General features: G+C 34.4%; 2 protein-coding genes across 2 annotated transcripts; both read right to left on the reverse strand.

Annotated features, from left to right (window-relative positions):
• Nucleotides 1-27,768: 27,768 nt before the first annotated feature.
• On the reverse strand, nucleotides 27,769-31,806 carry LOC139846896 (V-type proton ATPase subunit c1-like). The gene is made up of 3 exons (XM_071836443.1): nucleotides 31,641-31,806; nucleotides 31,141-31,426; nucleotides 27,769-28,152 (listed from the first exon to the last, which is right to left on the reverse strand). Exons 1-3 carry the CDS (start codon nucleotides 31,720-31,722, stop codon nucleotides 28,020-28,022), a joined length of 501 nt encoding a protein of 166 aa, XP_071692544.1. The 5' UTR covers nucleotides 31,723-31,806; the 3' UTR covers nucleotides 27,769-28,019.
• A 1,536-nt stretch (nucleotides 31,807-33,342) lies between these two features.
• LOC139846827 (polyprenal reductase 2) lies at nucleotides 33,343-37,600 on the reverse strand. The gene is made up of 7 exons (XM_071836361.1): nucleotides 37,306-37,600; nucleotides 36,790-36,952; nucleotides 35,996-36,342; nucleotides 35,629-35,863; nucleotides 34,672-34,770; nucleotides 34,353-34,424; nucleotides 33,343-34,269 (listed from the first exon to the last, which is right to left on the reverse strand). The coding sequence occupies exons 2-7, from the start codon at nucleotides 36,949-36,951 to the stop codon at nucleotides 34,165-34,167; spliced, it is 1,020 nt and encodes a 339-aa protein (XP_071692462.1). The 5' UTR covers nucleotide 36,952; nucleotides 37,306-37,600; the 3' UTR covers nucleotides 33,343-34,164.
• Between the last annotated feature and the right edge of the window lie 34,489 nt (nucleotides 37,601-72,089).

A 72,089-nucleotide genomic window follows, 5' to 3' on the forward strand; every position in this document is an offset into this window, starting at 1 on the left:
GAGTTCAATATGAAACCATAGCAATTTGATTCACTCAAAACGGATTTAAAATGAAGAAGTTATGGGTAAAACAAGATTGGATAATTTTTCTCATTTTAGCTACGTGAAAATTGGTAACAAATCTATTCCAACCATAACTTAATCAACTTGTATTGTATATTATGTAATCTTGAGATACCATAGACACGTATACAATGTTTCGACCTATCATGTCGACACATCTATATATATTTTGGAACAACCATAGACACTCTATATGTGAATGTTGGAGTTAGCTATACAGGGTTGAGGTTGATTCCAAAATATATATAGTTTGAGTTGTGATCAATACTGAGATACGTATACACTGGGTCGTGGATTGATTCAAGATAATATTTATCGATTTATTTCTGTACATCTAACTGTGAACAACTAGTTATAGGTTACTAACGAGGACAGCTGACTTAATAAACTTAAAACATCAAAATATATTAAAAGTGTTGTAAATATATTTTGAACATACTTTAATATATATGTATATATTGTTATAGGTTCGTGAATCAACAGTGGCCAAGTCTTACTTCCCGACGAAGTAAAAATCTGTGAAAGTGAGTTATAGTCCCACTTTTAAAATCTAATATTTTTGGGATGAGAATACATGCAGGTTTTATAAATGATTTACAAAATAGACACAAGTACGTGAAACTACATTCTATGGTTGAATTATCGAAATCGAATATGCCCCTTTTTATTAAGTCTGGTAATCTAAGAATTAGGGAACAGACACCCTAATTGACGCGAATCCTAAAGATAGATCTATTGGGCCTAACAAACCCCATCCAAAGTACCGGATGCTTTAGTACTTCGAAATTTATATCATATCCGAAGGGTGTCCCGGAATGATGGGGATATTCTTATATATGCATCTTGTCATTGTCGGTTACCAGGTGTTCACCATATGAATGATTTTTATCTCTATGTATGGGATGTGTATTGAAATATGAAATCTTGTGGTCTATTATTATGATTTGATATATATAGGTTAAACCTATAACTCACCAACATTTTTGTTGACGTTTTAAGCATGTTTATTCTCAGGTGATTATTAAGAGCTTCCGCTATCGCATACTTAAATAAGGACGAGATTTGGAGTCCATGCTTGTATGATATTGTGTAAAAACTGCATTCAAGAAACTTATTTTGTTGTAACATATTTGTATTGTAAACCATTATGTAATGGTCGTGTGTAAACAGGATATTTTAGATTATCATTATTTGATAATCTACGTAAAGCTTTTTAAACCTTTATTGATGAAATAAAGGTTATGGTTTGTTTTAAAATGAATGCAGTCTTTGAAAAACGTCTCATATAGAGGTCAAAACCTCGCAACGAAATCAATTAATATGGAACGTTTTTAATCAATAAGAACGGGACATTTCAGTTGGTATCCGAGCGTTGGTCTTAGAGAACCAGAAAATTTGCATTAGTGTGTCTTATCGAGTTTGTTAGGATGCATTAGTGAGTCTGGACTTCGACCGTGTTTTCTTTAAAAATGATTGCTTAACATTTTTGTTGGAAACTATATATTTTTAACATATGAATATTATGTGATATATTAATCTCTTAACGTGTTTGATATTATGTGATAGATGTCTACCTCTAGAACAAGTCCCATTAACTCACTTAATAATAATGAAGAGTCAAATGTAAATTGGAATGATTTGTGGACTGATTCACAAGTTCCCGAAGAGGAACCGGAAGAAGAGTCGGAATAAGATAGTTGTATTCGTGTGGTGTAATATATGTAATATAGTGTTCTTATGCTTTATGATATATGTAAAAATTGCTTGTATTAATAAGTATTTTTTTTATGAATCTAACTCTTGTCTATTTTACAGTTTAAAAACACAAAATGGATAGACAACCCAATATTTTAAGAGACCTACCCGGAGACATGATTGATGAAATCTTGTCTAGAGTCGGCCAGAATTCTTCGGCACAACTATTTAAGGCGAGATCAGTTTGTAAGACATTCGAAGAACGTTCCAAGAATGTCTTGGTTTATAAGAGACTTTCATTTGAAAGATGGGGGATATCACATTGGGAAACCCATAAGTTACGATGTGTTTACTTTGACGCATATATTGCGGGGAACCCAAATGCTATTTTACGCAACGGGTTAAGAAATTATTTTGACTCAATATATCCGAATATTGGACTTCGTGATTTAGAAAAAGTGGCTAACATGCAACATAAAGAAGCATGTTATGCTTACGGATTAGTAATGTTCGCTTCTCACCAAAGTGAGAACAAGAACATCGGGCTACAACTATTAAACAAAACGTTCCCACAAGTGACAGAGTCGGTAATTGGGGTAAGAAATGAGGTTTTTAGATTGTTACGGGACTGTTGGACATTACGTAACCCTCGTCCCTTTAACGACGTTACAACACGCTGTCTTATCAACGGCCATAACGGTTATGTTCCACAAGACCAAGGATGGGAAGTAGTCCTAGTAAAACCAGAATGCATGACTTGTTTCTGGACGTATGAATTACGTGTCTTTATTGCCTTTGCTGAACGACTTGTGTACTAGCTAGAATTATCTTCACAATCATCTTGTATCAAATTTATTGTGTGCTATATTTCATGCTATATGTAAAATAAGCGGTATTGTAAGTTTGTAAAATGTTGTGTAAAAGTTTGAACGCGAAATATTATTATAATCAGTTTTTCATATAGAATTGTAGTAGTTGAATTGTATATTAGCTACTAAGTATGAACTTAACGGGTAGGTACTACCCGAATTTAAACTTATAAAACGCTAATATGAAGAAAAAGCTTTTATAAATGAGTTCATATTATGCTACGAAATACTATTAACTACTCTTAATATTCTGTATGATTAACTTGTTCCATTTAACTATTTTGAAGGAAATGGCACCGACTACTCGACACACCGTGAATATGAATGAAGAGGAATTCCGTACTTTTCTAGCTTCAAACATAGCCGCAGTACAGGCTGCGCTACATACCAACAATAACCTTGGATCTAGCAGTACAGGAAATCGTGTAGGATGCACCTACAAAGAATTCACTGCCTGCAAACCTTTGGAATTTGATGGAACCGAAGGACCGATCGGATTGAAACGGTGGACCGAGAAGGTTGAATCGGTGTTTGCCATAAGTAAGTGTACTGAAGAGGACAAAGTGAAGTACGCTACGCATACCTTCACAGGTTCTGCGTTAACATGGTGGAATACCTATCTAGAGCAAGTGGGACAAGATGATGCGTACGCACTACCGTGGTCAGCATTCAAGCACTTGATGAACGAGAAGTACCGTCCCAGAACCGAGGTCAATAAGCTCAAGACAGAACTTAGAGGGTTACGAACCCAAGGATTTGATATTACCACGTACGAAAGACGATTCACAGAATTGTGCCTATTGTGTCCGGGAGCATTCGAAGATGAGGAAGAGAAGATCGACGCGTTTGTGAAAGGATTACCGGAAAGAATCTAAGAAGATATAAGTTCACACGAGCCCGCCTCCATACAACAGGCATGTAGAATGGCTCACAAACTAGTGAACCAGATTGAAGAAAGAATTAAAGAACAGACTGCTGAAGAGGCCAATGTGAAGCAAGTCAAAAGAAAGTGGGAGGAAAACGGTGATAAGAATCACCAATACAACAACAACAGCAATTACAACAATTATCCCAACAATCGCAACATCAATCGCAACTACAACAAACGGCCCAACAACAACAACAACAACAACAACAGCAACTACAACAATCATCCCAACAACAATAATAACCGCAACAACAACAACAATCAGAAGCAGCTATGCCAAAGGTGTGAAAAGAATCACTCGGGGTTCTGCACCAAATTTTGCAACAAGTGTAAAAGAAATGGTCATAGCGCGGCGAAGTGTGAGGTCTACGGACCAGGGGTTAATAGAACGAAAGGAACAAATGGTGTCGGAACGAGTAATGGCGGAGCAAGTAGTGTCGGAGCAAGTTATGCCAATGTAGTTTGTTATAAATGTGGAAAACCAGGCCACATTATTAGAAATTGCCCGAACCAGGAGAACACGAATGGACAAGGCCGTTGAAGAGTTTTCAATATTAATGCGGTAGAGGCACAGGAAGACCCGGAGCTTGTTACGGGTACGTTTCTTATTGACAATAAATCTGCTTACGTTTTATTTGATTCGGGTGCGGATAGAAGCTATATGAGTAGAGATTTTTGTGCTAAATTAAGTTGTCCATTGACGCCTTTGGATAGTAAATTTTTACTCGAATTAGCAAATGGTAAATTAATTTCAGCAGATAATATATGTCGGAATCGAGAAATTAAACTGGTTAGCGAAACATTTAAGATTGATTTGATACCAGTAGAGTTAGGGAGTTTTGATGTGATAATCGGTATGGACTGGTTGAAAGAAGTGAAAGCGGAGATCGTTTGTTACAAAAATGCAATTCGCATTATACGAGAAAAAGGAAAACCCTTAATGGTGTACGGAGAAAAGGGCAACACGAAGCTACATCTTATTAGTAATTTGAAGGCACAAAAACTAATAAGAAAAGGTTGCTATGCTGTTCTAGCACACGTCGAGAAAGTACAAACTGAAGAAAAGAGCATCAATGATGTTCCCATTGCAAAAGAATTTCCCGATGTATTTCTGAAAGAATTACCGGGACTACCTCCACATCGATCTGTTGAATTTCAAATAGATCTTGTACCAGGAGTTGCACCAATAGCTCGTGCTCCTTACAGACTCGCACCCAGCGAGATGAAAGAACTACAAAGCCAACTGCAAGAACTATTAGAACGTGGTTTCATTCGACCAAGCACATCACCATGGGGAGCTCCTGTTTTGTTTGTCAAGAAGAAAGATGGTACATTTAGGTTATGTATTGACTACAGAGAGTTGAACAAACTTACCATCAAAAACCGTTATCCACTGCCGAGAATTGACGACTTATTTGATCAACTACAAGGCTCGTCGGTTTATTCGAAGATCGATTTATGTTCTGGATATCATCAAATGCGAGTAAAGGAGGATGATATTCCAAAGACTGCTTTTAGGACGCGTTATGGTCATTACGAGTTTATGGTTATGCCGTTTGGATTGACTAACGCACCAGCTGTGTTCATGGACCTTATGAACCGAGTGTGTGGGCCATATCTTGACAAGTTTGTCATTGTTTTCATCGATGACATACTTATTTACTCATAGAATGATCAAGAGCACGAAGAACATTTGAGAAAAGTGCTAGAAGTATTGAGGAAAGAAAAACTGTACGCTAAGTTTTCAAAGTGTGCATTTTGGTTGGAAGAAGTTCAATTCCTCGGTCACATAGTGAACAAAGAAGGTATCCAGGTGGACCCGGCAAAGATCGAAACCGTTGAAAAGTGGGAAACCCCAAAAACTCCGAAGCATATACGTCAATTTTTAGGATTGGCTGGTTACTACAGAAGATTCATCCAAGATTTCTCCAAAATAGCAAAACCCTTGACTGCATTAACGCATAAAGGGAAGAAATTTGAATGGAAGGATGAACAAGAGAAGGCGTTTCAGTTATTGAAGAAAAAGCTAACTACGACACCTATATTGTCATTGCCTGAAGGGAATGATGATTTTGTGATATATTGTGACGCCTCAAAGCAAGGTCTCGGTTGTGTATTAATGCAACGAACGAAGGTAATTGCTTATGCGTCTAGACAATTGAAGATTCATGAGCAAAATTATACGACGCATGATTTGGAATTAGGCGCGGTTGTTTTTGCATTAAAGACTTGGAGGCACTACTTATATGGGGTCAAAAGTATTATATATACCGACCACAAAAGTCTTCAACACATATATAATCAGAAACAACTGAATATGAGGCAGCGTAGGTCGATTGAATTGTTGAATGATTATGACTTTGAGAATCGTTACCACCCAGGGAAGGCAAATGTGGTAGCCGACGCCTTGAGCAGAAAGGACAGAGAACCCATTCGAGTAAAATCTATGAATATAATGATTCACAATAACCTTACTACTCAAATAAAGGAGGCGCAACAAGGAGTTTTAAAAGAGGGAAATTTAAAGAATGAAATACCCAAAGGATCGGAGAAGCATCTTAATATTCGGGAAGATGGAACCCGGTATAGGGCTGAAAGGATTTGGGTAACAAAATTTGGAGATATGAGAGAAATCGTACTTAGAGAAGCTCATAAAACCAGATACTCAATACATCCTGGAACGGGGAAGATGTACAAGGATCTCAAGAAACATTTTTGGTGGCCAGGTATGAAAGCCGATGTTGCTAAATACGTAGGGGAATGTTTGACGTGTTCTAAGGTCAAAGCGGAGCATCAGAAACCATCAGGTCTACTTCAACAACCCGAAATCCCGGAATGGAAATGGGAAAACATTACCATGGATTTCATCACTAAATTGCCAAGGACTGCAAGTGGTTTTGATACTATTTGGGTAATAGTTGATCGTCTCACCAAATCAGCACACTTCCTACCAATAAGAGAAGATGACAAGATGGAGAAGTTAGCACGACTGTATTTGAAGGAAGTCGTCTCCAGACATGGAATACCAATCTCTATTATCTCTGATAGGGATGGCAGATTTATTTCAAGATTCTGGCAGACATTACAGCAAGCATTAGGAACTCGTCTAGACATGAGTACTGCCTATCATCCACAAACTGATGGGCAGAGCGAAAGGACGATACAAACGCTTGAAGACATGCTACGAGCATGTGTTATTGATTTCGGAAACAGTTGGGATCGACATCTACCGTTAGCAGAATTTTCCTCCAACAACAGCTACCATTCAAGCATTGAGATGGCGCCGTTTGAAGCACTTTATGGTAGAAAGTGCAGGTCTCCGATTTGTTGGAGTGAAGTGGGGGATAGACAGATTACGGGTCCGGAGATTATACAAGAAACTACCGAGAAGATCATCCAAATTCAACAACGGTTGAAAACCGCCCAAAGTCGACAAAAGAGCTACGCTGACATTAAAAGAAAAGATATAGAATTTGAAATTGGAGAGATGGTCATGCTTAAAGTTGCACCTTGGAAAGGCGTTGTTCGATTTGGTAAACGAGGGAAATTAAATCCAAGGTATATTGGACCATTCAAGATTATTGATCGTGTCGGACCAGTAGCTTACCGACTAGAGTTACCTCAACAACTCGCGGCTGTACATAACACTTTCCACGTCTCGAATTTAAAGAAATGTTTTGCTAAAGAAGATCTCACTATTCCGTTAGATGAAATCCAAATCAACGAAAAACTTCAATTCATCGAAGAACCCGTCGAAATAATGGATCGTGAGGTTAAAAGACTTAAGCAAAACAAGATACCAATTGTTAAGGTTCGATGGAATGCTCGTAGAGGACCCGAGTTCACCTGGGAGCGTGAAGATCAGATGAAGAAGAAATACTCGCATCTATTTCCAGAAGATTCGTCAACACCTTCAACAGCTTAATATTTCGGGACGAAATTTATTTAACGAGTAGGTACTGTAGTGACCCGAACTTTCCATGTTTATACATATTAAATGAAATTGATATTTACATGATTAAATGTTTCCAACATGTTAAGCAATCAAACTTGTTAAGACTTGATTAATTAAAATAGGTTTCATATAGACAATTGACCACCCAAGTTGACCGGTGATTCACGAACGTTAAAACTTGTAAAAACTATACGATGACATATATATGGTTATATATATAGTTAACATGATTTTATTATAAGTATGTATCTCAATAGGTATTTTAACAATGAGTTATATACATAAAAATGAGACTATTAAATTAAGAAACTCGAAAACGATATATATAACGATTATCGTTATAACGTCTTACTAGGTACATATGAATTATATTAAGATATTGATACACTTGGTTAATTATGTTAAATAATAAGTAAATATATCATTAAGTGTATTAACAATGAACTACATATGTAAAAATAAGATTACTAACTTAATGATTTTGAAACGAGACATATATGTAACGATTATCTTTGTAACGACATTTAATGTATATAGATCATATTAAGAGATATTCGTACATCATAATATCATGATAATATAATAATTTAAAATCTCATTTGATATTATAAACATTGGGTTAACAACATTTAACAAGATCGTTAACCTAAAGGTTTCAAAACAACATTTACATGTAACGACTAACGATGACTTAACGACTCAGTTAAAATGTATATACATGTAGTGTTTTAATATGTATTCATACACTTTTGAAAGACTTCAAGACACTTATCAAAATACTTCTACTTAACAAAAATGCTTACAATTACATCCTCGTTCAGTTTCATCAACAAATCTACTCGTATGCACCCGTATTCGTACTCGTACAATACACAGCTTTTAGATGTATGTACTATTGGGGTATACACTCCAATGATCAGCTCTTAGCAACCCATGTGAGTCACCTAATACATGTGGGAACCATCATTTAGCAACTAGCATGAAATATCTCATAAAATTACAAAAATATGAGTAATCATTCATGACTTATTTACATGAAAACAAAATTACATATCCTTTATATCTAATCCATATACCAACGACCAAAAACACCTACAAACACTTTCATTCTTCAATTTTCTTCATCTAATTGATCTCTCTCAAATTCTATCTTCAAGTTCTAAGTGTTCTTCATAAATTCCAAAAGTTCTAGTTTCATAAAATCAAGAATACTTCCAAGATTGCAAGTTTACTTTCAAGTTTTCTAAATCCATTCCAAGTAATCATCCAAGATCAAGAAACCTTTGTTACTTACAGTAGGTTATCTTTCTAATACAATTTAATAATCATATTCAAACTTTAATTCAATTTCTATAACTATAACAATCTTATTTCGAGTGGAAATCTTACTTGAAATTGTTTTCGTGTCATGATTCTGCTTCAAGAACTTTCAAGCCATCCAAGGATCCTTTGAAGCTAGATCTAATTTTCTCATTTCCAGTAGGTTTATCCAAGTAACTTGAGGTAGTAATGATGTTCATAACATCATTCGATTCATACATAAAAAGCTGTCTTATTCAACGTTATAAACTTGTAATCACTAGAACATAGTTTAGTTAATTCTAAACTTGTTCGCAAATAAAGTTAATCCTTCTAACTAGACTTTTAAAATCAACTAAACACATGTTCTATATCTATATGATATGCTAACTTAATGATTTAAAACCCGAAAACACGATAAACACCATAAAACTGGATATACGCCGTCGTAGTAAAACCGGGGACTATTTTGGTTGGGATAATTAAAAGCTACGAAGAACTTTGATTTAAAAGATATACTTCTGGAAAAATGATTTTTCTTATGAACATGAAACTATATCCAAAAATCATGGTTAAACTCAAAGTGAAAGTATGTTTTTCAAAATGGTCATCAAGATGTCGTTCTTTCGACGAAAATGACTACCTCTTTCAAAAATGACTTGTAACTTGTATTTCTGACTATAAACTTATACTTTTTCTATTTAGATTCATAAAGTTAAGTTCAATACGAAACTGTGGCCACTGGAATCACTCAAAATGGATTAGAAACGAAGAAATGGCGAGTAAAACAAGATTGATAAAAACTACTCATTTTACCTACGTGAAAGTTAGTAATAAATCTATTTCAACCATAACCTAATCAACTTATATTGTATATTATGTAATCTTGAGATACCATAGACACGTATACAATGTTTCGACCTATCATTTCGACCCATCTATATATATATATATTGCGGAACAACCATAGACACTCTATATGTGAATGTTGGAGTTAGCTATACAGGGTTGAGGTTGATTCCAAAATATATATATAGTTTGAGTTGTGATCAATACTGAGATACGTATACACTTGGTCGTGGATTGATTCAAGATAATATTTATCGATTTATTTCTGTACATCTAACTGTGGACAACTAGTTGTAGGTTACTAACGAGGACAGCTGACTTAATAAACTTAAAACATCAAAATGTATTAAAAGTATTGTAAATATATTTTGAACATACTTTGATATATATGTATATATTGTTATAGGTTCATGAATCAACCAGTGGCCAAGTCTTACTTCCCGACGAAGTAAAAATCTGTGAAAGTGAGTTATAGTTCCACTTTTAAAATCTAATATTTTTGGGATGAGAATACATGCAGGTTTTATAAATGATTTACAAAATAGACACAAGTACATGAAACTACATTCTATGGTTGAATTATCGAAATCGAATATGCCTCTTTTTATTAAGTCTGGTAATCTAAGAATTAGGGAACAGACACCCTAATTGACGTGAATCCTAAAGATAGATCTATTGGGCCTAACAAACCTCATCCAAAGTACCGGATGCTTTAGTACTTCGAAATTTATATCATATCCGAAGGGTGTCCCGGAATGATGGGGATATTCTTATATATGCATCTTGTTAATGTCGGTTACCAGGTGTTCACCATATGAATGATTTTTATCTCTATGTATGGGATGTGTATTGAAATATGAAATCTTGTGGTCTATTGTTATGATTTGATATATATATATAGGTTAAACCTATAACTCACCAACATTTTTGTTGACGTTTAAAGCATGTTTATTCTCAGATGAATACTAAGAGCTTCCGCTGTTGCATACTAAAATAAGGATAAGATTTGGAGTCCATGTTTGTATGATATTGTGTAAAAACTGCATTCAAGAAACTGATTTCGATGTAACATATTTGTATTGTAAACCATTATGTAATGGTCGTGTGTAAACAGGATATTTTAGATTATCATTATTTGATAATCTACGTAAAGCTTTTTAAACCTTTATTTATGAAATAAAGGTTATGGTTTGTTTTAAAAATGAATGCAGTCTTTGAAAAAAACGTCTCATATAGAGGTCAAAACCTCGCAACTAAATCAATTATTATGGAACGTTTTTAATCAATAAGAACGGGACATTTCATAGTGTTGGGAACTGAAGCATGAGTTAGTATAATATAATGACACTTGATCAACGTGATTATATTACAGTAAGTCATGCTGAGTTTCTAATGGAACATAATGATTCACAGATTATAACATTATCATGTGCCATGTTACACGACTCTTACATTCTATCTAATACATCAACATATCAAGAACATAATTTCCTGATAGTTCTATCTTTTCTCCTGAATTCTGGTAATTTAACCAATCAAGATCATGCTATTACAATCTCTCTCTTAGAATATTAGTCATGTTCATTCGAAACTTCATATCTACGAATTCTGGACCATTATTCGCTTGACTTAAAATCGGGAAGAGGAAAACAAAAGGATGGAACTCCAAAATATAAAGGAAACGAAGGGAATGGATTTATAGTGAAATATCAGACAAAGCAATCAAGACAGATCATCGCATTTAATCAAAAAGGATCCTAATTTCCTTAATTACTGAAGAATCAAATCTTATCACGAAGATTTTCTCAAAATCCCTTGAACTCCGGAAATCAACCATATCTACGTCAAAGGATATGACGAAACATTATTTTCTCATTTCACTCTTTTGTGATAGCTTCACTTATACTCTTCGCGTAATCGAATTGTTTTATCCATATTACTCAATGATGATAAAACTCTAATTTCTAGCTCGTATGCGTCATGAAAACATACTTATTGTCAACCATGACCATCCCAATCAAATTTCGGGACGAAATTTCTTTAACGGGTAGGTACTGTGACGACCCGGAAATTTTCGACCAAATTTAAATTTGATCTTTATATGTTTCCGAGACGATAAGCAAAGTCTATAATGTTGAGTCTCGAAAATTTTGGAACTATGTTCATGTATTCAATTACCTTCGACCAGTTTCAAAGATTCACGAACAATTAATTATAAATACATATGTGGGTATATATATATATATATATATATATATATATATATATATATATAACTGGTAATTGAAAATATAATTTGAAATATTACATGTAAAATAAATAAAAATAAGATATTATAATAATTATTATTTAAAATATATCTTTATATATAAATAAAGTATATTAAAAAAAATATTAAAGGATTGTAATACTCATTTGATGTCTCGATTGATATTAAGTAAGTTAAATTCAAACTTATATGATTTTAAAATAAATGGTGATTCGAAAATGAGTTCTATAAATTTTAGACTTACTAAAAATGTATTTAGGATCTAGTTATTAAATTTTAACACTTTTTATATTTTCCCCAGAATTAAGAGGGACAGTTGATGTAATTTTTATTAATAAATTAATGATTAAATTTTATACCATAATGACTGAATTAAATAAAGGAAGTTAATTTAAAAATATGGGATTTTTCTGAACACTTTTATTCGCCACTGAGTTACACAACGAAGTACGATATACCAGTCCGTCAAAACTGTCAGCACAATTAAACAAAATCATACGGCTGCTTTACTATTCTATTTTCAATTCACACGTTTAAGAATGATTATTATTATCCTTTTATATTATAATCATTATTATACTATTATTATTAATTATTAGATTAGATAGATATATTTATATATATATATATGATGTACTTACAGCATCCATCACCAACCTCATATCATCTCCCCCTTCATCTATTTGAAAACCCATTTCCTTGTTTCATTTCTTCTCTACATCAACCAAATCATCATCTATACATATATTATGCATATACAAATGCATATAGAGACACTAACACAAACCCATTTCATATTTCTTTCTCTACTCATTTTCCACAATCACCTAAACAACTATCATCACTCTCATCATCAACTAACCATCATAACTTACTCAATATACAAGCTACTACTCGATCAAACTATCGTTTTCATCAAACCGATCACACCACCATAACCATCCTTCTTGTTCAAAGAACCGAGAACCGACACCAAACTACCATTAAAACACCACTTTAAATCCTATACCGACAAACTCCCTGTTTCTTAAGCATGTGTGTTCCTTATCAATTTATCTTTGAAACAAGTGGCCAGGCCGACAACGGAGAGTCAGGATACTTTTGGTTCCAACATAATTGGAAACTGTTCAGAAAATCCAACAACTAAGTCTGTGTATAATTGTCTTTCTTAGACACCTCTCAAGAATCTCGAATATCTTGACAAAATCAACGGTTACCTTAACAGACAGAAACTTTGAGTCCCCGGCAGCGGCGCCAAAAACTTACTTCTACTTATGATATGGCCAAAACGGATGGTTTTATTTGTGCGGTGTCGTTAGGTTGCAACACGTCAGAATTAGCTACCAAAAGAGAGTAATGGTTATTTATATTTAGCTGGGGTTTCCTAGCTACAACTCACCTACTTGTCTTCCTTTTAACGAGTAAGTGGTAAATATAACTCAGGTTCGTATTTTTGTATGTTTGCTCAGTAACGTGGGACAAAAGTGCCTATATAGTTAACCCTAATTGACAAGTGGTGATGGATTAAGATTAACTACTAATACTATGATATAACTATAAATATAAAGATAGATAAGTATGAAGAATAGAATTCTGATGGGGAACTATCACAAGAGTTTAACTTCCTAGAATAAACACTAAGCCTCAATCAACTGGACTATGAACCTAACTGATTTGTCACTAAGAGTTTAGGCATTGAAGATTCTGGCTAAGACGGATATCCCTACTCCCAACGTTAACCTTAGAGGGTTTAAACTGTGACGACCCGGAAATTTTCGACCAAATTTAAACTTGATCTTTATATGTTTCCGACACGATAAGCAAAGTCTATAATGTTGAGTCTCGAAAATTTTGGAACTATGTTCATGTATTCAATTACCTTCGACCAGTTTCGAAGATTCACGAACAATTAATTGTAAATAGATATGTGTGTATATATATATAAATGGTAATTGAAAATATAATTTAAAATATTATATGTTATTGCTATTAAAATTTAATTATGTAAAATAAATAAAAATAAGATATTATATTAATTATTATTTAAAATATATCTATATATATAAATAAAGTATATTAAAAATAAATATTAAAGGATTGTAATACTCATTTGATGTCTCGATTGATATTAAGTAAGTTAAATTCAAACTTATATGATTTTAAAATAAACGGTGATTCAAAAATGAGTTCTATAAATTTTAGGCTTACTAAAAATGTATTTAGGATCTAGTTATAAAATTTTAACACTTTTTATATTTTATCCAGAATTGAGAGGGAAAGTTGATGTAATTTTTATTTAATAAATTAATGATCAAATTTTATACCATAATGACTGAATTAAATAAAGGAAGTTAATTTAAAAATATGGGATTTTTCTGAACACTTTTATTCGCCACTGAGTTACACAACGGAGTACGATATACCAGTCCGTCAAAACTGTCTGCACAATTAAACAAAATCATACGGCTGCTTTACTATTCTATTTTCAATTCACACGTTTAAGGATGATTATTATTATCCTTTTATATTATAATCATTATTATACTATTATTATTAATTATTAGATTAGATAGATATATTTATATATATATGATGTACTTACAGCATCCATCACCAACCTCATATCATCTCCCCCTTCATCTATTTGAAAACTCATTTCCTTGTTTCATTTTTTCTCTACATCAACCAAATCATCATCTATACATATATTATGCATATACAAATGCATATAGAGACACTAACACAAACCCATTTCATATTTCTTTCTCTACTCATTTTCTACAATCACCTAAACAACTATCATCACTCTCATCATCAACTAACCATCATAACTTACTCGATATACAAGCTACTACTCGATCAAACTATCATTTTCATCAAACCGATCACACCACCATAACCATCCGTCTTGTTCAAAGAACCGAGAACCAACACCAAACTACCATTAAAACACCATTTCTTCATTATCACCACCTCCAACGGTTACCACCCTCCTCCATAAACAACCACCATGTGAGATCACCTATGGCCACCTCACCATATCGACAACTACCACCATAACCCATCACTCCATCACTACCGAAGTACCATTACCTCCCTCATCACTTCCTGTTTTCATTTTTGGTTCATACCACACAAACACTAATCGACCATCATTAAAACCGCGATCACCATCATCATTAAATACTGTTATTGCAGCCTTGTTATTCGATCACAGCCTTCACCAAAAAACCACGAACCATCTCCTACACCTGCTACAGCTCCTTCTTTGTTATCACCACCATCAAGACCCATTTGGAATGCTACGGTTTCCTGTTTTTGCTCGGTAAACACCAAACCAAAGACCACCTGCTCGATTTATTTTTATTTTTTATGTTTCTGTCACAGACCACGAGACACAATCATCAACTTAATTTTTTTATTTTTTTTATTTGCTGTTAATAATCGAACCAAATATAGATGAAGATGTTTATGATATACGCGGTAGAAGAATGGATGATTTTATGACCATGATGGTAACATAGATATTATTGACATATTACTCGATTACATAAATAATGAGTGATGTTAGGTGTTGTTAATATAGACGATGGAATTGTTAATGGTTAAAGATGAAGATCCGTGAATTATGATAACGATGATGGTGGCTTGATGAATAGAGATGATACATGATATTATAAGATGATGATGTTGTGAATAATAATGGTGATGATGAATAGTCCTGGGTTTTGAATTTAGGAAGAAGAAGAAGTTAGAAATAATACGGATTAAATTATATAAGTTGTGTTATAAATCATAAAAGCAAGGATGGATGATTGGTTGAGAGTGTTGTTGGGTTTCGAGAGGTCTTGGGTTCGAACCCATACTACTGCAGTTTATTTTTTCTTCCAACAAATAGCTGCATAAGTTGAAGTTGGGCTTATCTTAAATGTTGGGTCGTGACCCTGCTGGGCTATCTATTGGGCTGTGACAATTGTTTAGTATTTGGGCTGGCATGTATCTGTTGGGCCGATAGATTAAGTGAAATATAATTGGGTTACTTATTATATTAGAAAGACAAAAATGGATTAGTGGTTTGGGGTGATAGTAGGTGAACGAGAGGTTGCGGGTTCGAGCCCGGGCTCGGGCATTTTTTTTAAAAAAAAGGAAGAAGAAGGATATAGAAGTAAAGATTAAAAACAATTTAAATTGGGTGTTATTTCAAAATTGAAACACATAGCGTAATGGTTAAGGATGTTATCGAGTTAGCGGGATGTCCCGGGTTCAAACCCGGACTTGGGCATTTTTTTAAGGGCTACTTCTTTGAGGTAGTTTACTTATTACTTAATATTATTATTATTATTATTATTATTATTATTATTATTATTATTATTATTATTATTATTATTATTGTTATTAGTAATTATTATTATTATGTTATTACAAATATTAAAAATATAAATATTAGTATCATTATTATTATTAGTAAAATCTTTATTTTTATAGTTATTATTATTATTATTCATTATTATTAAAATTAACATTTTTATTAAATGTATCATTTTTATTTAAGTTATCATTTTTTTATCATTAATATTACAAGTGTCATTTCTAACTCTATTATCATTATTATTATTTTTACCATTACTACTAATATTTTAATATTATAATAATTTTAACAACAAACGATATATATATATATATATATACAAAAAAAATATTTAATACATATAACATAACAAAAGTAATATTTTTATTTTAAATATATATAAAAAAAGAATATATGAAACATATAGGTTATTAATATAAAAATGATATAACTAATAAATTTATATATATATAAATTTGTACGATTACAATTATGTGTGTTAATATATATATAAATGATATAGGTTCGTGAATCCGAGGCCAACCCTACACTTTTTCAATGACGTCATATGTATTTTTACTACGAAATACAGTATAGTGAGTTTCATTTGCTCCCTTTTTAAATGCTTTTGCAATATATATTTTTGGGCTGAGAATACATGCACTGTTTTTATAAATGTTTGACGAAATAGACACAAGTACTTAAAACTACATTCTATGGCTGGATCATTATACCGAATATCACCCTTTTAGCTTGGTAGCCTAAGAATTAGGGAACAGACCCCCTAATTGACGTGAATCCTGAAGATAGATCTATGGGCCTAACAAACCCCATCCAGGTTATGGATGCTTTATTACTTCGATTTTATATACAGATGAGTGTACAGTATATTTGGGGATATTCTAGATGCATTTTTTAATGTCGGTTACCAGGTGTTCACCATATGAATGAATTTTTGCAGATGAGTGTTCCTGCAGTTAACTATGAAAATGAAATCTTGTAGTCTATTAAAACTATGGAATGATTGATTATGATAAACTAATGAACTCACCAACCTTTTGGTTGACACTTGAAAGCATGTTTATTCTCAGTTATGAAAGAAATCTTCCGCTGTGCATTTGTTCATTTTAGAGATATTACTTGGAGTCATTCATGACATATTTCAAAAGACGTTACATTCGAGTCGTTGAGTTCATCAAGATTAATATTAAGTCATTCATAGTTTGGATATATTATGAAAGGATATGCATATCTGTCAACTTTCGATGTAATGGAAATTTGTCTCTTAAAAACGAATTCAATGTTTGTAAAATGTATCATATAGAGGTCAAATACCTCGCGATGAAATCAATTGATATGAAACGTTTATAATCCATATGAACGGGTCGTTAAATAAACGACCTTATGGATAGAATCCTAGGTACATGAACAAAGTGGTATATCCCTAAAGGAAAGTCTCAGCTTTTCTTAATCCTAGTTGGTCTAACTATAGCAATATTCTACTACTTAATACTAAGTTATGCCTTAACATTAACAGATGTGCAATCTTAGATATTCAAAGGTACTGCTAATTGAATTAGAAGTCTCTCCTTTGCGATCACTTACTCAAGCCCGGATCATCTTACAATATCTCAAGAACATTGCTTCTGACACGAATCATGCTTCTGAGCAAGCCAGTGTTCGCTGACCTCTATATTTCCTACTCTAATCACAACCTAAATGGGCAGCTCTTCTTTGACGAACAAATAGTTATTCGTACGTAGGTACTATATCCCTATTGTGACGTTAAGCACACATAACTACTTACCTTGTATCATATTATTGATCAGGTCCTAATACTAGGTTATAGCCACGTGAATAAGCGGAAAGGGTGATCCGTAAATTAAACTTTTAAACCGTCAAGGTTTCAGCATAACAATAGTATAAGTTTCAGATAAAGTATTCAACACATAATAAACATTTGTAACAGATAGATAGGCATGCAAGATGAAAGCAACTTAAAATAACAAGATAACTTTATTAAATTAAGGAAAGCGTTCACCGTTTACATACGAGATCTGGACCATTACAAGTGCTGACATCCTCTAGACCGCTCCTATTACAATCTTCGGCGTTCGCCTCCGGGTACCTAATTTCCTGCTCGGAGGTGAGAAGGCCTTGAAAGCTCTAGTGAGAGAAAGTGTATTGTAGTGAGAGAGAGAGGAGAGGTGTGTTGAAATTGGATGACAAAAGCCCTTTAAATAGAAGTGAAAATGGCCTGCAAACGGCTGGCAGGCCGTTTGGCAAGCCGTTTGGTGAGGCCGTTTGCCAGGCCAGCCCGTTTGGCATGCCCGTTTGATCTGGATGTGTGGCAGGCCATTTGCCAAACTGGCAAGCCATTTGGCAGCCCGTTTGGCAAGTCGTTTGGCTTGCTGATTCGCTGGATCATAACTTGATTTCTTGTCTTTCACCGTTTTCGCTCTAGAATCTTCCTTTTTGCTCCGATTCTCTTGATTCTTTTTGCATCGTCTTCGTAATTACTTTACCTACAAATTTAACCGAAAAAGCAATTATTTTTCTGACAACATTTTGAACTATATGCTTTTGGGATTCAATATCGGGGGTAAAAACGTGACTTTTTAGCCGATATCAGGTATTAAATCGATAGAGTCCAAACTTTGTATAAGCTTCATTCATTCAAAAGCTATCTAGGTGTAATCTATATCAATCGGTTATCTATTCCGCCAAAGGATAACCGTGATTCTTTGAGATTATTTAAAAAAAAAATAACATTGAAAATTACTTAGGACTCTGATTTAATTGGTTGTTAATTATATGCCTTAACTGTTGAACAATCTTAATTTTGTATTCAACCCCCCTGCAAACTTTCTGTTGTTTAATCGGGACCAACCGTTTTGTTGTAATTAAACTGGTGATAGATGTATTTAGAGAGACCTTGAGTGATGTGTGCATAGGTTTTGCACTCCAAAGCGTAAAGTTCACGTTCTTAAGTAGTCAGTTCATCAGGTTCCTTGGGATTTCCATCTGAATCATTCAGAAAGACATACTCATTTATGATCATGTTCCACGTACGTGCATCTTTCCCAGTCAGATAAATGAGAAATCGTGATTTCCATTGTACATAATCATTACGTGATTCTAACTTGGGAACCTTATTTGCACTTCCTGTTTCATTTTCAAAAATTAACAATTTTTAAAGTTTGTGCTAGAAATAGCCATGTGTAATCAGTGTTTGCATATTCACTTGTTTCGGACATTTTGATTAAGATTAATTAAAGTGTTCCTTTATTTTACGGTCGATTGTATGTCAGAGACTATCGATCGATGGTTAAGTCTCTGACGATCGATGGTCTAAGTCAAAAGGTCGATGGGTATTACAGAATCTCCTTTGATCTATGGTGGACTAACGTTCGTAGGTCACGTGGTTGGATCGATCGTCAAGAGTCCAATGGTTGATGGTCAAGGAAAAACTGTCAGTTGGTACTACAATTCCTCCCACGACTGAGGGTCGACTGTCGGTTGAGAGTACTAGACGGTCGATTGACTTACTATGGTCCAAAGGTCGAGGGAATGTGTCTGTCGATCAAGGGTAGTTCGTCAGATAGGAGCACTGAAAAAATTAGGGTTTCAAGCCTAAATCGACCTAAACGGCTATTTTAGACAGAAAAACCTAAGATTTTACGATAGTGACTTCAAGAAAAAACCTAGGAACACAAATACACTCAAAAACATGATTTTAACAGGTAAAAATTTGAACTTTTGATCAAAAACACAAAGTTTTCTTATGACTCAAAAACAACCTTTTGATTTTGATTAAAAATGTTTTAATCAACAATCCTATGCTCTGATGCCACTTTGTAGACAAATATAAGGATATTAGATTAAACGTGGACTCGATCTAGAGGCGAAAATCACTAGACAAAGCTTTAATAGAATAACTTAACCTTTGGGATCGAAGAATCAAACCTACAAGAGATTATATCGACACATATAGTTGTTATTCGTGTTGGGAATGATTAGGAACGAAACCCAGAGAATAAATGCGGCTAAGGTTTGTGTGGGGTGTGTAACATAACAGTGAAAACCGTAATCCATATTTATAGAATTACCCTCGATGAAAGTCAAGGACTGTCGATCACTGTCTCCCATAATCGATTGACTGTCTCCACAGCCAGTTAATGCACATTTAAATATTAACAAAATACAATTAACATCCAATATTTAAAGTACGATTACAATAAAGCTCAATGACTATAATAAATGTTACATAACCAATAGAGCTAGGAATTTATATTTATGCACTAACATGAAATTTTCAATTATGACTAAGAAAGTATTTATTCGGTCAGGATTCTTTTTTCAATTACTTGACTAGTCAAGTTATATTATGTACAAATAATAAAATAAAAAATGTAACAAAAAATTAATAAATAAAATAAACTAGTTGTTGAACCCTCGCTTCGCGCCGGGGGTTCGGTTTTCAATGTATTTTATTACGTTTAGTTTGTAAAATTATTTCGTGGCTAAAGAATGATGTCGTTGAAGCGCAACTCGAGTCGAACTAAAAGGTATAACCCGTGAAAGATTTAAATGTTATTTTAAATTAACTATATATGTACATCTCCGCGTTTAGCTATGTAATTGTCGACTTTTAAAAATTCAACGCAAAATCAACGTGTATGAAAAGTACCCCAATTTTTTAGCATTTTTTAAAAAGTGTCCGTTTTGCGTATAGTTAGTGACATTGTGTTCCTAAAATTATTTCGAGTTTAACGATGGTGTCGGAAAAATTTAACTCGTTGCGAGCGAGAAGATATGACCCGTTGAATATTTGGGTGGAGTTTATTTAAGATTTTTTTATGAAAATGGTTATTTGACACTTTACCCCTCTGTTTGGGGGTCGATTTGAATATTTGAAAAAAGTGTGGGGGTCTTTGTTGGTGTAGTGAAATTTAATTAGATTTTTTTTAAAAGAAAAAAAATGAAATGACGAAAATACCCCTGATTACTATTCACCATTTTTTGTGTATTAGATAGATAACTAGTTGTGGAGCCCTCGCTTCGCACCGGGGGCTCCATTTTGAATGCGAGTTAAAAAAATTCTTGATCTTTTTTTTAAAAAGAATTTATTTCAAAATCTAACATTGAAGGGTTGTTCCTTTTGTGAAAGTTGCTTCTTTTAGCGTTGGTTTTTTTTTTAGAAAGTTAGTTGATCTATTTTGTAAAAAAGAATGTTTTTCGACATCTTTTGGTAGCATTAAAGGGTTGTTCTTTTTATGAAAGTTAAGAAGAAGAAAAAAAGGTTAGTTGATTTTTTTTGTGAAAAAGAATTTTTTTCGACATCTTTTGGTAACATTGAAGGGTTGGTTATTTTACGAAAGTTGCTTCTTTTATTGTTGGAGACCAAAAAAAAAGGTAAAATGACGAAAATACCTCTGATTACTATTGGTGAATAGTGCTACATTTTGTGTATTAGATATATAGATAATATAGTAATAAGTGGCCCTCATTTTTTCCACTCACATATCCAGTAACATTACCAAACATGTTAACACATAACGAAGGCGCAAGAGAGGAGGATGGAGGTGACAGAGATGAGGATGCTTAGGTGGACATGCGGTAAAACCATGTTGGATATGATTCCTAATAGTGTTTTTAGGGAGAACCTGAAAGTTAGAAGCATCATCGACAAACTAAGAGAAGAACGGCTACGATGGTTTGGGCATTTGAGAAGGCGACCTCTGACTGCACCTGTTAGGAGAGTAGAGGCACTTACGGTTGACGGCGTACGGAGAAGGGGTAGACCTAATCGTAGGTGGGAGGATAGAATAAAGCTCGACTTGAAGGAGCTTTTATTGACCGAGGACATGACTTCAAATAGGATTGCATGGAGGACTAGAATTAGAATAGAAGAGTAGGTTTTTGTTTGTTTGGGTGTTGGGGTGTTTGTGTGTATGTGTGTTTGTGTGTTCGTGGGTCTGTGTTTTTGTGTCTTCTTTTTTGTGTTTTTCGTGTGTTTGTTTTTGTTTGTTTGTTTCGTCATGTAGCGTGTTTTTCTGCGCTTTGTTTATTACCGGGCCTTCTTCTTTTTACTGGGTTTGTATGTGTGTGCTTGTATGTGTTTGTTTGTATACATGTTTAGGGTTTAGGTTGTGGTTGCGGGTATGTTTGTTTGTATGTTTATTTGGTTGCTTTATTTATGTTGCGTCTGTTGTTTATGCGGACTTGTTACGTTTGTTTCTGTATGTATGTTTGTATGCGTATGTGGGTCTGTTATTATGTATGTTTGTATGTATGCTCGCGGATACGTTTCAGGTTTTTTTTTGTTGGTTACGTACGGTTTCTTGTATGTATGTATGTATGTATGTATGTATGTATGTATGTATGTATGTACGTACGTACGTACGTACGTACATATGTTTGTTGGTCTGTGTTTCTAGGTTTGTATGTTTTGTTGTGTTTGGGGTTGCTTGTTTGCGGTCATATATGTTTTTTGTTTTTTAGTTGTAGCATCTCTCGTTTTGTCCTGAGCTTCGCCCTACTGTCTAAGGTACGTTTTCTTTTTCCCTTATAATATATATATATATATATATATATATATATATATATATATATATATATATATATATATATATATATATATATATATATATATATATATATATTCATACACGGTTCTGTTAAGCGAGGCTTAGCAAGCGTCGATTTATTGGCGACTTGACTGCCGCTTAGAGCCTAAATTGAACTACAGGCACGATGTAAAACCTATGAAAATTTGATTCTACCATTTTCATGGCGTCTCTGTTTATTTTATTTTATATTTTCTTATTTATTATTACTATTTTTTATATATTTATTTATTTATCTCATACTTTTTTTTTATTGTTTTTTCTCATTCTTCATGGCCGGAGGTCCCCTTGAAAGCAATCTCTTTACCCGTCGAATAGAGAGATGGAGGACTTTCTCCGCTCTTGGGAGTGTTTAACTCGGGGTGGAGAAATGATTTCTCTTTATTCTAGGATAGAGGAAGGATTGTCTACATCTCACATACCCCATACCCCACTCATATGGGATTGGGTATTGTTGTTGTTGTTATTGTTAACACATAAATGGAGAGGATTCTTATTCGTATATATTTTATAAGGCAAGTTCATTCAAGAAAATAAAACCATATGAACAAAGCTACTCAATGTGAACATTATTTTTAAGTAATATGTATTTTGAATGGGACACTTCGCATAAACTTCGAATAAAAAACGTTAAGTAACCAATTAACTTTTTAGTACTATTGAGAGAAAAAGTGAGGATCATGGGTCCATTTGATTTACATGTTAACCTAATTTTTTCAGGTAATTTAGTTATAATTATAAGCACATGCTTGTGATCTCTTTTTCTTTTTTGGTCAAGATTAGCTTGTCGTATTAAATTCGTTAAAAGTATCCAAAGATTCAATTCAAGTTCATTGTTACAAAACATATGTTTCGGCAGGATATGCAAGCCCTGTGTTGACTTTGTCAACCCATCCAGCGGTCCCCCGTAGCTCACTGGAGCCTGGCGAAACAACTTCACCCATAAATCACCACAATATGCCAGCGCCCAGATTCGAGCTTGCGTGAAGTCATTGTTCCAACACTTACATATGTGGGACCGATGAGATCACAAGGGCCGGGTACCGTTGAAGCAAGTTCATTCCCTTCTATTTTTAGTGTTGATGTGAATTTTCTTTTTTCTTTTTGAATTATTTATGAGTAATAATTATACGTATAATCAACATACTTCAACATATGTACAGATCAATGAACTTATACGGATCAATTAATTCTAGCAAGCCTCATAAAGCGTGGTTAAAGTAAAGAAGCACAAAAAAAAAAAAAAAAAAAAAAAAAAAAAAAAAAAGTGACCGGTTCAGGAAGCGAAATGAAATCCTTTCGGTGGTTCGCCTTTCGATTTTAGATGCTTATCTATCTTCCGTTTTGTCATTTAGATTCGCTACCATCTTCGTGATACTTGTGTAAGATTGTGGTTTTTGTATTTGTTAGGATTTTTCTCGTTCTAGTTTGAAGTCGTGAGCTTATGTTTGGTTGTTTATTTTTAGTTTAGCTCGTAGTTTGATTTTGAATGTTTAAAGAAAGTTTCATTTTTCTTGATGAACTTTCCTTTTGGTTGTAAAAGTTCTTTTTTCAGAAATAAAGTGATTGTGCTGTATAAAGTGGTAATAGATAGAATTTAATTTTGTAACATCCCGTGTATTGCACAATAATTAAAAAATAATGATAAATTATTGACAAAATTGCTGAAATAGTCTCTGTGGTTTGTACCAAAATGCTAGTTTCGTCCCTGTGCTTTTTTTTTGATGGATTTGGTCCCGGTGGTTTGTAAAAGTTGCTGATTTAGTCCCTCTGACCGACGGCCGTCAAAAAAGGCCGTTAACTCCAGTCATGTGCCAGACATGTGAGGATATCTTCGTCAGTTTCTTTCATTTATTAGCAAAGTTGCTGAAATGGTCCATGTGGTTTGTACCGAAATTACTGAATTGATCCTTGTGGTTTGTACCAAGATTGCTGAATTTGTTGAATCTTCATCTTCCCCAATTTTTGTTAAATCTTGTCTTCCCCAATTTGTTAATCTAAAACCAACACCGATTTGTATGTGTAAATGTCAATATTAGTGCACAATTACATACACAAACAATCAGATCTAAGTATCTTCCAGACGGCGGCAGATTTACAGTGGAGATGGCGACGGTACCGGTGAATTTTATGATGATTCATGGCGGAGGAATGGCGGAAGTGCCCAAAAACACAAAATTAACACACGAAACTATGCAGAAAGATGCGTTCGACCAAATTTAACACATCTACGTTTTTATTTTTTCGAAACACGAAAAGAATCGACCTAAACATCTCGATTTTGGTCAATATTTTTCGAACTAAAAAAGTGATCAAACACCCATCAAATGATCGAATTAATCTATGAAATTTTGAAGAAATGATCACTAGTTGAGTGTGAACATTTCTACTTTTTCAGATTTCGCTAAAACATGTCGGAATCAAAACCCACGAAAATCAGTTTTCGAACAAAAATGCTTAAAAACTCGAATTAACTCGAAATTGTTGTTATTGTTTCGATCTGGACAGTGAAGAAGGTTAGGTTTAGGATCAGGAACTCGAATCCGTGCTCATATTGAAGTTTAATCCACAAAATGAGATATGCTTAATTTCGATGAAGAACACGAAGAGCAAGGATGAAGATGAAGATGAACTCTGAACTGATGTAGGGATGAAACCAGCATTTTTAAACAAACCACAGGGACCATTTCAGCAACTTTGTCAATAAAGGAAATGAACTGACGAAAATACCCTCACATGTCTGGCACATGACTGGAGTTAACGGCCTTTTTTGACGACCGTCGATCAGAGGGACTAAATCAGCAACTTTTACAAACCACCGGGACCAAATTCATCAAAAAAAAAAAGCACGGGGACGAAACTAACATTTTGGTACAAACCACCGGGACCAAATCCATCAAAAAAAAAAGCACAGGGACGAAACTAGCATTTTGGTACAAACCACAGGGACTATTTCAGCAATTTTGTCTAAATTATTAGACGAAAAATTGTGACATTAACGTAGCCATATCTCTAAAGATTCATAAAATATAAGTTAACATATTCATTTGTAGTTATCAAAGAAATCAAGTAATCTAATTGTTATGGTAACAATTGCATATAACCTAAATGTAACGAAAAATCAAAGTATGATGTTATATTTGAACTTAAAAATAAGTAAAATTGAAATGATCGAGTGACTTTGTCTTCGAAGTAAGTATAAGATATTGAGCCCGTGTATTTTAAAAATAAAATTTTTAGATTAATTGAAATGAAAAAATTTACAAAATTAACAATATATTGAAACAATAAAAATGAGCCCATGTTCTATTACCACATATATAGAAATTTGTTTAAGATTAATTATTTAGGGTCGAGTCAGACAGTTAATCGTAACTAATTTTTGGTTTCATATTTAATATTGTTATTAGTAGTTTTCTCATAAATATTACGTTTTTAAATAATAACGAATAGTTTAAATTTTATTAAACATATGGTTGAAATATTTTTTTGTAGAGAAAAGTTCATGTGACCTAATAATGTACTATTAAAAACGAAAATAAAAATAAAAAATTGGGAAAGGGGATACACATGTTCAGCAGAAAGTGGTGTAGTTGATATTAGATTCCATACTACAAATCTTGTGAGATAACAATCATTTACGTAGTATATTTATATTTATACTACTAGATAAATCTGGTGAGATACCAATCATTCATAGCCTTAAATATATAATTTTAATATTTTTATAAAATGTATGTATTTGTCTTTCTAAACAATTAACTAGATCCATCATTCATTATCTATTCACCTTTACAATACAAGGCAGATAAACGAAGTTATGGTTAGTTTTTGAATTTTTCATATGTACGGACTAAATTTCTAAAATCCGGTTTTAATTTCGAATTTGGTTAAACAATTAAAGGCTAAGGAAGAGAGCCTAAGCTTGGTTAAACAATAAAAAGCTAAGGAAGGGAGCCTACGTTGTAGCAAAGGGTAATCAGCTATCAGAGGCAATATGGTGTAATTTTTTTTATCTAAATTGTCGATTGCATAAGAGTGACACAGTGTCTTTACTCGATGTTTAACAGATCTTAAAACTAGATTAACTCGTTGTGGGAAGTAGCTCACACCATATCATTGAAGTCATGACCGTTAAATTCATCAATATCAAACGTAACGTTTATATAGGTAACGAATTTGACTACCACCTTAAAATATAATAACGGCTTTGAACAAATCAAGTTAAAGTCTTATGGTTTCATGACTCTCAGCATGTCAATTCTAGACAATAACCAGATGACATACAATCTTGAGGTTGAGGTTAAAGATTCGAGTCCTGCTTAGGACATTTCGTAATCTATATATTCGTGTTAGTATTATAAATGTGTGTGTGAGTTTGCCTTTATATATATATATATATATATATATATATATATATATATATATATATATATATATATATATATATATATATATATATATATATATATATATATATATATATATATATATATATATATATATCTTAATTAAATTCAATTCGATTTCAGAATATTTGACATTTCCTGTTCAGGTATCTAATCTAATGTATTCTTAATCAAATCAATAGTTGAATGTATTTTATCCAAAACACACTGTAGTATCTTGAAACAATGACCACATGGATTATGTTAACACAATTCTGCTTGTTAGTAAAGTATCAACCCAACCCAACCCAACCAAACCCAACCCAGGGCCAGCTAAATCCCTTTCACATTAAATTGGTTTGTTTACGACGTTTCATAACCGAAATGCGTAAATTTTATTTGTAAATCCTGCTAAAACAAAACCAAAGACTATGTACTGTCATAGCAACAGTTTCTAGAAGCAAGAACAAAAGGAATACAAAACAGATACAAGTTTTCATCGAAGCATGACTCAAAACGAGTACAAAACACATACAAGTTTCGCCTCTTATTCCACAATCAACGAAGAAAGAATGTATATGAGCCAGAAATACTACCAATAAAAAGCAATTTAGCGTGTTGTTCATAAGACGACAAACTAACGGGGAACAAACAAAATGGGATTGACATTCATTTTCCAAGAATAAGTACATGCTACATACCAATATAAGGAGTGGATGTCATTTTCTTAATCTGCTCTGGACTGACCAGCACGGGAAGACAAAATGATACCCACAATGAGACCATATAGGGCCAAAGCTTCAGCAAAGATAAGAATAAGGATCATTCCAACAAAAAGCTTTGGCTGCTGGGCATTTGCTCTGTGTTAAAAAAAAATTAGAGAAAACTTTAGTAAGTGGCATAAGAATTAAGATTATAAAGATGTCGTGGATAACTATACGTTTAACATACTAATTCATTTACATATTTCGTGAAACTAATTCCGTTATAAATTTTGACACTGGCAATTAGTTTAATAATTTAACTTTTATACTACTTTAAGAGCCTTACTCTTGTTCCATACATGACTGATACCTGATAATGTATTCTTCATAGCTGCCTTTTTTTCAATAAAAATAAATGTCTATTCTCAACGGATGGTTTTCCAGTATTAATGAGGCTTTACAAAAGCTTAAGCAAATGGCCCCATGAAAAGACTTATCATAGCTAGGAGTGTAAGTGAGCCGAGCGAGACTACTCGACCTCGACTCGTTACAAGCTCGATTCGAGCCGAGCCTACACGAGCTCGAGCCCGAGCCTGAACTTATTTTGAAGCTCCTTTGGTAAATGAGCCCGAGCTCGACCTTTATATCTCGAGCTTGAACAAGCTCCCGAGCCTAAACGAGCTTTTCATTTATATACACTATAGATATTGATATATAATATATAAATATATAACAATTACTATTATTATTATATCAGAATCAGGAATAGTTAAATTAATAGAGTAATATTAAATCTTATTATATGTGAAAAAAAATACAAAAACAATAAATAATGAAGAAAAAAAAAATTGAACGGCGGTATTAAGGTCACTGACATGACACGCGCCATTAGCCACCCAGGGGATCATATCCAGGATGTCATATGTCATAGTAACTTCCAACACTTGTTAGGAGGAACCCTCAAGATATTGCACCCAAGGAAAGTCCCCTCAGGGAACCTTGTTAGATATGTATGGGCAGAACTCACCATTTGCAAGAAACCCCCAAAGGACTCCATAACCAATTGCATTATAAAATCCCCATTTGAGATCCGAACTCGAGACCTCGCAGGAAAGGGCAGTAACCACTCAGCTAAATAGAGATAATTAACAATCCAACAACAACAACAATACCAATCCCGCATATGTGAGGTATGGGGAGGTGACATGTAGACAATCCTTCCTCTACCCTCGAATAGAATAGAAGAGAAGTCGCTTCTCTAACCACGAGTCGAGAAAAAATTCTCCATCCACAGGAAGAGAAAGTCAGCTCTCTCTACTCCAGGGTAGAGAGATTGCTTCCGTGGGAACCTCCAGCCAAAAAAAAAAAAAATAATAAATAAATAAATAAAATAATGAGACGCCATGAAAATGGTAGAATCAAATTTCCATGGGTTTTAAAGTCTGCCTGAAATTCAATTAAGGCTCTAAGAGGCAGTCAAGTCGCCAACAAGTCGACGCTTGTTGTTGCCTCAATTAATATGGTCGAAAGGCATTGAAAACGGAACTCGAAAGGCATGCCAGGTAGAAGTTGTTGCACAAGCAAAGAGCCAACCAACCGTAACAAACCAAACACTACTCATGCACCTTTATGGTAGACATCCCCGAAACCACACAACTAAATGAAAACCAACTAACCTCAACTGCAAAGAAGGTCATCCTCAGCCATAATGACCCCAAGATGCATCGAACGATACGAGGATATAGACAAATAAAAGCATACACTCACGCACGCGCGCACGCGCGCGCACACACACACACCCAGAGACACAGAGACACAGACACGTGCGCGCGCGCGCGCACACATACATGGACACAGACACACACAGACACACATACACACATACGTACATACACACATAAACATACATATATACATAAACATACTTACATACATATCTAAACACACAAACCATACGACCACAACCATACATACCTACACCCATCCATAAGACCATAACATACATACATGAGCATGGTTACATACCCACATACCTATATACATATAAAAAAAAAACATACATATTTACACAATCATACATACATAACCATGCATACATACACAATCATACACACACAATCATACACAGACACACACATACATAGATATATAGGTATGTAATTAGATTAAATACTAGCCGAGCTAGAGCTCGAGCTACATAGATGATTAACAATAGATATAAAATATATAATTAGATTAAATACTATAAACAAAAATGATAATATGTAATTAATGAGTCGAGCTCGAGCTAGTAAAATATCAAACGAGCCGAGCTCGAGCTTGATATATTATGCTCGAAGCTGAGCTCGAGCTCAAGCTTTATGAAATTTAAACGAGCCGAGGTTGAGCCTAGCCGAGTTCGAGCTCGGCTCGTTTACACCCCTATTCATAGCCAATCACCATGACGTCATGAAAACATGGCTCACTAGAATATAGTGACAAATCAATAGCGTACGCATTTTTATGTGTAGTTACATAACATGTCCACTTACAGCTTAGAAGATAGATTATAAAAAAAAACAGATATATATCACATAACAAGTACAAGAAATCCTGCCTGATGTAGAACTTTATGGGTTAAAATTTCCAAACTAAGGGACTTCTGTCCGATTAAAGACTTCAACATCATGCATATAGTTTGGCATCCTAATTAACATGTTTAGAATTTATAAAATAGATACAGATAAAACGTGCTAATATCACTCGATTAAGAAGAGAGGCTAAAACATAAGAACCACATACTAATTTCTTTACCTACAACACTGTTGTTACTTAAGGTATTTCTTAATCCTTATACAACTATAAGATCCCTATCAAAATATGAAGTCACTATACACTGCTCACACATCCAAAATAAAAATATGTTAAAGCATTAATGACCCAAAGAGTTAATTTTAAAGATGACACACATTCGATACTGTGTTCACTATGCACATAACACAAACACCATATAAAGTTTTCTTCTATAACCCCTAAGAACATCATAATAAACCTATTACTAACTTCAGTAAACACATACGCAACCTCTAGCACTTCAATATTCAAATCATTCTAATTATGTTTTCATAACACAAGTAAAAATCAATTAAGAGTTAAGAACAATACCTAACACCGGCATCACCAACAATCCCGATCGCCATGCCAGCCGAAAGACCAGCAAGACCACAAGCCAAACCGGAAGAAAGATGTGCATAACCATCAAACAAATAATACGATTTCGCCTTAGGGTTAATACCAGTACTGATAATAACAGCAATAATCAAACCATAAATACCAAGCACACCAGCCATAACGACAGGAACAATAGATTTCATCACCAACTCAGGCCTCATCACTCCCATTGATGCCACACCTACACCACTCTTTGCTGTTCCATATGCAGCACCCATACCTGCAGATATACATATACAAATACATTCATATTCATATGAATCAATATATATCAATTCAAATTCAGAGCACAAATCATAATTTTCTACCAGATCTCAAATTATTACATCAACAAATTAACAATAAATATATAAAAGGTGAATTGTACCAGATCTTAAGTAATTAATTAACCCGATGAATAAATATAGAAGGTGAATTTAAGGATGGAGAGATACATGAAAAAACGAGAGCAGCAGCGGCACCGAGGAATCCAAAGAAAGGAGCGGTTTCATCACCACTGAAGGTTGAATCTGCCATTGTTGATGGAAATTGGGAGTGAAATTGATGAAATTAGAGATCGTAGATTTGTAATCAGAGTGTGTATGTGGTCACGATGTAATGGATGTTTTTTGGGGGTAGTTTTATGCGTTGGTTCCTCTTACCTTCTGACACTTGTCGTATTCTTATGCTCATCACGTCCTTTGGTCTATAAGATTTTTTGTTGCTATAAAATACAGTAACCAATATTACGGTATTTTGTCTTCTTTTTTCTTTTTTATTTTATTTTATATTTTATATATCTAATACTTAATGTAATATTTAATATTTAATTTTTTGAACACCTGTTCGGATCACCCATGAGACTAACCAGTGCTCAGGTAAACTTGATGAAGCAGAGTAAATTATATTTTTTACAGCAAAAAACAAAGAATTACAAAGATATGAAAGCCAAATTAATCGAAATTATACATCTATGAGCTATCTAATAAAAGGAAAAGCTCCAAATACTATCAAAAATATACTCCTTCTTCATAAAGGACGAATAAAAAATAACCTTATTACAAAATTTCCAAACGATCTATAAAGTAGCAGTAATGATCAAAAGTAGCTTCTCTTTATCCTCCTCTCCAAAAAATGGTTCCAATCATCGTACCAAGAAAACAAATCATTCTTCGAGTGGAAGTGAAGTGCATCAATCCCACTCCATAGCCGAACCTTATGCCACATATCATTAGGTAAGTTGTCTCACAATCAAAAAGCGAATGAGAAAGGGACTCAACAGGGTACGCGCAAGAAGCACAATCAATCGAGCTAAATCCCCAAGCCTTTCTTTGACGGATTCAGACGTGTGGGAAGTCTATTTATCAAACTTTATTTACCTTTCTTAGGAGTAATTCGGACCACCTTGTTTGAAACTTAAAAGTAGGCAAAATGTGTGTATCAATTTCGATTCTAGCACTAAGAACTGTGAACATGCCATCATGTTCAAGGGACCACCACCACTTATCCGGACCATCCACTAACATAAAACATGTTGTCGAAAGCAGATTGATTTCTAGCTCCAATCTCCTCTCGAATTCAACTCCAAGCCCAATCCAAACGATCGACGATACTGCAATCAGGGTTTGAATCCAAGTGATATAACATGTTTTACCGTAATACAACAACAAAAGTTGTTTATCATGAAACCATGTAGATGATGAAAGCCATAAGTTTTTACCTTTATTCACTCGTGAATAGCAATAATAGTTTTTGCCCATACAAATCCAGATTACATAATAGACGCCATCTCCATTTTTCCAACAATGCCATGTTGAAAGCTGTGATGCTTATAATTTACATTAAAGTAACATGCTATTCTATAATTAAAATTTAAATAGCTCGTATATAATTTGAGTGATATTTTGTAAAAGTTTTTTCAAAGAAAGAATAATTTCAATAAAATCATTAATTTAAAATTATACGGGGTCATATTTTTATATTTATTATGCATATATACAATTTGAGTGATAATTTGTAAATAATAATTTCCAAACTAGTGAGGTCCTAGAACCCAACAACTTTCTATATAAACTTGCCACTAATGAAATTACACCTCACAGGACGACCTGCCAATCATCAATTCATTTATATACAACATCATCAATTCATTTATATACAACATCATCAATTCATTTATATATGAATGAAAATCAAATTTAATAAATTGTAGAATATTAATTATGAATCTCGTGGTGTAAGCAGTACTCTTGTCTTGGTATGCTAACACTTGCTGGTTACCAAGGTGCGTATCACTTGATAAAACGAAACAGAAAAACCAAACTAGAACCATGACAGAATATGAAATTTTCCATCAACTTCTCAGTTTTTTGTAAAACCAGTTTTCATTTCAGTGTTCCATTCAAGATTTTCACAAATTAGTTCTCAGTTCAGTATGTCACGCTTCAAGTTCAAACTGATACGAACAAATTCTTAATCATATTATTAGGTCTACATTGCAATTAGAGGACAAGTATAAACTGCAGTCAAACTACCACGTTTCGGGCCTGGTTTAACTCAGTTTTAAAGGACAACAACTCTGCTCAATAGCTAAATGACATTTTCAAGCTTCATAACATCAGTTTTAAACGACACACCCCAAAATTCGTAGGACATGTTTCAATGTTTCATGGTATCTACTATCTAACAGATAGATGACATGTTTCATGGTATTATAGTTACCAGTGGGCCAACAAGTTTAGTACCTCTTAATCAACTAGATAAACATCCTGGAAAGTTACTCAAGTACAAAAAACAACCACAACCTTTTTAAAACAAGTCTTTCGCAAAAATTTTGCATCAGAACTTGCAGATTGTACACGGAAGAATTGAATGCATAACTACAACCTGTAACTACCCATTTTTAAAAACAAGATCTTTTAATTTATGAATATGATGATCGTCACTAACTATACAAAAGCAGCTTACGTTCAAAATTCACTAATAAACAAACGGGAAAATAACATATCTGTTATGAGGGTAATCCTCGAATTTATGCACGTACCACCTATGTGTTTCTGTTGCTGCGAAAACAAGATTTGCCACCTGCACAAAGAATTGAGTGCAATTGTTGAAAATGTGTTTGGAAATAGTCTCAAATTATGACAACGGCAATGAAAAAAACATACCACAAATGCAAAAAGCAACCACAATGAAAGATCTGCCCCACCACTAGCCACCAGAAGACCACCATAAATTACCTTCATGATCAACATCATAGTGAGTCAGATAAATACAGATTGATTTATTTCAAATTTGTAAATAAATATGTTTTAGCACGTTTTATTTGTGATCTATTAGTCCAGCTTTCGTTTATGTTAACAAGATCGCCTATACAACAAAGCCAAATTTAACATGATTGTTCTATTTATCACAAAGGGTACAAACAGATAAACTCAAAGCTCCTTTTACATTAAACTGAGTTTTTAGGATGAACTAGAGACTTACAATTTCGGCTGAGTAGTGAGGAGACGAAACATATTCAAACCAATCGCCATAAGGAATAACATACTCCTCCGGTTTTTCACTTTTTTCTCGTAACGAACCCTGCTTATATTAGGTTCAAAACATGTCACATGATCGAATATTGTACAAATGCAAGTACATACTATACATAAACATTCTTCCCAACTCATGCAAAGCCAAGTAGCAATCTACATCAATATACTCTTACTAAATACTGTAACAATTGCAACTTTACGTAATCAATTTATCCTAAAAATGAAGGTTCCTCAAAAAGTGAATCCAAAAGAAACTCATTTGACATTGAAACTGCACAAGATAACAGTTGCAACATTACCTAAAAAAAGTAGACACATCAGTTTGAGTTTGACCTGATTAAATAGAAAAGGGTTGATTTAGGTTGTATTTCCTATCTAACGGGTAACTCTTAATTACATACATTAAGATTAATCGGGTCAAATGGGTCGAAGTGACTCAACACATACTTAAATGCTTATAGATTCTTTAACTCTATGTATAAAAAGATAGATCAATACTACGAGACTATACTTGAATGATTATAGTTATACAACAACAAATTATGAACTTAAATAGAGATGTAACAAAAAACGTTGGCAGGTCAATCAAACCCATTGTGACCTGTTAAAAACAAACAAAAAAAAAAAGGTTCTGGCCATACCCCGTTTCGACCCTTTACCCAACCCATCAGCCATCATTTAGGGACTGATAATAAAGTTCTTCAAATTCAAGCACGCCCTTCTGGATTTTGCAAAAACAATATAATTGTAACACACAAAGACCACTTTTAAGAAACAGTTTGACAAACAAGAGTGTGTTGGTGATTCTTACCATCATTTTTTATGGGAAAAATATCAAATATGTATAAAATTAGCACATGACAAGTTTCCTAAAAGACGAAAGACTAGTTAGGGGTAGACTTACAAGAATTTCATGACAACGAAATTGATGTATCCAACCCCAAAAGAATATAACCGCACCCATCCAAGCATACCATCGAAGCCTCAAAAAAGGAGTCACAAACATCCAAATAGTCAACTCGGGTCTCGACATTCGATCTTTTCCCTTCACAATAAACTCCGCCACAAGATTCTTCACACAGTCAAACACTTCCGGTGCAAAAGTACAACACAGAGACAATGGAGCTGCTGTATAGAAACTTGAAAGAAAGAAAAAAAAAAAAATACACAAACACACATTTGAATCAGCATTATTTAACCATCAAAACCAGAATAAACTTTCAAAGATATAATATAGTAAGAAAAAATAATTGGTAATATCTCAAACTTACAATAGGCCTGCAAAATACCCTAAAATGTGCATTCGGGCTGATGGGCTGTAGTTAAAAACATAAATTGTCTCGTATAAACGTCGCAAAACTTGAGCTTCCATTAGTAAAAGTAGAAATACTGATAGCCAAACATTGTATACATGGTCTCTTGTTGATAAAGATTTATGCAAGGCGAATGCATGTGAACCACCAGTTAAGTGACTAGTTAAAGTAGAAAAAAAGTCATGTTCAATAAGTGACGGTAACATCTTGATTGCATAAAACCATACTGCAAAAAGCAATATTGTCGTCCAGAAAACCGCCACCACATAAAAGTGAGAGAAGTATCTTTGAGGCACAGTTAATTTCTGAAATGCATAGCATAAATGAACATGAGAACATTTCAAAGTAAGCATCTATTTAATACTTTAGTAGTCTAAACATAAGATACAACCTAATATAACACCAAACACATCAGAAATTGTCAAAGAAGCAGCCCAAAAATGTATCTATCCACTAATATTATAGAAACAAGTTTACCTATTAGAGGCTGCAAACATTATATATCATATAATGTATAACTACACATCACATTATATTAAAAGCAATAAATTCTTAGTTATACCATTCAACATATTGAACTAAAACAGATCCTCATCTGAAAATTAGCTAACTTATGGGAAAGTTTCTCTAAATTATACTTAACAACACTAAAAATAAACTACTTATCATGCCATTTTTTGTCATCATATATAAATATAAATATAATTTAAATAAGCATAACAACAACATCATAATGGTAATCTCTTACTCACAGAGTTGGATTGCAAAATCTTGCCTCTCTTAGCAAACCCTAACAAAGAGCTGCGAAACCAACCGAGCCCTGGCAGCGGCAAGAACGCGATAACAATCGGTAATGTTGCAAATATCCATGCAGCTCGTAGCAAGGATACAAGCCCAATTCCCAGGTCTTCCATTCTTCACACAGAAAAAAATAATAGAATCTTAATTTCTGGGCCACTATTATCGCCTTAAAAAAATAAATTACTGCTAAAAGTAATATCGACAAATAACAAATCATCAATAATAAACACATTAGGCAAAGCACTCTCACTCGAGAGACGTGAATTGGGAGCAATTTGATGCGTGAGGGTTCGAGATTCAATAAAGTAACTCGAAAGTAAATCGTATGAATGAAGTAAGCACAAACACATGTACATACTAGAAAAGTCAAATAAATCTCTAGATGCAAACGGTATACATATATTAAAGAAAAAATATATTGTAATACTAATATTCTGAGTTTACAAATTAACTGAACAGGTTCTAACCTAATCTGGAGCTACAACTTCACAAATCAAAAACTCATAGTGTTAGGTCGATGAATCAGGGGCTGTAAGCATTAGTTGACGAAGAAATTGTGGATTCATCCATGTTTTGTCAGATGCTATTTTGCCGAACGTAAACCAGACAATTTGAAGGGAAAAATCGTGGATTCATCAGGATGAATTTTCAGTGTGATTTTGTAGATAAAGATTAAACCTAAATTCGAAGTTTTGGGAACCAGATGTAGTTTGAGGGTGATATTGGGGATGATTGGGATGAATTTGACGAATAAAACCCTAATTTTGTTACTGTATTTATTTATTATTTACTCCGTATTTTTCTTACGTGTTTTAAAATGAATTGTCAAATCACTGATTCACCCCTCCGCTATTTTGTTTGTTTTACGATGTTTTGTGGCCCACCTTAGCTTATTAATCTTAGACAAAATTTCACCGTTGGTCCTTCAACTTTGTACCAAACGTCGTAGATGACTTTAAACTTTATATTTGACTTTGTTGACCTCGAACTATCAAGATATCTCACGGATGACCTTGGAGATAATAAAAATTAACTTTTGTCTGTTAAGTTAAAATACGGGCACATCACGTGAGAGGGTATTTTAGTCTATCACGTTAACACACCTCTTCCAGTTCAACCTCTAGCTCATGACATTAATCACTCTCAATAAAATAAGAACACTCATGAACTTTAATTGCCATTTTATGAACACATGCCTACAATTAAAACACAATCTTTCATTAAAAAGCCACCATCACAGTATCTATACTTTCGGTGGACAACCACTAAGAAATTCGATCGACACCATTAAATCCGGCTACATTCACCACCAGAAATGTGATTCCATTTTTTCCAGATCTAAATGCATAAACCCAATAGATTTGTATAATGTATATTCCGACCGCAATCACCTGATCCTATACAAAATGTATTTTGTGCAGTAAGGATATAAAGTTGAAACAAAATACATATCCAATGTATTTTTTGCGCACATCTTCTTCCGGCGAGCGTTTCTTGAATGTCCGATGTCGAAGTTGCGGCAATCATCGTCAACCATTTCTACAGATCCAAATTTACGACCATCGTCGTAAATCATTTTTACCGATCCAAACCGATTGCTCGTGCGATTCATCGATTACAACCGAATGCTCATGCGATGAAGACCCATGTTGCTCATGCGACAAAGAACCTTGTGTTAGGAATAGAAGATCGCCTGGACGTTGGGAGATATAAATTTGAGAGAAAAATAACTCTATTACTCACAAGAATAGATTACACGAGTATTTACAAAACTCTAAAAAAAACTCTCAAACTCACACACACTCTCTAGGCTGTGATTACACTTCTCTGAGTGATTTGGGATGATTTACAATGAAAGTTTGCATCTCTATTTATAGAAAAAATTCTATGGCGGTGAATGGTGTGAACGAGGAAGGTTGGCGGAAGTTGGCGGCCGTCATCGTGTTCAAGTTTGCCACTTCCATACGCGTTGTCAACGTCGGCAGCTTTGAACATCTAGATGACGGCTGGAACAGAGCCATCTAGATGACGGCTGGAAACCACTGGAAACCATCAATTCTTCCCCTCCAGCCGAATCAACGAACATTCCAGTTATGTCTCTACATAACTCCAACTTCTCTCGAGTCACCACCTTTATTAACATATCCGCAGGATTCTCCTTTGTATGGATCTTCACTAGTCTCAACAGTTGTCGATCAATTACCTCGCGTATCCAATGATAGCGATTATTAATATGTTTTGTACGGGAATGGTACATGGAGTTCTTGCTCAAATCTAGAGCACTCTGACTGTCACAATGTACCTTGTACTCCTTTTGCTTGATTCCAAATTCTTGGAGATAACGCTTTAACCACAACATTTCTTTTCCAGCTTCTACGGCAGTAATATACTCTGCTTCAGTTGTGGATAATGCAACACACTTCTGTAGTCTTGACTGCCATGAAACAACTTCTCCTGCAAAAGTGTAAATGAATCCTGAAGTAGATTTCCTACTATCAGGATCTCCGGCCATATCTGCATCTGTATAGCCTTCCAAGATTGGATCAGCTCCCCCGTAACAAAGACATAGATTCGTTGTACCCTTAAGATATCTGAGAATCCATTTTACCGCATTCCAATGCTCTTTCCCGGGGTTCGAGAGAAAACGAATCATTGTTCCCACTGCGTGAGCAATATCGGGCCTTGTACACACCATTGCATACATCAAACTTCCAACTGCTAAAGAATATGGTACTGAAGACATTTCCCCGATCTCTTCCTTGGATGAGGGACAAGAACTCTTGCTTAACTTGAAATGGTTAGCTAATGGAATGCTAACAGGTTTGGCATTGTTCATATTGAAACGTGAAAGCACTCGTTCAATATACTTCTCCTGAGATAGCCATAACCTTTTATTCTTCTTGTCTCGGGTTATCTGCATTCCCAAAATCTGTTGAGCCTGTCCTAAGTCTTTCATGTCAAAAGACTTAGAGAGTTCCTTCTTCAGCTTGTTGATCTTCGTTGCATCTTTCCCTATGATCAAAATATCGTCTACATATAGTATAAGAGCAACGAAATTTCCTTCAGAAAACTTCTGAATGTAGACACACTCATCTGCTGCAGTTTTCTTGTACCCTTGACTCACCATGCACGAGTCAAACTTCTTGTACCACTGCTTAGGTGCTTGCTTTAAACCATATAAACTTTTCTTCAGCTTGCATACGAGGTTATCTCTTTAAACCTCAAAACCTTCCGGCTGCTCCATATAAATTTCTTCATGTAAATCTCTATGAAGAAAAGCTGTATTTACATCCATCTGTTCAAGCTCCAAGTTCATACTTGCGACCAATCCAAGTATGACTCTAATTGAAGTCATCTTGACTACTGGTGAAAATATCTCGTCAAAATCAATCCCTTTCTTCTGTTGGAATCCTTTGACTACAAGCCGTGCTTTGTATTTCACCACTTTTTCACTACCATCCTTTTTCAGCTTGAATACCCATTTGTTTTTCAGTGCCTTATTCCTGCGTGGAAGTTCTACAATCTCATAAGTTTGATTTTTCTGCAGAGAATCCATCTCATCCTGCATTGCGAGCAACCATTTTTCTTTATCCTTATGAGTTACTGCTTCATGAAAACTCTCTGGTTCTCCATCTTCAGTAAGTAGAATGTACTCGGATTCCGGATATCTACTTGATGGAATTCAACCTCGTTCAGATCAACGAACTTCTGGAATATACTGAGGAGATCCACCATCATCTTCGCCTTGTGATGATGCTGGAACGTCTGGCAGATGGGGTTGTGGCTCCCCCTGCTCAGCACCATCATTTTCCTCATTATCTTCTACTTCTGGCATTTCTTCTTGCACTGAAAATTCATTTCTCATGAATGATTCCGTTGTTGCCTCTGGCACCTGAGCAGCAACATTTGATTTCTGAGATATTGTGGGCTTTTCAATATCTTCTATTGTCTGGCTTTCATGAAACACTACGTCCCTACTTCTGATCACCTTTTTCTCCTTTGGATCCCATAATCTGTATCCAAATTCTTCATCTCCGCCTATGAATATACATGGAGTGGTTCTTGCATCCAGCTTCTGCATGAGCTCCTTGGATACATGTTCGTATGCCAAACATCCAAATACTCTTAAGTGAGAGTATGATGGATCCTTTCCTGACCAAAGTTTCTCCGGAACTTCAAAATTCAGTGGTACTGATGGAGATCGGTTGATCAAGTAACATGCGGCTCTGACTGCTTCTCCCCAGAATGGCTTTGGCAGTTTAACCATACTGAGCATGCTCCGAACACGTTCCATAATTGTTCGGTTCATTCTTTCTGCTATACTATTGTATTGAGGGGTACGTGAAACTGTTTTCTCATGTCGGATGCCATATGATCTGCAATAAGCATCGAACTGCCTGGAAGAGTATTCACCGCCGTTGTCGGATCGAAGACACTTTAACATCTTTCCTGTCTCACGTTCTACCATGACATGAAACTGTTTGAAGTAATCGAACACCTGGTCCTTCGTCCGCAAGAAATATACCCACACCTTTCGAGAAGCATCATCGATAAACGTTAGAAAGTATCGGTTGCCGCCAATTGATTCAACCTTCAAGGGACCGCAAATATCAGAGTGTACCAGACTGAGTAACTCTGATTTTCTCGTTGAAGAGGAATTAAACGAGACTCTATGCTGCTTACCAAACACACAATGATTGCAAGGATCTAGTGCAGCGTCCTTGTCTACATTGATAAGGTTCTTCTTTATTAAGGTAGACAACCCTTTCTCACTCATGTGACCAAGTCTCTGGTGCCATAAATTTTGTGAAGCCTCCTTTTCTGCAACATTAATGCTGTCTATGCAGATCTTCACATGAGTCTTGTACAGTGTGCCACAAATGTGTCCTCGAGCGACTATCATAGCGCCTCTTGACAATTTCCATGTGCCTCTACTGAAATGACTATCATATCCCTGTTTGTCGAGAGCTACCCCAGAAAGTAAATTCAGCCGAAGATCTAGCACATGGCGGACATCCTTCAAAGTGATTGTGCTCCCGGAACTTGTCTTTATCTTGACATCACCAATTCTGATAATCTTAGCGGAACTGGAATTTCCCATCTTCACTGCTCCAAAGTCACCAGCTTTGTATATTGTGAAGTATTCCTTATATGGAGTCACGTGGTAGGAAGCTGCAGTATCTACCACCCATTCTGTTTCTTCTCGTGAGATGTGAAGGCATGTCTCATCATGGGTTGAACAATAAGCGACATCACTAGAGATAGTCACGAATGTTTCTCCACCCTTATTCTTCGGCTGTGAACTGCTTTGACCTTGTTTCTCTTTCAATCTATAGCAGTTCTTCTTCATATGTCCCTCTAATCCACAATGATGGCATTTATATGTTGGTTTTCTGCCATTAGCTGACCTGTCCCTGCTCTTGCTTCTGTCTCTCCATTTATTTTTGCTACTCATTCGCTGTCTCCCCCGATTCTCTGTGACAAAGGCATGGGTCTGATCTGTGCCCATGTCCTTTCTCATTGCCTCTTCACTGAATAGGGCATCCTTGACCATTGACATGGTAAGTTTGCCATTCAGTGCTGAGTGTTACTACCAGCGTTTCCCAACTATCGGGAAGGGAACTAAGTAGCAGTAGCGCCTGAACTTTATCGCCAAGAGGCATCTCTACAGACGATAACTGGTTGACTAAGCTCTGGAACTCACTGGTATGCTCGGCAACTGAAGTTCCACTTTTGAGCTTCATGTTGACTAAACGCCTCATCAGCAGGGCTTTATTCCGAGCAGTCTTGGCCTGGTACATGTCCTCCAACTTTTTCCAGAGGACATATGCGTCTGTCTGTTGTGCAACATGGTGGAAGACACTATGATCAATCCATTGACGGATCTGACTAATAGTTTTTCGGTTTGATTTCTCCCAATCTATCTCTTTGGCGGAATCAGGGTTTATACCCTTCAATTCAATAGGATCGAACAAATCTTTACAGCTGAGGTGATCTTCCATCCGAGGTTTCCACAGCGTGTAGTTTGTGGCTGTGAGCATAATCATAGCTCCGGAAGATGATGTTGACTCTTCTGTGGACATTATCACCTTACAAATAATTTTTCAACACAAACGGGGTTGAATTGTAGAAAACAGAGATCACCGTTACGTCCGGAACGGTTGAAAATGGTGGAATAGACACTTCGCGGCTTAAATTCCACTTATGGGGCAAAATTATAATTTTCTAAACTTTCAGGGACCAAAAATGAATTTCTGAAAATTTCAGGGACCAAATTGTAAAATTTCAGAATTGCTGCAGTACTGCTACAGTACTGCTAAATGAACTTGCTACAATGCCGCCAGCTGCTACAGTGAATTGCTACAAGAACTTGCTACAGTGAATTGCTACAGGACTTTCTTCTCCGGCGAAAATTCCGGCACCGGTCGTCTTCTCCGGCGAGATTCCGGCGAGTTGACCAAACTTTGACCGCGTTTTCTGGGCTCGTTATAACTCCGTTTAAGTCACCGTTTTTTGCGTTGGACTCGGTTCGACGAGACGAATCCAAAGGTGCACTCAAAATTGAATTTTGAGAAAACTTCAGAAAACCCAAAACTCGACCAACGTCTCTAACCAAGCTCTGATACCACTTGTTAGGAAGAGAGGATCGCCTGGACGTTGGGAGATACAAATTTGAGAGAAAAATAACTCTATTACTCACAAGAATAGATTACACGAGTATTTACAAAATTCTAAAAAAAAACTCTCAAACTCACACACACTCTCTAGGTTAGGTTGTGATTACACTTCTCTGAGTGATTTAGGATGATTTACCATGAAAGTTTGCATCTCTATTTATAACAAAAATTCTATGGCGGTGAATGGTGTGAACGAGGAAGGTTGGCGGAAGTTGGCGGCCGTCATCGTGTTCAAGTTTGCCACTTCCATACGCGTTGTCAACGTCGGTAGCTTTGAATATCTAGATGACGGCTGGAACAGATCCATCTAGATGACGGCTGAAAACCACTGGAAACCATCACCTTGTTGATACCCCCAAGGACTGGATTGGTTTATGTTTTGATCCTCCTTTATATTTAAATATATTATATATTATATACCCATGGGATTATAATATCACACAATGAGACTTTTAGATGTACATACAGATGTGAAATCGAATGTTTATAGTGATTATGAGTTTGCGTGATATATTGAAGTTTGTTAATATTTGCATATTTGTTTTGTAGCTATAAATCGTTAACTGCATTCATTTAATTGTTCGACACTTTAGAGGAGATTTTTAATAAAAGATTGTGTTTTAATTGTTGGCGTGTTTATAAAATGACGATTGGTGTTTTCATCAGTTTCTGATTTTTAGTTATTATTTTTCAAGATATCAATTTAGGGTTTATTATGTTTGAGAATGATGATGATGAAGTTAATGATCAGCTGAAGAGGTTAAGTGGAACAAATGTGTTAACTTAAATGGACTAAAATACCCCCACGTGATGTGCACGTGTTTTAACTTCACGAGCAAATGTTAACTTTCGTTATATTCAAGGTCATCCGTCAGATATCTTGATAGTTCAAGGCCAATGAAGTCAAAAATAAAGTTTAAGGTCATCTACGATGTTTGGTACAAAGTTGAAGGACCAACGACGAAATTTTTTCTTAATCTTATATCAATTTAAGGTTATTCATAGATCTCGCGCATATATATACTAGTAAGGTTTTTGGCCGTACAAATGCGCGGCACACGCTACATACTGTGATTAATAAATTTATACATACAATCTGAATTAAGAGGCGTACTTCATACTACGCTTAATAAATTTATGTGTACAATCTGAATGAATGTAGAGGCATACTTCAATGTTCTTGAACTTTGTGGAATTAAGTACTCATAAGGTGCTCTTTGTATGTTTTGTGCATAGATCTTTCAGCAACTTCAACATCTAACGCCTTATTGATCCAAAACGACAATTAACTTCCTGGATTTGACTTGCAATGGCCAATGAGAGGAGGAAACAGTAGGATACAAAAAACCTTACTTTACCACCTTGGGCATGTGCTTCCTCAATTATCTTCATTACGATCATACGATCTATTCATAAAATTCATGTCATATGATTAAGGTATTTAACTAAGCAGTAAGAAAAACATTGGTAGTGTGTCCCTTCGAACAAACTACTTGTATGTTCATACAAAATACAAGAGTGATGATAACAAAACAAATTTATTTGTAAATCTAAAGCAAAGATAAGAAGAAAAACTAACAATTCAGGGAACTAAGCCCATTTCATTAAAAAAAAAGTATACAGTTGCTTTCGCTACATCATATAGTTTAGTAATTTAGTAACTAATGTAGCTTGTACTGAAAAGATGTTTCTCAAGCTGGTATTAAACTATATAATCTTAAACGAAACAACAAACTATAAAATACATTAACTACACAATAACTAAAGCCAACCTCTTCCTTAGGCTGATCGTAAACCATGTGCAACTTGTTTGGCCGCAGATACGACTGTATTGTTGATATTGTTAGAAAATCGTGTGTACTTTTAACAATTCAGATTAACGCAGCGGATAGTTAAAATAATAATCTTTTATTATTTCATAAAACATTTACAAGATTAAATATTCTTATATTTAATGAAACATGCACACGATTAATTTATACCAATGAGATCCAATTGCACCATAATAATTGTCATGAATATAAAAACAAAAGAGGAGTTAATGGTATACCTTTCTTGAAGAAACTAATTGAAGGAGAGAAACCTACGATCAAAAGTATGACCGTCTCTTAGGATAGTCCACACTACACTTCAAACAACGTCAATGGATGCTAGTCCAAACCCAAGTAACATATTAATATCAATATAATCAAATTATATTAATATTAATATAAATAATACTCCGTATGTGGTTTCGTTTCGAAAAGATTAAAAGGAAACAACATAAATCGTGAAATGATCTTTACGTCTCTTCGCGGCTATGAATTTGAGATTGTTTTTAATGTGTCTCGTACAAAGCTAAAACAACAACATATGTAATATATGTCCACCAATTCACTGAAAGAATGAATATCAAATAATATATATATATATATATATATATATATATATATATATATATATATATATATATATATATATATATATATATATATATATATATATATAGGGGCAGGTTCAATGGGGAAGTAACTAATCGGGGGGAAGCGGGGGGAAGCAAATTTTTTTTTTTCCGTATTTTTTTAATTTTTTTTTTCCGGCATCAAGATCACACGAAAATATGAACATTTAGAAGAGACACTTCGTGATGAATGTTATTATTTATGCGGGAAAACGATCGACAAAAATAACATTCAAGATAATATTGTTCGTGAAGAATATGAATGTTTTTTTTCTTCATGTTTTGTGAAGTAAAATTTAGCCCGATTTAGAGTTTAGGGTTTAGGGTTTGGTGTTTTGGGTTTATTCCATAAATCCAAAATACCAAACCCTAAACCCTAAACTCTAAACCGTTCGTGTTAAAAACTCAATTTAAATCCTAAATCTAAACCCTAAACCTTAAATTTCTAAACCCTAATATCTAAACCCTATAAATCCTAATATCTAAACCCCAATAGCTAAAACCTCAAAATACGCTCGAAAAACACGATAATTGTTATATATTACTTCTTCGAGCGTTTTTCCGCCAAAATAAAAACATTTATCACAAAGTGTCTCTACTAAATGTTCATATTTTCATCTCATCTATAATGTTCGTGAACAAAGTTTTTTCAAAAAATGAAAAAAAAAAGTTTTTGCTTCCCCCCGCTTCCTCCCGAATGGTTACTTCCCTCTTGATCCTACCACTATATATATATATATATATATATATATATATATATATATATATATATATATATATATATATATATATATATATATATATATATATATATATATATATATATAAAGTAAACCAATCTTTTGATACGCGTTTTTAAAGATACGGAGTACAATTATTCACCAACCAATTTGATTTGGAAAATCTTATAAAGATACGGAGTTATGATATATTTTAAAAAGTCATATTTCTCAAATACTTTAGAGGTATGTTATGTAACTTATAATTAATAATTTATATCATGTCGCTTTCATGTGAATAGTAAATTAATTAATCTCGTTTCATTTACTATTCATATGAATAGTAAATGAATTAATTTTGATTTACTATTCATATGAATAGCAAATGAATTAATATCGATTCCAATTAATTAAATATTTTAACTTATTTTGTTACTTGAGTAGTATATATACATCATATATATATTTTATTTGACGTCTCGGTGTATATGTGTGTGACCCCGAAGGCTCAAATGAATTTGGCCATATAGTTATATGTTGTACCTTGCACATTAATCCTTCGAACTCCCACTTGTGCATGGCGCAACACCAAGTAACTATACAAACAATGGTAAGCGTCTAGCAACACGTCATTGTCCCCAAATTCACGTGAGGGTAGTTTCTCGAAACCGTTTATGGTAAGTGTTAAATATCATTCGTCCTTTTTGTTTCAGATACTTTAGTTAAATTTGAGATATGGATCATCGGTCATTCTCATTTGTTTAACAATTTTATTTCTCGATCTTAGAACTGAATTATATCACCAAATTAATTAAGTATCATCTTAATTACATCTGGGTGCGGCCACATAAATATCTTATTCATTCATCGGGGAGCTCAAAAAGTATCTAACTCCAAACATTTTAGAGGAACAAATCCTATATTGCATACACGTGTCTATCACGAGCTTTACATTATACCAAATAATGGCCTTTATAACAGCCTTATTCAGGACAGCGCTTAACCATATCAAAGTACAATGCTACACTCATCAAGACGGGCGTGCATCTCAAGTCTAAGGGCACAAAGACATAATCACTAAAAGATTCACTACTGACTATGATCCATGTAGTGACATCTCATGGTTGGGTCATTCCAATATTCATAATCAATGAATACATATGAATTTTGGTCTCAATAAGTTAACTATTCATCATCAATGAATATAACCAAAATTTCACATTAATCTTAATTCATGTTATTCCTATAACATGACCGATTATGGAGATTTTGAATAATCAACAATTATTCATGGATTAAACATGCTAATATTGAACACGGTGATATAAATGAAAACGATCATACCAACTATATATCAATTCATTAATATAAAACTGCTTAATGTTCCAAAAATATCCAAATACTAAATTACAAATGAAAAAGATCAGCAGCATAACGAAGTCCAGTATTACTAGAATGATCATCATGCTTGTTGTGCATCATGGGCTTCATGAACGGGTCAGCCACATTATCATTTGTATGAACCTTTAAGAATACTAATATCATTCCTCTTAATGACTTAATGAATGTAGTCAAACTTTTGAAGAATGTACCAGATACTTTTATGTACATGTGATTCTTTCAAAAGTATATTAACACTCAAACTATCACAGTACATATTATAGAAGATTAAATGTTGTGTACTACTCTGAGTATAACAACAAACTTCCTTATCCAGACAGCTTTCTGAACAGCTTCTCAGTCAACAATGTATTCTGCGTTTGTTGTAGATTGTTCAATAGTGCTCTGCCTAGAGCTCTTCCAATCAACTGTCTTGCCCATCATGACAAAGAAACAACCTGACTGGATCGAGAATCATCTTGATCAGTTTGGAAACTAGAATCAGTATAAAACTTAATACTTAACTCTTCTTCCAAACCACCGTAAACCAAGAACATATCATTAGTACTCTGCAAATACTAAAGAATATTCTTAAGAACAATCCAATGTACTTCACCTGGATTATGTTGACAATGACTCGTCAAACTCAAAACTAACGAAACATCAAGTATAGTACATATCATGGCATACATAATGGATCATATAGCCGAAGCATATGTGATACATTTCATTTGTCTCATCTCATCTGATGTGATAGGACTTTTGAGACTTTCTCAAGGTTATGCACTTTTGCATTAGCAAAGCTCCATGCTTGGAGTTTCGCATGCTAAATCTCTGCAAGATAATGTATGTACTTTGATTTAAACCAATAAGCCAATTGGATCTATTGTATAGATCTTCATTCCAATAATATAAGTAGCTTCATCAAGATCCTTTATGGAAATACATTTTCCAAGCCAAGACTTGACATCTTGCAAGTTGGAATGTTATTTCTAATAAGTAATATGTCATCAACATATAAGATCAAGAAGACTACTTTGCTCCCACTAGCTCTAATGTAAACTCAGGACTTATCTTGGTTTTGAGAAAACTTAAACACTTTGGTTTTCTCATTAAACTTAAGATTCTAGCTCCTGGATGCTTGCTTTAATCCATAAATCGATTTTAGAAGCTTGCATACTTTATTAGGATGCTTAAGATTCATAAACCCTTCTGGCTGAACCATATATACGTCCTCGCTTAGGTCGCCATTTAGGAAAGCGGTTTTGACATCCATTAGCCATATTTTATTATCATGAAAAGTAACCATGGCAATAAGTATCCTAATTGTTTTAAGGCTCGTGACTGGGGAAAAACTTTCATCATAACCTTTTGTCACCAATCGAGCTTTAAAAGTGTTTACATTACTATCCATATCAGTCTGCCTTTGAAGACCCATTTTTAACTCATTGTCTTACAATTGGGTAGAAGATCAATCAAGTCTCATACTTGATTATCCTTAATGGACTGCATATATGTATTCATGAAATCTAGTCATTTTCAGATTCAGAATATGATATGGCCTCACACAGCTAGAGGGTTCATCATAATCCCTTAGTTGAGGTTTATCTGAATTAATCAGATAATTAAACCTCATAAGCCGATGAGTTCTACTAGATTTATAAAATGCATGTGTAACACGTTCTAGCTCACCAACGGTGCGCTCAGTTTCAACGTGTGGATTGCTAGTGCTTACTGAAGGTATGTTACTTTAAAGTACTTGAATTTCTCCAAGATCTACTTTACTCCTACTGACTTCTTTTAAGAGAAGATCTCTTTCCAGGAATTCAGCAGACCGAGCAGAAAACACGTTGTCTTCAGCTTGGTAGTAAAAGTAGTAACCTATTGTTTCCTTTATGTATCGTACAAAGTAACATTAGATAGTTCTGGGTTCTAATTTGTTTGAAGTATCATGCTTCACGTACGCTTTACAACTCCAGACTTTCAGATAAGACAACTTGGGATTCTTACCATGTCATAACTCATATGGTGTCTTTTCTACCTTCATAGTTGGAATCACATTGAGTATGCCTACAGCAGACTTTCATGCATATCCCTAAAAGACAGTAGTAGAGAAATCAGACTCATCATAAATCAAACTATATCAAGTAAAGTTCGATTCCTCTTACTCAGACACACCATCGTGTTGTGGTGTGTAAGGTAGAGTGAACTATGAGACAATCCCACAATTCTTTAGGTGGTCCAAAAACTCTTGACTCATAAACTCACTTACTCCATCGGAGCAAAGTGCTTTAATGGTCTTTCCAAGCTGATTATCTACTTCATTTTGGAATACTTTTGAATGTTAAAATAGCTTTATATTTATGTTTCAGCGAGTGAACATAATCATAGCTACTGTACTCATCAGTAAATGTAATGAAGTAAAATTAACTAAATCTATACATTGTTCTTAAAGGGCTACATACAACAGTATGTATTAGTCCTAAAAGATCTTTTGCTCTTTTACCTAAATCGGAGAAAGAAGCATTTGTCATCTATGTAGATAAACATGAAACACATACATCAAATAACTCAGAGCCAATCGATTCCAGAAGTCCATTAGATTGGAGTTTTGAAATGCATTATTTGTATATATGACCAATATGATAATGCCATAGATATGTCTTGTTCAAGTCTCGCTTGAATCGTTTGACAGTACAAGTATATACAAAATTATTATTTGAAATCTCACCATGCATATCAATTTCAAAAATACCATCACGTGGATAGGCATTAAGATAAATATATTATCCTTAGAAACTGAAATACCTAAGTGTGTAAATGCAAGTTCAAAACTAGCATCTTTCAAACTATGTCGCTCGCAGTATTGAGAGCATAATGATATTGTTCCAACAAAACAATAAGACCACTTAGAGAAGTAAGTTCAGAGGTATCAATAGCTTTAACAAAAGCTTGATCCCCATTGCCTACTCGTAAATCCAGTGTGTCTTTCTTCAGTCTATTACTTCTTCTCATTCCCTTCATATTGTTACAGGTGTGAAGGCCACAACCAGCTAACAAAGATCCAGGAATCAATATATCTGATTTGCTAGTCTCACCAGCATTGCCTTTTCTCAGCTCAGATTGGTAGATAGGACAACTTCCTTCTCCAATTGCCAACCTTTCCACAATGGAAACATTCGGCATTTTTTGTTGGGTTATTCTTCTTGAAAGGTGGAATATTTTTCCTAGCAAACTATTTGTCATTTTCCTTCCACAAAGTATTCAGCTTATTATTTTCACCCTTTCATCCTACTTCTCCAGCTCATCGAACAACTTTCGATAAGCATTTTCCTGAGCAGCAGCAACTGCCACAGCAGGAAGAACGAATATGGCTCTAAATTTTGTTCAACTTCTATTTATGTTTGAGAACAGTTCTCAGATTACATTGCCAGTCTGGGAAGTTTGAATAATTGAGTTTATCCTTCTCCAACAAATAAGGAAGTGTGTTTGGTTTACGTTTTGATTATTTAACATCTATAACAGAAATAAGATTCAATTTAGTATTTTCGATATTGAGCTTCAATAAATTAACTACCCAAGTTTATAATTTTTAAAAACAATTAATTTACGAAAGCCTAAGATCCACATAGAGGTTCCATAGCCACATCTGTTGATCAGCTAGTAGTTATGGAGTCTATTGGTAGGTAGCGAGCACCAATTGCATCACAAGTGCAACTCTTAGTTCTTTATGGGACCTAGAGATATGTGTAGTCCAACAAACTACTATTATCTACTGGCGTGTTTGTCCCATCTTGCCTCGAACTTAGGTCTCACCGTGAATGCAATTAAGTCGTCCAATTTGGAAACAGTGGAAATTCACGCCAGTCTTACTAGATTAGAAATTCCACCTCGTGGTTATAATTCATGCTAGTCTTACTAGGTTAGAAAAATAACGAGGAGTGTTTGCAAGCTCATTGGATGGCATGACTTAAATTTGACGGGTATTTGAAAACGTTTGTGTCAACGAATAATGCATGCACAAAAGATTCGCTACACTATTTGTTAAAAATCATTTTAACCAATTATATATGTCGATCATGTTTATGTGTCTAGTTTGTTATTTAATTTCTAACATAAAAATAACAAATACACAAACGTGTATCGTTTTAAAACAGTTTTAAAAGATGTCGTCCATATATATTATTTGAGTTTCAAAAAAAAAAAAACATTTAACATTAAACTCGTTAGAATTTAACTTATTTTAAAATCATCAATTTTAATCTTTGAAACTCATTTAGAGTTTTATTTAATGTTTTCATCAAAAACATATATAACTTGAGTCTCAAAATTATTTAACTTTAAACTCGTTAGAGTTTAACCTTTTAAAATCATCAATTTTAATATTTGAAACTCGTTGCCGGTTTTATTTAATGTTTTCATCAAAACCATTTAGCATATATATTCTTATCAACAAATATATATAAATGCAAAATTAAAACACCTTTATGCATCACACACACATAACCTAGCCCAAAAATCCTATGCTTGATCTCATGAGCCGACATGGGATCAAGAGGTCAAACTAAAGGTAATATTGTAGCTCCCACTTAATTCAAGAATCAAGTGAAAACTTGACAAACGCCATCGTTGTCAACTTGACATGTTCGACATCTTCTAAGTCAACTCCACGTTGCATATTTATCTTTAATCTTCATCTTATTACATTTATTTAAAATTGAAAAAAAACTAATCTAGTACTTTTACAATTTAGAATAAACTTAAATACAATACTATGAAAAATAAATATAATACAACTTTGGCTTCAAAATGGCCTTTCTAATAAAAATAAATAATCAATATGACTTAATATTGCCGTAATCAACAATCACAACAATCATACATAGGTCGGGGCATTATGAGCTATGTGTGCAATCACAATTTTAATAACTACATTATTAAAATCTACATATGGACGAATACATCATTCATCGATTTCATTGCGAGGTATTTGACCTCTATATAATACGTTTTACAAACATTGCATTCTTTTGAAAAGGCACACCATAAATGAATATTTAAATCCAAGGTTTTCGACATCTGATGATTTCTACATATAGACAATCACCGTAAATAATAGTTTACAATAATACTTCCGTTGACAATGCAGTCAAAATAGATACATGGTGATGATTTTGTGAATGCAACGTTTTCTCAAATAAAGCAAGTATGACTCCATGCACATATCTTGTCTAACCTATAAGCAAACAGCGGAAGACTTCTAGGAACCTGAGAATAAACATGCTTTAAAGTGTCAACACAAAGGTTGGTGAGTTCATAGTTTTAATGTTTTGCATAATTTGTATATAAAGGTGGATCACAAGATTTCAGTTGTTTCATCCAGAAACGTTTATCAAAATATTCTACAAGATTGAGCACCCTGGTAACTAAACTTTAACGTATATATAATAAGTACCCCTGTTTTAACATACATTGCAACAACAAAGCTAAGGGATTTTCGGTTCAAACTCAGTGTAGAATTAAGTATGTACTTGTGTCCATTGTTTTTAAAATAAAGTGCATGTATTCTCAGCCCAAAAATATAGATTGCAACAACAATTAAAAAGGGAGCAAATGAAACTCACCTTAGCATCACATAAAGTCGTTCACCGAAATGTGACCGAAACTCGGAATACCAAATAACCGTAGATCTCAACCTAGAGAACATATGTTGGTCAATAAATGTCTATCAAGCTAGGTCAGGTCATAATGTATCACAATCCTAATGCTCGAGATCGACATACAAAAGTTATCAAAAGTCATTTCAAAAAGTCAATTTTGACAATTGTTCAACAAAACGAGACGTGCCTTATATAAGAATTCATTTACGCGGCTGGTAATATTTAAAAATCCAATTTATCAATCTTATAAACAAGTTGTTTAAATATTAATTGCAGATTCAAAAGCAATTCCAATTAACGTTAATCATAATTCAGTTGTCCATATCTTTTAATTCGTTCATCGAAATTACGCGATTTCTAAATGAAAAGTTATTGATTTTTCGCCAGCTTTCCAATAACATGCATATCATATACTTTTTATCAGTAGTATATGTGTTAAATTCGTGATTCATCATAAACTAGTTAACGACAAAATTTAGCATACAAGCATGCATAAACATATATACTTGAGCACTAGATATGGATACACTATTAATATATAAAAGATAAGATATGAATGCTCACGTATCAATATTGTGATTCAATATTGCAGGAAAGTACGTAGACGCAACAAAGATGATAAACACTAGGTTTGACTTGCAAACAATACCCATGAACATTACCCATAACCTCCATAGCTATAACCCATAGTTTCCTTAGCTCTATCCAGCTCGAAAACCCATTTTGAAAGTGACACGCTTATGACCTCGTCGTAGTATTTTATGTATAATACTAATAATATTAATATTAATACTAATAATAATATTAGGATAAATAATAATAATAATAATAATAATAATAATAATAATAATAATAATAATAATAATAATAATAATAATATAAATAATAAAATGAATACATACGGAGTAATATATTGATTAGAGAGATTGTGGATGGATCAAGCAGAAAAAATGTTCGAGCTATTTATAGGCATTCTGAAATTGGTCCCCATGCGATCGCATGGGGTTTCAGTTAAATTTTCATGCGATCACATGGACAGGCTGTCCAGATCTGGAACCCACAGCTCCGCGATCTCTGTGTTTTTGTGTGTGGGGGCTCCGCGATCGCGGAGGTCCCCTTTCCAGCTCATGATCATTTGGCTTTTTCTTTGTCGACATATTTTTATATAATATATATAATATATTTAATTTATATAATTATTTATATATTATATTATATTCTCGTGCATAGTTAACTTGTAATTTTGGTTCCGATGTCTTGTACGTTTAAGTTCGACTTATGTCCCGATTCCGGTTTTCCGAACGTCCTTTCGTACACTGAGAAAACTTGTACTTTACGTTTTGCGACTCGTACCTTTGTCAAAATATAGACTTAAATTATCCATAAACTATACCACTCGAAATATAATCTATACATTTGAGTGTTTTGGTCATTTACTTCTTTAAATCATCGTCTTGTTATTTACTAATATAATAGTATTATCAAACGTTTTATAACCAAGTTAATATATATTTTCAATATTTATAAACACATTGTAAAATACACATCGCAAGTTATTCATGTAATTAAGATTCCAACTTATCATATATATTCAAATAGATATATAAACCAATAAGTTTAATGTACGGTATCAAACAATTAATACATTGTTACGTTTTCAAGTTATAGTATATATATGTATCTATTTACATATAATTGTTCGCAAATCGTCGAGAACAAACGAAGGGTAATTGAATATATGAAAGTAGTTCAAAAATTTTGAGATTCATCTTTACAGACTTTGCTTATCGTGTCGGAAACATTAAATCATCTTGAGAATTTGGTTCAAAATAAGTCGAAATTTTCCGGGTCGTCACACTACACTTCAAACAACGACAATGGATGCTAGTCCAAACCCAAGTAACATATTAATATCAATATAATCAAATTATATTAATATTAATATAAATAATATAAATAATACTCCGTATGTGGTTTCGTTTCGAAAAGATTAAAAGGAAACAACATAAATCGTGATATGATCTTTACGTCTCTTTGCGGCTATGAATTTGAGATTGTTTTTAATTTGTCTCATACAAAGCTAAAACAACAACATATGTAATATATGTTCACCAGTTCACTGAAAGAATGAATATCAAGTAACATATATATATATATATATATATATATATATATATATATATATATATATATATATATATAGCCAAAGTAAACCAATCTTTTGATATGCGTTTTTAAAGATACGGAGTACAATTATTCACCAACCAATTTGATTTGGAAAATCTTATAAAGATACGGAGTTATGATATATTTTAAAAAGTCATATTTCTCAAATACTTTAGGGGTATGTTATGTAACTTATAATTAATAATTTCTATCATGTCGCTTTCATGTGAATAATAAATTAATTAATTTCGTTTCATTTACTATTTATATGAATAGTAAATGAATTAATATCGATTTACTATTCATATGAATAGTAAATGAATTAATATCGATTCCAAATAATTAAGTATTTTAACTTATTTTGTTACTCGAGTAATATATACACATCATATATATATACACATCATATATATATATATATATATATATATATATATATATATATATATATATATATATATATATATATATATATATATATTATTTGACGTCTCGATGTATATGTGTGTGACCCCGAAGGCTCAAATGAATTTGGCCATATAGTTATATGTTGTACCTTGTACATTAATCCTTCAGATATCTATATGTTCATGAAACTCGTTAGTAGTATTCAGGAACCGTTGCATGAATACCTAAGTGTTCACCATATCCGAGTTTCTTCCGGTCAACTTTAGATATTGAAGATTTATATGATCAAAAGGAAAGAAACCTGGTTTCATTATATTGACAATATATGTTTGTGATTGTGGCATAGTCTGTTAAGGCTATGTTGCATAGTTTGAAAATAAAATTTTATCAAAATGACAAAATTACTCCCGTCGTCCTTGAACATATAGTGAAATCATACGAGTCGTCCTCAAGGGTTTTTTTTTTTTTTTTTTTTTTTTTTGCGTTCATCGTCACTGAACTTGCATTTTATAACTTGTGTCGTCCTTCTGTTAACTGTCTGTCTCTTTCCTCCGTTAACCTTCAGCAGGTGCCAAACATGTGAGGGTAGTTTAGTCTTTTTATAAATTTTTAATTAAATAATTTAATTTATCTTTTCTTTTTACTTTTTTCTTTTCTTTTCTTTATAAAATTATATCTTGTATTCTTCTTCACCTAGACACCTAGTTACCACCCAGTTAATGGCAACCCAAAACTCAATAAATGGCAACCAAATCACAACCCAAAACTCAGTAAATGGCAACCAAAAATTAAACCCACAATTTAAGTCACAATCAAAAAATAAATTTAGATTTATTTTACAAAATCCAGTAAATAGCAGCAATCTTCCAATTCATATCGTGAATCTGGGTTAGAGGGAGAGGAAGAACAGGTTACCGATTAAACTACCACCTGATGTTCATCTTTCGCTTTCGATTCAGTCCCTCCTTCGATTAAACTACCATCCGACGACTGTATTTAAACTACCACCAAACTCATTTCTGCTCGAGGAATGTACGAGAGTAACCGAGTTCGGATCCGGATACCAACCGATGGCGGTTCTGAACTTCATCGATCCACCTAATGGTTTCCGGGTGCAATTTTTGGTTCTGAACTTCATCGATTCACTTAATCGGTTCTGAACTTCATCGATCACCTAATCGATTCACTAAAGGTACACTCATTATTTCCACCTGAAGTTATTTCCATCGAAGATGAAGAAGAAAAGGAACTTTGTGAGATTTTAGGTTTTTGGAATATAAATAATTATGATTCTGATTAGATGTGCTTCAGTTGTTAACTTATACGGAGCATTAGATTTGATTTTTATCTTTGGATTAGATTAGATTTGATTTAAATTTATGTTAGATTTGATTTGATTTTCAATTAAATTAAAGTGTTGGTTAAAGAATTTGTTGAAGATAAATGTTTGAATAAAAGGTTTGGAAAAAATTAGGGTTTGTTTAATATTGGGGATGAAGATGAAGATAAGGGAACTAAGACAAAATTACACCGGTCGTCCTTCCTGAACTATAAAAGAGATAAAAACACAGAATCGCCCTCACATGTTTGGCACATGCTGAAGGTTAACGGAGGAAAGAGACGGACATTTAACAGAAGGACGACACAAGTTATAAAATGCAAGTTCAGTGACGACGAACGCAAAAAAAAAAACTTTGAGGACGACGCGTATGATTTCACTATATGTTCAAGGACGACGGGAGTAATTTTGTCTATCAAAATTTAGGTGTCATATTCATGCACATAAATATTAAAAAAGACCCATAATTATAGTTGATTACCTATGTAACTCCTCAATTACACCAAACCTAAAGCAACCCAAACTTCAAATATATAAATAAAAAATCAAATAAAATAACAACAAACAAACAAAAAGACCTAAGAAATGATAATTTGCACAATAAGTAGTCGAATTACGGATTATGATTAAAAGCAGTCACGAAATAACGGATCGTCAAAAACAGGAACACTTTCAACAAGTAAGTAGTTATAGAAAGAAATTATAAAAAGAAGCAGCTGTAATCAGATGAATGTAGTACTCAAAGAATGGATATAACCATGTTAAAGTAGAGTTGAGAACTATGAAGATGCATACATTCATGGTTTTCGAAATTTCAGTGAGTAGGGTTTGGATGTAGCTGAGGCACAATTTGCAATGTCGGTGGTGACAACCAGTTCCATCATATTAAAGATTTACTGCTTAAAATTACACAAAAAGATATAAAAAATATAACAATGAAATACAATTCAATAAAACAAAAGTATGAATGATCACAAATTACAAAAAGTGCAACATAAACGAAAGGAACATAAAGAAAAAAACTCAAAGTCCACAATCAATGAATTGCAACAAGAATTTCAAAATATATATCTAAACAAAAAAACAATCAATTAACATATTATTTAAACACAAGTAAACAAATAGAGATATAAGAAAGAGAAAAATACATTATTTACATTTAACATCTCATGATTGATTTTTCCTAGTACGGAGAAAAGGGGTGTGAAACAAATGTACCCGGTAAGCAGAAGGTAAGCCAAACTACACATGCCATAAGATGCTGATGCATACCTATATCAGCTGCTTGTCAATTAGGAGAAAAAGTTTCAAACTCAAATTGAAAGTAAATAAACTTAAATTGATAACGACAACGAACCTAAAGAAGGTTGATGGAATGGTGTTGGTGGTGATGTAAAGCGACAGACCAATCTGAACATCAATCAATGAATTGATTGGCAACCGACTGTGTTCATCAACTTCCTGAATTTCCTTATTCGATTAATCACCTACACCAAAGAAAAAAAGAAATTAATCACGATAAAGTAACCCTACAACTCAATCACCACCACAAACGCAACTCAGAAAGCACAAATATAAAACATATGTCATAGCCAGCAACAGTCGCTAACCACTGCACTGTAACGTCATGAAATTATACAAAGAGACATCAAATTCAGAGAACCAGAACAAGAACTACAAATAAACCCTATCAATTGATGACCTAAATCTCCCCTCATCATTAATCATTAAAAAGACAACTGAAAAGGGCAATCTAACGACAAATACAAAACATATGATATAGTCAGTAACAATGACTAACCCCTGCTATGTATCATCGTAAAACGCTAGAAATAGATATACAAATGAGAGTATTACAACAATTCAATGATCAATGATCCACAATCAAAATAAAGAGGCAACAATAATAATAAAAAAAAAAGGGGGTTAAAGCCATAAATAGACCATATATTTTTACTTTTGTTCCATTATAGGCTATATACCCAAAATATTACCATTGTAGTACATAAAACATATGATATAGTCAGTAACAATTACTATATTAGTGTATGTTACAACTCTTTAGGCCTCCCAAACCAGTTCTTTCACGAGGAGCCGGAGTATCAATATAACGACCAACTTATATTTGCCGAAATCCCACCTTTCCAATTTTTCTCTCAATCTTAAAAGACGGGGAACCACCAACCTGAACCTGTTGATAAAGGAGAATAAAAAAAAATTTATCATTACTAATCACACTATACATAAAAAATATAGTTAGCCAAGTATAAAGGAGTAAACTTTAATCAAATATATTATTGAAAAATTTTGACTACACCAAATATTAAGCAACCTAAAAAGTTATTATAACAACACAATGACGATTGAATGCTCACACATGATTGTAAAATAAGTGAAGTGTAAACATGATTGTAAAATAAGTGAAGTGTAATAAATTTATGTGCTAAAATGATTATTTCATAAGTGGTTGAATTATTAAAGCGCTAAACTTAAAACAAAATATTACATAAACTCTCAAATGTATAAGCACTAACCTTGATTGCTATAGAATTGAATAAGAGAATTCTTTTTGACTTTCGAGTCCAAGCCCAACAGGCGAGCTATAATTTTGTATGTTTTTCATATGAAGCTAATTTTGAAACACAATCAAATCATGGGGGAGATTGTTAGGTCCCTAGAATGAGCCGATTGTGTTTGTGTGTATTATAAAAGGGATATATAGATGGAGGCTATATATAGATCCTCAAGGCCTCCTAGCTTAGTGTTGATAGCCGTTGACTTCGAACCGCTGAATAAAATTCTAAATTTCACAAACGCTCCCTTGATCTTCATGGCTTATTCATCCATATTCATGCAAATTCATTGATATTCATACGTCTAGAGTTGAAAAAAAAATCAAGCGTCAATAATTCAAAGGGCTACAAATTTCACTAGCTCAAATTTTATGGGGTTGAGGGCCCATTCTAGCCCCTTAAAAGTTCCGTCCCTACATACGGCGGTATCATTAAAACCATTTTGACGGCAAAAGATGGAAACTCATGAATCATGGCCTGGAATCTTAAATCGATAACTAACAAATTGTATGATACCACCTCGTAACATCACAACGTGAAACCCGCCGAAATGGATACTTAAAACGAAAATTAAATCCACACGAAATTACACTGAAACTGATTGGGACCCGAAGTCACCCTAGGAATCTATTTGGACTACCTGAAAACCACCATCAGAAACTACCAATCAATCACTGCACGTGTCAATCTTAACTACTCTAAGCCCTCGTTTGGCTCGCAGAATTCCAAAGGAATTTGATGGAATTGGAATTGAATTCCTTAGACCACCCCGTTTGGTTGACATAATTTAGAAGTAATTATATTCCTTGGAATCTTGAGATTCCTTCATCTATGGAATGTTCATTCCTTCAAGATGTTGATGGATTTGAATTCCTTTCAACATTGATTTTTTCGGGTCGCGTCTATAGAGCGCCTTTTTGGCGCTCATTTTCGAGGCACGTTTTCAGGGAGCTATTTGGCGTGCGGTTTCGGGGCGCGTTTTTAGGGAGCGTTTTCGACGCGCATTTTTGGGTCGCGTTTTCGGGTCGTGTTTTCGGTCCGCATTTTCGGGTTGCGTTTTTATGCCGCGTTTTGTGGCACGTTTCGAGTCGGGTTTTTGAGAAGTTTTTCGCGAATCGGGTCACTTTTTTGGTGCGCGTTTTCGTGTCGCGTTTTCAAAGCGTGTTTACGGGACGCGTTTTCGGCTCAAGTTTTCGTGAAGCGTTTTCACAGGGCGCCCGGAAACGCGCGCTTTCGCAGTGCGTCCGAAAATGCGCGCTTTCGCAGGGCGCCGAGAAACGCGCGATTTCGCTGGGCGCCGGGAAACGCGCGATTTCGCGGGCGTCCGAAAACGCGCGATTTCGCGGGCGCCCTAAAACGCGCGTTTTCGCAGGGCGCCCGGAAACACGCGTTTTCACAGGGCTCCCGAAAACACGCGTTATCGCAGGGCGCCCGGAAACGCGTGAGACGACCCATCCCAATCCATAAGGACGAATACAATAACATATATTTGACCTCTATATGATACATTTTACAAACATTGCATTCGTTTTTAAAAGACAACCTTTCATTACATCGAAAGTTGACATGCATGCATACCATTTCATAATATCCAACCTATAAATGGCCTAATCTGTCATTTACTTTAGTAATAATCTTTATTGAACTCAATGACTTGAATGCAACGTCTTTTGAAATATGCCATGAATGACTCCAAGTAATATCTCTAAAATGAGCAAATGCACAGCGGAAGATTTCTTTTAAACCTGAGAATAAACATGCTTTCAAGTGTCAACCAAAAGGTTGGTGAGTTCATTAGTTTATCATAATCGATCATTTCAATAATTTTAATAGACCACAAGATTTCATTTATTCAATAATCATACACTCGCAAGTGTTTAAAATTCATTCATATGGATTGAACACCTGGTAACCGACATTAACAAAATGCATCTAGAATATCCCCAAACATATAAACATCGAAGTACTAAAGCAGTTCAAATTCTCTGACTGGGGCGTGTCAAAGCCCATAGATCTATCTTTAGGATTCGCGTCAATTGGTGGCAATTATAATAAACACCAATTCTTAGGCTACCAAGTTCAACAAGGGCGATATCCGGTATAACAATTCAACCATAGAATGTAGTTTCAAGTACTTGTGTCTATTTCGTAAAACAGTTATAAAAGCAGCGCATGTATTCTCAGTCCTAAAAATATATATTGCAAAAGCATTTAAAAAGGGAGCAAATGAAACTCATGATACTGTATTTTGTAGTAAAAATACATATGACGACATTGAACAAGTGTAGGGTTGGCTTCGGATTCACGAACCTATATCGTTTGTATATATATTAAATCATATAATCATAATCGAGCAATTATATATATATATATATATATATATATATATATATATATATATATATATATATATATATATATATATATATATATATATATATATATATTGTTATTAACAATATACTTGTTATATTATATGTTATTTAGATAATTTAATATTTTTAATTTATATGTTTTATATAATTGTTATTCATTATTAATAATAAAACTTTATACTAAGGTTTATATATGATCAAAAATATATATTTATATATTAATTGATATCTTTTATATATAACATAATTAATATCATTTTAATAAGTAAAAATATAGTGAGATGTAATATTAATATTATTGTAATGTATTTTTATATAAAAATATCTGTCTGTATTAATACTGATAAGTATCATAATAATGATAGTAATAATAGTAATAATAAAGATAATAATAATTTTTAATAATAATAATTTTAATAAGTATAATAACTCTAATCACAATGTTAATTTTAATGAAAAAATAGTTTTTAATAAAAATGATAACTTTGATAGTTTTCATTAAAATGATACTTTTAGTATTAACAATTATAATAATAATGATAATAACAATAATTACAATAATACTTTTACTACTAATGATAATAAGTTTAGTATTAATAACGCTAATAACTATATTAATAATGATAATCATACATATTCTAATAATAACATCATATTTTTTTAATGATGTTAATAATATCAATATTAACTATAATTTTAATCATAATAACAATAACAATAATGAATGATACTTAATACATATTTTAACATTAATAATCATAATAACTATAATACTTGTAATAATAATAATAACTAATAATAACAATACTAATAACAATAATAAAGATAATAATAATAATAATAATAATAATAATAATAATAATAATAATACTAATAATAATAATAATAATAATAATAATAATAATAATAATAATAATAATAATAATAATAATAATAATAATAATAATAATAATACTACCTTAAAGCTTTTTCCAAAAACAATGCCTCGGACAAGACTCGAACCTGAGACCTCTCACTCACACACCCACTAACACCACAAACCATTCTTCCATATTCGTTTTTCTGATTTATTTCACCACAGTTTTATATATATATATATATATATATATATATATATATATATATATATATATATATATATATATATATATATATATATATATATATATATATATATATATAACCCGTATATTCCTGTTTCTCCTTTTTTAACTTTTTTTTTTTAAATCTAATCGATTGAATACCACAACCAATAATCATAATTGGGCTTATAGATGTTGGGCCAAACTCGATAAAAGGGCTGAGCATTAATACGATCTAAAGTATCCATTTCTTTTTAATTAAACCGAACATGAGGAGGATTTTTGAGGCACGATGGTTTTTCATAAAAACCGAAACCCTAGTTGTATTAGAAAGACTCACAGTAATAGTTAATCAGTTGTGATGATGATAGTGGTCCTTGAGTTTTTGTCTACTCGAACGTAACAAGAATAGGAGTAGTTGTGGTAAAATTTCCGAACAGAAATAGTGGTTAGCATTATAGAGACGATGAATAGTAACAATGGTGGTTTTGGGTGGCTTCTTCGAACAGGATAAACGTAGCAGGAACTCTTTTTAACAACGACAATAGTAACGATATATGATAGCAGTATTCCTCGATCATGGTTCTTAAAAAAATAAAAATATGTAAAGGATATCGGCGAAATAGTAGTATTCAAAGGGGCGTTTGGGTTACTGTAGTGGTGGTTGTTTTTTTGGAGCGGTGTCTCAGTTGGAACAGTGGTTCAATAGCAGCAACAGTTTTAGACGGTGTGGGTTTCGATTGGGTGAAGGTGGAGGATGTAGGTGGTGCTTCGACAACAAAAAAATAAAATAAATAAGAATAACACAGGGTGGTGTTTGTAACGACCCTGGATTTTTCTAATGTTTAATTATTAATAATTTATTATTAATGCTTGTGTTTTAATAAACGTGTTCTTATACGTGTTACTTGTTACCGTATTTAACTTTTCATGGCCCGACTTGTCTTTGTGATACACGTACTTTACACGAATAATATTTTGAATATTATTTACATTCATGATTAATTATTTTTAATTAACTAATGATAGTAGTTAATTACTTGGGATTATTTATTTAATTTGTTACTTACTTGGACTTGGGCTTTTATTAATGTACATGGACTTGGAAGCCCACCCTACTTTCTTAATGGACTAATTAGCCCATTATAATGCAAGTATTTCATTAAGATAAAACTAGTTTAGTTAGTGTTATGTAAAGACTTGTTACTAGTATAATTACACATCTTTCCCACACCATTTAAATTATTACTACTTCTAGCTCACACCATCTCCCCATACATGAAAGTTGGCTTTTGACCCTTCCCCATTTGCTCCAAAACCGTCAGCCAAGAGGTGTAGGAGGGAGAGTTCAAATTTTTTTTTTTATTACTTATTCACTTGTATTCTTTCACTTTCACACACACTTCAAACACCACTTCATTTTCTCTCATTTTTTCTCTCAAATATTGTAAGTAACAAAACTTTTTCTTCTTCTTTTTCTTGTTCCAGAACCACCATCCATCATCATCAATTACTAGTTGTAGTTTGTTGTTACTTGTTGTTGTTTCTTGTTTATGTTAAAGATCAAGTTTTCTAACTTGTATCTTCATGTAATCTTGGTTACTTCCATCTTTTGTTTGATGAAGAACCAAGAACAAGAATCTAAACTTACTAGTTTATGGTTCTACACTTATAATGTTGTAAGATTTAAAGTTCATAAGTTCATAATCATACTTGTGTTCATGTTAGTAAACTTAAGGTTTACTTTCTTAAAGATCCAAGACTTGACTTGAATCTTCCTAAGTATGAACAACCATGAACTTTTACTTGTAAATTTAATTTATTTCTTTCTTTTGTAAGTACTTTAAAGTTGTGATGTTGTTAATTTGGTCAAGTATTACTAGTTAATCTTGATCTCATATTTCTTGAAACTAAAGTTAACTTTATAAGTTCAAGAACATGGAAGTATAACTTTCTAGTTATAACTTCATATACTTATGTTGGATCTAAGTTTATATAACTTATGATCTTCTAATTTTGTTGTAGATAAGAGCTCACAAGCTTACATACATTTTACAAGTTAAAAATCTAAGTTTCATAACTTATGGTTTCATTAAAGTGAAGATCCAAGTTCTATAACTTAGGATCTAACTTAAGAACACTAGATCTAGACTTTCTAGTCTAGGATCTTTAAGATCTAACTAAGATCTAAGTTCTACAACTTAAGATCTTGTTTATTTAGTTTACTTTCAAGTTTGTAGCTTAATATTACTAGTAGAACTCATGTATGTGTCGGATCTAAGATCTTGATGTAACTTTGGTTCATCAAACTACATACAACTCTTAAGTGAGTTGTGCTACATATCTTAGACTTACACTAGTGTTATGATGGTCAAACCTTGGTTAAGATAATGCAAACCCATCAACGAGTTGTACACTTGAAGCTATACGCATCAAGGATGAGAACCGTGAAGAGCATCAAGCACCAAGAACCCACCGAAACACCTTTACTTACTGTTTATGGAACTGATCAGACTAACTGGGCTACTGGAAAGTTTATTTTCAGTAATTTCGGTTCGAGTAGATGATTTTCCGTTTAGACCTCGTCTTAATCCGAGTTACGGTTTAGGATCTATGGCCTCCCGAAAGTCACTACACCCTATTAATGTTGTGCTGAAATTTCTGACCTACTCGCACTTAAACCGTCACCACGGTCAAACGAAGACGAGTTTGGTTCTGGAAATTGGTCAGCCTCTAGGGGACTCATATACGGAGCCATTGCCACTGGTCTCACCCCATTTCAGTTTGTATAGAGGTCGTGACGACTGAACGAAGTCAGCCCTTGTTTCAAACCCTAGTCTTGACTTAAAACTTACTTTACACTTTTTGTTTAATGATGAATGATGATGGTACTTAAGACCTAATTTACATACTTTTTAAACTTTGGGAACGATTTAATGACTTAGTAACTTTTGACTTAGGTTGAGGACCTTTCGGACCAACCACTTGCTTACTATTCCCGCGTATCGACTTTTACTACTTTCCACTGTGAGTTATATCATCCCTTTTTTACTTTAACTATTTTGGGAACTGAGAATACATGTGCATTTTATGTTTTACATACTAGGCTCGAGTACTTAAACTTTATATATGTGTGGGTTATACAACGGCATAAACTTTCCCCTTAGTTCGGTAACGTTTAGTCATTGGTCTTTGAACCGGTGAACGCGAATCTTAGATATGGATCCATAGGGTTTGACATCCCCACTTGGGCTAGTAACGCTAGAATTTAATGGGTGTTTAATACTTCGTAAATATACGCACTCGCCAAGTGTACTTTTAGGGGGTGTTATTTACGTTAAGTTAGTTACCAAGTGCCCACGGTTATACATATACTTTTCATACTGTTTTGAAATAATGAAATCTCGTGGCCTACCTTACATTACTGTTATACTTAAACTATAGCTCACCAACCTTTGTGTTGACGTTTTTAAGCATGTTTTTCTCAGGTGCTTAAGGTTTGAATGCTTCCGCTATAGTTGTCATGCTTTGTAGACTCCTGCTGCGCTTATTAGAGATGTCTTCGCATGAAATGTTTATCTTGCATTCACAAACTTTATTACTTTTGAAACAATGATTTGTAACGACCTATGGGTCACGTACTATTATTAATGCCTTCTATTCGTAGAAGCACACTTTCGTATGTTTAACATTTGACGTTGGTTAAGACGTCACCTATATTCATGAATGCAAACTTATTTTGAAACAGCATATAGTATTTGACCTTGTAATGATCCTGTTGTTGATGATTCGTACACGATGGTTTTGTACGGGGCATCACATTTGGTATCAGAGCATTGGTTGTAGGGAATTAGGTTGCATTAGCGAGTCTAGACCGGACCGAGTAGGATTCACTAATAGGACTAATCTACAACTTGCTAGTTTACTTGTTTCTGCGGAACTTGCTGCATGCTGCTGCTTACTTTTACTGCTATATGCCGTATGCTACTACATGATTTCACTACTGCATGATACTATCTGCTTTTGATTGCATGATACTTCTGTAGGATTCATTATTATTGCCATGCTACTTACTGCTATAGATGATCTAGACTGTCGTAGTTACTTTGCCTAATACGTGCTTTCTTTATGACTTACTGACATGGAAAAAGTTATTTTTCCTTGTTCAGATGTCGGATATCCCGCCTGTTATCATTTTGGAGAGCGACTCAGACTCATCTTCCACATCGCCTACCATTGTTGCCGATTTACAGATCCCATCCTCCTTACCCTCCAACGACACTGGTGCTTCGTCCTCTGGAGCCAGTAGCTATGCACCCGACCCAATGATCATCTCAGACGGACATGAGGATCCACTGGAGATTCCAGCTCCACTCATCCCAGGACCCTCGGAGCCCCAGCACCATTCCGGTGGTGCTGTGATTCCTGGGGAATATGGGGACGTTCCGTTCCGTAATGAGCATAATCATTGGGCTAGACGCCTACCTGATGGACGTGTCATGCCAATTCCACCCAGCAGATACCGACTGATGACTACCGGCCGAGCACATCCACCATCCGATGATTCCGACGACACATCATCCGACAACTCAGCATCCGACGATTCCAGCGACGAGGATTCCGATGAGGATTCCGACTAGGACCCTGAGGAGGCACCCGTGCAGCCACCCTCTACCCCGCTGAAGAAGTGGTATCATTTTGACGGTACTGTTATGCCAGGGGTTAACGGAGGTAGGTCGTTCGTTAACGCACGTGGACTAAAGGTTAGAGTTACCGCCCGTAAGCGGCTTGTGCCGTATCCTGCTAATCCATTCATACGTAAGGCTCCCCGTTACGCAACATCTACTTCTGGTGCTGGACCATCTACACCACCAGCTCCACCAGCACTACCTGCACCATCAGCACCACCTGCTCCACCAGCCTCTCCCTCTGTCGAGGAACTGACGAGGGAGGTGGATATCCTCCGTGCTCGGGTAACTGAGCTCGAGGACCAGATGTCCCACATAATGGATATCCTTTACCCACCGTCACCATAGGGCTTTTGTATTAAAAGATTTCTTTATGTAATCCCGTTTGTAGTTTCATGTTTCACTCATGTATTGTACGAATCATATGCGAATGTATGCAACTTTTTTTTATTAATGAATGGAAGTTTGGGTTGTTTAATTTTTGTACGATGTTCCATTTACGTTACTGTATGATGATTTTGTGGTATCTGAATCTATTTGTGTTACTTAATTAACATGTGTTGTGTTGATTCCATGTTGGTTACCATATACTGTATTATTATTATTTGAATACTGGATTTTGGATTGAGTCAAAATTTTTGTTTAGAACATCAATGGCCAACAGAAGATCAATGCCCACAGCAACACAGATCGAAGAAATGATCACTGAACGAGTAGCCACAGCTTTAGCGAAAATGAACCCCCAAGCCCCACCAGTTAACCAGCCCATTCGTAATGGGTGTACTTATAAGGAATTCCAAAGCTGCAAGCCCCACAACTTTAGTGGTACTGAGGGGCCAGTTGGTCTCACTAGGTGGTTTGAGAAATTAGAATCTGTGTTCCGTGTAAGCAACTGCTCAGAGATGAACAAAACAAAGTATGCCTCGTGTACGCTGTTGGACGGCTCACTAACCTGGTGGAACACACTTGCTCAGGTCAAGGGTATTGACGAGGCTTATGCCACTCCGTGGGAAGAACTTAAAGGGGACATGATTGAGGAGTATTGCCCCAGGACAGAGATACAGAAAATGGAGGCCGAGTTTTGGCAGTTGAAGGTTGTGGGAAACGATCTTGATGGTTACAACCGTAGGTATCTGGAATTAGCTCTGATGTATCCCACGATGGTTACCCCGGAGTTTAAGCGAATGGAAAGGTACTTGTGGGTACTTCCTAAGACCATTAAGGAAAATGTCACCTTTCAAAACCAGCTGATGTCCCAGAAGCAATGCGCATGGCGCACACCTTAATAAACCAAATTATCAGCGATGAACCGAAAAAGGCTAAATCTGAATTGGGTAGTAGTGAGAAGCGTAAGTGGGACAACAACAAGGGGAGAGTCTTTGAACAAAACCCCGCTAAGAGGCACAACGATGGGAGGAACCCCAACTCGAACACTAGCTTGAACTCTAACTACAAGGGTAGTCTGCCACAGTGCAAGAGATGCTACAAGCATCACACCGGGTACTGCAACGTGGTCTGCGAAAAATGTAAGAGGACTGGGCATATTGGCAAAGACTGCAAGATCACCACCCTGAATGTGAAGGCAAACCCTAATGGACCGAAAAAGTGCTATGAATGCGGACAGACGGGCCACTTCAGAAATGAGTGTCCCAACAAGCGAAAGGACGGCGGACCACCACGAGGCAGAGCTTTCAACGTAAACGCAAGGGATGCCCGTGAGAACCCCGACTTGGTCACAGTTATATTCACTATCAACAATCTATTAGCTTCTGTCCTATTTGATACTGGTGCCGATAGAAGTTATGTATGTAGACACTTTTGCTCTAAGATAAATTGGTCATTAGTTCCTTTAAAGGAGAGTATGCTTGTAGAGGTAACAAATGGAAAACTTGAGAAAGTTTACCAAGTTAGCCGAGGAGCTATTATCAACTTAGCTGGTGTGGATTTCGAGATTGACTTGATACCCATCAAGTTGGGAAGCTTTGATGTTATTGTCGGTATGGACTGGTTGACCAAGATAAGGGCTGACATTTTCTGTGGAGATAAAGCTCTTCGTATACCACACGGAGACGGTGAGCCACTGATTGTTTACGGAGAGAGATGTAGCTCGAAACTGAATCTCATTAGTTGCATGAAAGCGCAAAAGATCATGAAGAAAGGACGTCTTGCTGTTTTAGCACATGTGAAAGCGTTAGAAACCGAAGTGAAGGGCGTGGGTGATGTACGAATTGTGAACGAATTTCCCGACATCTTTCCAGAGGAATTGCCTGGATTACCGCCACTGAGAGCAGTAGAGTTTCAGATCGATTTAGTACTAGGGGCTGCACCTGTAGCTCGCGCACCTTATCGACTCGCACCTTCCGAAATGCAAGAGTTGCAGAGCCAACTACAAGAACTGCTAGACCGTGGATTTATCCAACCAAGTTTCTCTCCTTGGGGCGCACCTGTTTTATTTGTGAAGAAGAAGGACTGATCATTCCGCATGTGTATCGACTACCGTGAACTCAACAAATTGACGATCAAGAATCGGTATCTTCTTCCCTTAATTGACGATCTTTTTGATCAACTACAAGGATCAAGCGTTTACTCTAAGATCGATTTGCGATCCGGTTATCACCAGTTGAGGGTGAAAGAGAGCGATGTGATGAAGACTGCATTCAGAACTCGTTATGGTCATTATGAGTTTCTCGTGATGTCATTCGGTTTAACCAACGCACCTGCCGTGTTTATGGATCTCATGAATCGTGTTTGCAAGCCATACCTGGATAAGTTCGTTATCGTCTTCATAGATGATATCCTCATCTACTCCAAAAGCGAAGAAGAAAATGAGCAACATCTTCGTCTAGTGTTGGAACTCTTGAGACAAGAGCAACTTTATGCAAAATTCTCCAAGTGTGAGTTTTGGTTGAAGGAAGTCCAATTTCTGGGTCACATTGTGAGTGATCAAGGTATCAAAGTAGATCCCGCAAAGATCGAAGCTATCAGAAAGTGGGAAACCCCCACTACTCCGACTCACATTCGCCAATTTTTAGGTCTCGCCGGTTATTACCGAAGATTTATTGAAGGTTTCTCTCTGATTGTGCGTCCTTTGACCGCGCTGACTCACAAAGGGAAGAAGTTCATTTGGGAACCCGAACAGGAATCAGCATTTCAAACCTTGAAAAAGAAGTTAACCACCGCACCTATCTTATCACTTCCTGAAGGCAGTGACGATTTCGTCATTTATTGCGATGCTTCGAAAAGTGGTTTTGGTTGTGTACTTATACAACGCACAAAGGTTATCACCTACGCCTCTAGTCAACTGAAGATTCACGAGTGAAATTATACAACGCATGATCTCGAGCTTGGAGCCATTGTCTTTGCATTAAAACTGTGCAGACACTATCTTTATGGAACAAAGAGCACTACTTTCACCGATCATAAAAGCCTCCAACACATCTTTGATCAGAAGCAGCTGAATATGAGACAGCGCCGATGGATCAAGATGCTGAATGACTATGATTGTGAACTTCGTTATCACCCTGGCAAAGCCAATGTTGTAGCTGGCGCTTTGAGCCGAAAGGAGAGGATGGCACCTCTTCGTGTTCGAGCACTGAACATCACCATACATTCTAACCTCAATAGCAAGATCCGAGCAGCCCACGATGAGGCTCTCAAGGAGGAGAATATATCTCATGAATACTTGAACATTCTCGTTTCTCGATTCGAAGTTAAGGAGACTGGACTCCGATGCTATGCCGGAAG

Source organism: Rutidosis leptorrhynchoides, chromosome 5, assembly GCF_046630445.1.
Source record: "Rutidosis leptorrhynchoides isolate AG116_Rl617_1_P2 chromosome 5, CSIRO_AGI_Rlap_v1, whole genome shotgun sequence".
Lineage (NCBI taxonomy): Eukaryota > Viridiplantae > Streptophyta > Magnoliopsida > Asterales > Asteraceae > Rutidosis > Rutidosis leptorrhynchoides.

What these genes read in the sequence shown, in the direction of transcription:
- LOC139846896 (XM_071836443.1), bottom strand. Translation starts at nt 31,722, where the DNA reads ATGGCAGATTCAACCTTCAGTGGTGATGAAACCGCTCCTTTCTTTGGA. An exon ending in TGCTGCTCTCGTTTTTTCAT is followed by an intron (nt 31,427 to 31,640) that starts GTATCTCTCCAT and finishes GTATATCTGCAG; the next exon opens with GTATGGGTGCTGCATATGGA. An exon ending in GTTGGTGATGCCGGTGTTAG is followed by an intron (nt 28,153 to 31,140) that starts GTATTGTTCTTA and finishes TTTTTAACACAG; the next exon opens with AGCAAATGCCCAGCAGCCAA.
- LOC139846827 (XM_071836361.1), bottom strand. Translation starts at nt 36,951, where the DNA reads ATGGAAGACCTGGGAATTGGGCTTGTATCCTTGCTACGAGCTGCATGG. An exon ending in TTCGTTGTCATGAAATTCTT is followed by an intron (nt 34,771 to 35,628) that starts GTAAGTCTACCC and finishes TAATATAAGCAG; the next exon opens with GGTTCGTTACGAGAAAAAAG. An exon ending in CTCACTACTCAGCCGAAATT is followed by an intron (nt 34,425 to 34,671) that starts GTAAGTCTCTAG and finishes TTGATCATGAAG; the next exon opens with GTAATTTATGGTGGTCTTCT.